The 72,089-nt window shown below is 31.3% G+C and overlaps 6 protein-coding genes across 9 annotated transcripts; 4 read left to right on the forward strand and 2 right to left on the reverse strand.

The window, feature by feature from the left end:
- The first annotated feature begins 6,245 nt into the window (after positions 1-6,245).
- Positions 6,246-12,462, forward strand: LOC114164322 (DEAD-box ATP-dependent RNA helicase 27-like). Its single transcript, XM_028048956.1, has 11 exons — positions 6,246-6,652; positions 6,735-7,106; positions 8,186-8,269; positions 9,004-9,045; positions 9,225-9,296; positions 9,380-9,679; positions 10,394-10,432; positions 10,533-10,637; positions 11,007-11,075; positions 11,172-11,297; positions 12,130-12,462. The coding sequence occupies exons 1-11, from the start codon at positions 6,344-6,346 to the stop codon at positions 12,238-12,240; spliced, it is 1,629 nt and encodes a 542-aa protein (XP_027904757.1). The 5' UTR covers positions 6,246-6,343; the 3' UTR covers positions 12,241-12,462.
- A 241-nt stretch (positions 12,463-12,703) lies between these two features.
- Positions 12,704-13,855, reverse strand: LOC114162867 (protein ASPARTIC PROTEASE IN GUARD CELL 1-like). The gene has a single exon (XM_028046851.1). The coding sequence runs from the start codon at positions 13,853-13,855 to the stop codon at positions 12,704-12,706; it is 1,152 nt and encodes a 383-aa protein (XP_027902652.1).
- Positions 13,856-27,226: 13,371 nt separating this feature from the next.
- LOC114164184 lies at positions 27,227-29,248 on the forward strand. 2 transcript variants are annotated; one of them, XM_028048750.1, is made up of 4 exons: positions 27,227-27,636; positions 27,741-27,862; positions 28,556-28,723; positions 28,862-29,248. In XM_028048750.1, the coding sequence occupies exons 1-4, from the start codon at positions 27,415-27,417 to the stop codon at positions 28,953-28,955; spliced, it is 606 nt and encodes a 201-aa protein (XP_027904551.1). In that variant the 5' UTR covers positions 27,227-27,414; the 3' UTR covers positions 28,956-29,248. The 2 variants fall into 2 exon arrangements, with proteins under 2 accessions (XP_027904551.1, XP_027904550.1); XM_028048749.1 differs by having other exon boundaries at positions 27,384-27,636; positions 27,728-27,862.
- Positions 29,249-34,513: 5,265 nt separating this feature from the next.
- On the forward strand, positions 34,514-36,804 carry LOC114162875 (protein CHUP1, chloroplastic-like). 3 transcript variants are annotated; one of them, XM_028046859.1, is made up of 4 exons: positions 34,514-34,889; positions 35,037-35,095; positions 35,182-35,802; positions 35,940-36,804. In XM_028046859.1, exons 1-4 carry the CDS (start codon positions 34,781-34,783, stop codon positions 36,702-36,704), a joined length of 1,554 nt encoding a protein of 517 aa, XP_027902660.1. In that variant the 5' UTR covers positions 34,514-34,780; the 3' UTR covers positions 36,705-36,804. The 3 variants fall into 3 exon arrangements, with proteins under 3 accessions (XP_027902660.1, XP_027902661.1, XP_027902662.1); XM_028046860.1 differs by having other exon boundaries at positions 34,515-34,871; XM_028046861.1 differs by lacking the exon at positions 35,037-35,095 and having other exon boundaries at positions 34,748-34,871.
- Positions 36,805-43,985: 7,181 nt separating this feature from the next.
- LOC114164160 lies at positions 43,986-44,721 on the reverse strand. The gene has a single exon (XM_028048708.1). It carries the CDS (start codon positions 44,659-44,661, stop codon positions 44,236-44,238), a length of 426 nt encoding a protein of 141 aa, XP_027904509.1. The 5' UTR covers positions 44,662-44,721; the 3' UTR covers positions 43,986-44,235.
- Positions 44,722-60,820: 16,099 nt separating this feature from the next.
- Positions 60,821-71,566, forward strand: LOC114164026 (general transcription factor IIE subunit 1-like). Its single transcript, XM_028048487.1, has 11 exons — positions 60,821-60,994; positions 61,115-61,237; positions 61,525-61,645; positions 64,681-64,809; positions 64,986-65,095; positions 65,185-65,368; positions 67,698-67,892; positions 69,176-69,415; positions 69,548-69,749; positions 70,979-71,108; positions 71,194-71,566. The coding sequence occupies exons 1-10, from the start codon at positions 60,975-60,977 to the stop codon at positions 71,080-71,082; spliced, it is 1,428 nt and encodes a 475-aa protein (XP_027904288.1). The 5' UTR covers positions 60,821-60,974; the 3' UTR covers positions 71,083-71,108; positions 71,194-71,566.
- Positions 71,567-72,089: the final 523 nt, after the last annotated feature.

A 72,089-nucleotide genomic window follows, 5' to 3' on the forward strand; every position in this document is an offset into this window, starting at 1 on the left:
AGAAAAATAATATACAAACTTTGACAATAAGACAAATAAACACCCTTATCGTTTCTTTCTTCAATAGATCTAAAGATAAGACAACAAAAAAACATCCTTAACATTTCTTTCTTCAACCGATCTAAAGATACATGTTTGTATATTTTTCCCCTATTTATCAATCATTTGTGAAAATTCCATAAACAATTTCATTATATTTAAGGGAATAAAGAATTAAAGAAATTTGAAATATAAAATCAAACACCACCCCACGAAAATCATAAAAGAACTTGGTTACCTAGTGTCATGTTTGAAGTTGCTCGAACAAGTACATGAACTTTGTTCGTCGATCACATTTGTAAATGCTCCAACAAGCTCTCAACTACTTTGTCATGTCTTTCATCGTTGACATTAATTTGTCCCAACCAACCTTTATCTGACAAAATGCATTTAAATGAAAACCAACCAACAAGAAAAATTTTAACGCAATTAAATAATCAGCAAAGATGGCCCAACAAATATTTAGTTTTTAATTAAAGACACCACCATTATTGGTTTATGCACCTCCATCTTATATGATGATTACAATAGCTAATTGGTTATCAATAAATTTGATCAATTGATACATAGTTAGTTAATACCTTTAATTATAACGAAGATAATAACTATTACATGTAATAACTATTACATGTAAACATGTCCATAAATATATATAATATTATAACTTGATTTCAAAGACATTTATTAATTTATTCTTTCTATAATAAGCAATATTATCATGTTATTATATCTCAATATGATATTAACAGATTTTTTTTTTATAATACGATACTTTATGTAAGGCCCAGTTATTTCCCGTTTGGTTTTATTTTATGGATTTTCCAATTCTTGGGCCTAAGGGGAGCTGGCCCAATTCGTTTTCTGACCTAAAGCGCCCAAAACCCTAATTTGAGCTCACTTTCGTAAAAACAGATTTCCCCTCTCTTAGAGCTATTGCCGCCCCTGCTAGAGTTCCAGAGCGCACCTTCCGTTCACGTTCCGCTTGACTCCATTCTTGACCCACGTAAGTGTTTCCAATCCATGCTCCTAAAATCTCTGGTCCTATTTTTCTTTCGTGTGTAGTGTTAGAGCTTTAGTAGTAAACACTCCCGGTTCGTTTTTCCAGCTATGTGATCTCCTCCTAGAGCTGTGGTACTCCGCTGTTCGGTGTCGGGACACTTTAAACTAGCTCGTTCCAGGTAGGGAAGCTAGAACCCACTCGTGTATTTCATTTTTACTGCTGTTTCACTGTTGTACTGAGGGTCTTTGACTGATTTGAGGCTCTGTGTGTTTAAAATGCGTTTGGTATGTTGTTTTGGTTTGGTGAGTACGATTGTTGCAGGAGAACGGTGGCGAGGCCTGTTACTCTCGCCCAAGCGAGCCAGTTTCACCTAGGCGAGATGAACAAGGACTCGCCTGGAACCTTTTTGCGCGAAAGGTCACCCAGGCGACCAGCTCGACTTTTGAGCGAGCGAGTACCTCGCCCAGGCGAGAGGGGTCTCGCCTAAGCGAGATCCCACGTGTGCTCCTGCCCCTTTATTGAGCCCTCGCCTAGGCGAAGAGGGACTCACCTGAGCGAGCACGTCTCGCCTGAGCGAGGGGCTGGGCGAGATAGTGTGTTTGGATGCTCGTTTGTTCTTGGATGATTAGTATTGGTTTGGAAATGAATGGTACGATGAGAAATATGTATGTAATGGAATATTATGTATGCTTGGCATGATTCATGAATTGTATATGACGAGTTTGGTATGGACTTGACATGTGAAATAAATGAGGTGGTTATTATTAAAGAGGCATGATAATGAGATGAGTTGGATTCTATGTACATGGATGAATTATGATGAGTTGGAATGGGTTGGATCTGGAAATGTGAAAGGTAACGACTTTAAAGGTCGACATGATGAGGGTATCTTTGCATGGTGAATATTGTTTGCTTTTATGTTCGTATTTGGTCTGTGTTAGTGCATAAACCCTTGGGGTCTCTAGGTGAGACTTTCAGGGTCGTGCTTCAGTGGTCGGGACGTAATTCCATGGCCCATGTTAGTGGGTGTTCATGGTGGTGCCCCATCTGTATAGCTAGGTAAGGATTCAAGGTAAGTTTGCATCCTAACACTCTGAGGAGTCAGTTAGTCTCACCTAGAGCGGACTGACTCCTGTGGTGAGAGTAGCAGGAGGCCCGAAATTCATTAAGGGCTAACCTTGTGGTGAGGGAAATTTGATTCATTGTAACACTTGTAACACAGCTCGGGTGTGAGCAGCTCGGGGGTGAGCAGAGGTATCCACCACAAATGCAAGCATCCGCTGAATCCGACCAGGTTATACGTATCTGAATGAGTCAAGTCGAGTCGTAGTGTATTGAATGAAGAGTCATGACATGCTTGGTTGTTGTATGGATATGGGATGGTGAAAATATAATTGACTGTATGATGAATATGTTATTAGCTCTAGCTTACCCTTGTTGTTGTTTGTTGTATGTTCTGTGGTGTGGCGTTTTCTTTTGCGATGATCATCAATTTGATTGATGGGAGCAGATGGGCGAGGTTCTCGTGCCCAACAAGGGAATGGTGATTCCGCTACTTAGCAATCTGGGTTGGAGTTATTTTCTTCATGTTTTCTTTAGGGCTATGGCCCATGTATCGCTTTATGCATTTCTACTCTACACTCTTTGTTAGACTTGTATTCAGTTTTCCTTTGGTATCGTGGTTTGTTCGGTTTCGTAGGGATTGTGTTAAGAACCCTAGGACTACGCTACATTGTTATCTCGTTATCTCTGTGTGACGTTTCCTTTAATTTTACGCATTAAATTAAATGGGGAGTTACACTTTATCATACTACTATTATTATATTAATATATTGTCATATTAATTTAAAACTTAAATCTTAAACGTTAAATACGTTAAATAAATTTAAACATACTATTATTATTACATTAATTATAAATAAACGTTTAAACGAATTACATATTCTCATTAAACATTATTATATGTATTACTATTAAACTTAAAAGTTAAACGTTAAATAAATTTAAATATATTGTTATTATTATATTATTATACTAATATATTGCCACACATTTTGCAAATCTAAACTTCTTCAGTATGACAATTTTAATAATTTAATATCCGTTACTTTTTTAGTAACCTTAAAAATTAATATAACTAATTTATAACATATAATAAGAGTTACTATAATCAAATTTTTATTATTTATACTAATGATACTAGAATAAATATTGATAAACAATTATACGTAACATTTTTAATAATTTAATATCAATAACTTTCATACTAATAATATCGTACAAAATATTTTAAATATTTGCACATATTTAAATATTTAACGTAACAAGGTTATGAAACTAATATATAGCATATAATTAATATATATATATATATATATATATATATATATATATATATATATATATATATTACACTTATTATCTATAACTTACTCTAATGTTTAATCATGATAATAGTATAATACAAAATCTTTACTATAATAATTTAATTATATTGAAGATCAAATATATCTTCAAATTCAACAATTTATTTTAAAATTTAAATTTAACATAAATTTAAATAAATGAGGTTTTCACTATTATTATGTAATTTATAACATAATTATTAATACAATAAAAATTACAAAGTTTTCCATACATACATATATATATATATATATATATATATATATAATTAAAATAATATATACAAACTAATCAAATAAAATGTTACTTATCTTTCTCCTACATTTTAATATATAACACTGTAACACCCCATTTGATTTAATATACGAAATTAAAGGAAGCTTCACAATAAAGATAACAAAATAGTGCAGTCATGGAGTTTAAAACTCAACTCCTTACAACCCAAGACACACAACGATGCCACAGGAAAACCAGTTATAAAGTTAAAAGGAATATAAAGAGATCACAAGTCAAACGGATACATGGGCCGTAGCCCTAAGAAAAGCCCAACAAAAATAAAACATCAGATCCAGCCCATATGGATTATGCAGCGGAGTCACCGTTCCCTTGTTGACCGCGAGAACCTCTCGCTTCTGCTCACATTAATAAATTGATGATCATCGCAAAAGAGCAGTACCACACACAAGACAATCAAACAAACAAAGGGTAAGCTAGAGCCAAAACCATTTCATTAATAAAATCATATACATATTCACAATCCATTATACATACATCACGCAAGCATGTTACGACCTTCTAAACAATACACTAAGACTCGACTCGACTCATCCGGATACATATAACCTGGTCGGATTCAGCGAATGCTTGCACTTGTGGTGGATACCTCTGCTCACCCTCGAGCAGCTCACCTTCGAGCTATATGTTACAAGTGTTATAATGAATCAATTTTCCCTCACCACTCACCACAAGGTTAACCCTTAATGAATTTCAGGCCTCCTGCTACTCTCACCACAAGAGTCAATCCGCTCTAGGTGAGACTAACTGACTCCTTAGAGTGTCAGGATGCAACCTTACCTTGAATCTTTACCTAGTTATACAGATAGGGCACCACCATGGATACCCACTAACAGGGGCCATGAGATTACATCCCGACCACTGAAGCACGACCCTGAGAATCTCACCTAAAGATCCCAAGGAATTACGCACTGACACGGACCAACAATCTTAATCAATCAAACAGATTCAGCATGCATACACACAGATATAAACATATACATCACATATAGTTTCTCATAATTCACCTCCTTCGTATTCCCGGCCAAACCATACCAACTCATTATTCTCGAACCTTGGATACGGAACTCCATCTCATATTATGACCACGCCACATTGGTACCAACTCTTTCATGTCTCATGTCGAACTCATACCAAACTCATCATTTCAATTCCATGATTCATCTCATACAATTATCATACTCACATCATGATAAAACTCACCAATCACAACTCATACACCATCTCATTCATAAAGGTTATTCAGTTCATAATCTCAAAGGTAATACCCATTCAAACATATTATCAACATTTGAGATCAAGGAAAACACCAAGGCCAACCACCCTCTCATCCAGCTTCTCACTCAGACTGAAGGGTCTCGCCCAGGCGAGGAGGACCCTCGCTCGGGTGAACTCCCCTCGCCTAGGCGAGAGCTCGACTTCCAATATAGCGGGTCGCCTGGGCGACCATTCGTGAAAAATAACTTAGGCGAGCTTCTGTTAATCTCGCCTAGGCGAGACCAGCTCGCTTGGGCGAGTTTATCAGTGCTCGCCACTATTTTCACCTGCAGCAGACACATAGGCATACCGCAAACAACAATCCCACCATATCGCACATCCATACCAGCAGGCAAACTCAAACAATCACAAACAACATAGAATAACAGACTCGTACCAAACAAAAAGGAGGGTTCTAGCTTCCCTTACCTGGAAAACAAGCTAGCAGCTGGGTCCTTGGGTACCAACAACTCCTAAAGTGGATTAGCGAGGTGAAATGGAGGTCTGGTTGGAGTTCACTTGGAGGGGTTGACGGCTAACCCTAGCAGAGCTCTGAAATGGAAAGGGAGGCAGTGTTTAAATTCAAATTGCAAAGTGAGGCGGAAAGGAAAACTCTAACAACTTTAGGGCCTTTGCACCCTATGAGCCAACCTTTAGGCCCAACAGATTAAGGACAACCCTTAAACATTAGGACAGAAAATTAAAACTGGACCTTACAAACACAAAATAAACTAATTTAATAATAATTATTACGAAAACTAACACATGTTACATTCTAATAAGCTATTATATAATCAGTTCAAATAACTTAAAAAATAAAAAGATTTACTCGTGCGTATGCACAGATATAAATACTGGTTAGTCCATAAAATTTGATATTTTTTAAAATTTTACTTCTTTTAATACATATGTTATAAACCTATTTTATTATTAGATTACTATTATTTTAAAAACATATTTTAATTGATTAATTAATGTATATAACAAAATAAATTAAAAAAAGTTCCTGTTGATATGTTAAATTATTTAAACTATAAGTGTTTATATTTTAAAACTTTATTTTTCAAATAACATAATGTACATATTGTAATTATTTAAATTATAGGTTTTTATTTTAATATTTTAAGTCTAATCCCTCCCCTCCATCTTTATCTGATGGGCTGGCGGGCTTGGTTAACGGGCTCGCGACCTTCAAATTGTGGGACCCATTTTGCCAGCAAGGGTTCTCGTACAATTACTAGGGTTTAACGAATGCCTAATGTTTTTTTTTTCAAAGAGATAGAGAAAGTAGTTTTCTTCGTTCGGCTGTCGCAAAACACTTAAGGAGGAAAAACCGCAGAAGCAGCCATGGCTGAAGCAGAAGACTACGATACCAGCTCGCCCGAGCGCGAGAACCAAACCAAAGTTAACAAGAAGAAGCTTCGCAAGAGAAAAAGACCAAACAAAAGCGAGAATACACAAGAGGAGAAGAACGATGCGAAGATTGATAGCATGGTGTCACAAGGTGAAGATGCAGAAGAAGAAGAAAAAGAAGAGATAAAGGTGAACACTAACGATTCATTTGGAATCATGAGTTCCGAGTCTTTCTCCTCTCTTAGCTTGTCCGAAGCTACTTCCAAAGCCATTGGGGACATGGGCTTCGACTGTATGACTCAGGTAACGCTGTTACTGCAGTCCTTTTTTTTTAATTAATTGATAATAAAAATCATAATAATAAAATTGCATTGATCGAATTTAGATTCAAGCGCGGGCGATTCCGCCGTTGCTGATCGGAAAGGACGTGCTGGGTGCGGCGAGAACGGGTGCTGGGAAAACCCTAGCGTTTTTGGTTCCGGCGGTGGAGTTGCTGTACAACGCTCAGTTCACACCGCTCAAGGGAACGGGTGCTGTTGTGATATGCCCGACGAGGGAGCTCGCGATTCAGACGCACGCCGTGGCGAAGGAACTGCTGAAGTACCACTCACAAACGCTCGGGTTGGTGATTGGGGGTGCGGGGCGTAAGGGAGAGGCTGAGCGCATTGTGAAAGGGGTAAACCTCTTGGTGGCGACGCCGGGTAGGCTTCTCGATCATCTTCAAAACACGAAGGGGTTCGTATATAAAAACTTGAAGGTATTGAGTTGTTGATCTTTCATAGAATTCTTTCCCTATGTTGCTTCATTGTAATTGTAAATTGTAAATATGCATACATTTGGTAGACAAAACTTAGGCAAAAGCTCTGCCTACTGTAATAAATTTAAGTTAACTTGGTACAATGTGAGTTTTGTCTATGGTAACTATATTCTGATTGGAGAACTGCACTATTTACTTACTTACGCTGACAAGCAGTATTAGCATTTGTGTTTAGGTTTTAGTGATATAGGACTTGTTTGGGTAAATAATAAGAAGCGAAAGAAGTTTCTTCCTAAACTAAAAATAGCCTATGTATAAGTTAATAGTCTAAATTTGTAGGAGTTACTGTGGGAGAACTTTTGTAGATTAGCTTATGCATAATTTAATTTAAGCTATGGAGAAGTTTACTTAATTATTTCTCTTAGAAGTGCTTATGTCGAACTTCATTCAAATGGCTCATATATTATTAATATTAATTCCTAGTGTGTGCTCATGTTTGATTAGTGCAAATTTTTGTTCAGCTCATATAAATTTGTCTATTTGATGTATATTTGTGTGTGTGTGTAGACACACACACACACACACGTATAAGTTTAGAAGATAACTGAAGCTTTCCGAAGGTGATATGCTTATGTGAGAAAAGCAGATAAAATGGAAGTTCTCTGACTAAAAGTCATAGGTGAATGTTGTGAATTTTTTGTGAAAATAATACCATTTTAAATGATCTTGCATTGAATTGTTTGATTCAAAATTTGTGTAGTGAAATTGTTCTTAACTTTCTTTTGCTGACATCATTCAGATTTTCTTAATATAGCTTCTTAGTCTTGTTACCTTAAGAGACAGTATTTATTAGGGAGGGAAGCTGGTTGGTATGCAAAGACTGCTCGGCATTCAATGCTGAAATATTATACATTCCGTTATTATAGGTTTTTTTTCCCATTTGGGGGTTTGAGTGGTTTATCTTGATTTTATGCGCTGCTTAAATATCTCATTTTTCGAAAATAGTAGATGCATGCATATGTAAGTCTATATTGTTATCCTTCTCATTCTGAGGTCTGAACATTTGCTTGATTTGGCAGTGCCTCATGATTGACGAAGCTGACAGGATATTGGAAGCAAACTTTGAGGAGGAGATGAAGCAGATTATTAACATACTTCCAAAGGTATCAGAACTCTTGTCATGTGTTGCTGATTTCACTTTCCCTTCCCCCCATTTGGTCTTGCAAAAAGAATACAGAATTTTAGTGCTGCATGAAATTGCATCGTGTTTAAGTCTAAGCACTCCAACCACGTAATTGGAGAACTCAACCAAAAATTAATTAGCAATAAGTATTACAATATCATTTTAGAGAAAGCTAACTGAATGGACAAATAATTAACAGTAATTTGCTTTCTGAGTTAAGATGTCTTATGACTTTTGACCAATTAATGAAATGAATGTTTATTATGCAATCTAAAAAAAAGACGTTTTCAAAGGTCTAGAAGAAAAAAATGAAGACCGTAGGGGGTGCCTTGATTAGGAAGGAAGGTTAAAATTCCATTTTGTTATCTGGGACGACAATATGTAAAGTTGTTGAAGGTTTCCCCCTTTCATTTTCTGCAAAATCAGTCTATGTATGATGCTATGACTTTTTAGTTGTTTTCTGCTTTGCAACACTACCTGAGATTAGCTACTTCCATCTAGCCGTAATACTATCATAGTGAAAACACTGGTCGTTTTCTTTTCTGACTAGCATGTTTTAGGGTTGATGTCAATCTTTTTGAAGGCTGAGATGTGGCTGCTGTATCTCCTGTTTAATTTTCTCGTGAAGTTAATGTATCTTAATGTCCATGTCTAGTCTTTGTTTCTACCTAATACTTTTGAGTACGGCTAATTACTTTGCTTTTCATTTAACAGAAAAGGCAAACAGCTTTGTTTTCAGCCACACAGACAAAGAAGGTTTGTTCTTCATTTTCACTCTTCATCATGCTCCTTCTTCTAAAGCAAATCTTAATTCTAATTGTTTACTTAGTCATTTTTCCTCTTTGATACACTTGGACTGTATGCTTGATAATGCAAGCATACTTCTTACTTGTTGCCCATGCTTTTATGATTTAAGTTTATGTGTTAAATTGCAGGTTGCAGATCTTGCCCGCTTATCTTTTCAGACAACTCCTATCTTTATTGATGTAGATGATGGGAGAAAAAAGGTGATGCCTTTATCTTCATCATAAGCTTTGAAATTTAAGGTGATGCCTTTATCTTTATTGATGTTCTATCCTTACCAATGTAGGTCACAAATGAAGGATTGCAACAGGGTTATGTTGTTGTTCCCTGTGCTAAGCGTTTTGTTGTTCTCTACTCATTCTTGAGGAGATATCAATCAAAAAAAGTGATGGTTTTTTTCTCTTCATGCAATTCTGTCAAATTCCATGCGGATCTTCTCAAGTGCGCTGGGGTGGACTGCTTAAATATTCATGGAAAACAAAAACAACATGCCCGTACTTCTACGTTCTTCAACTTCTGCAAAGCTGAAAAGGGGATCTTGCTCTGTACTGATGTTGCTGCTCGTGGACTTGACATACCTGATGTGGTATGCTATTTTTTCTTATTAGGTTACATGAATATTTCTGGCTTGTGAATGTGATTAGGCTGTATTATACTGTTAAGGGTTTCACCTTACTCTTCAGTTGTAATTCGCAACCAGTTGCTCAACTGCCTGTACATAAATGTTAGAAGAGAACAATGCCATCTTTGATTAGAAGAATTTACATAAAGAAGAGAAATAAAGAAGGGAAATTCTGTAGTACTCTAGAATCCAGGTAGCCCTGCCTGACTGGTAGTGTTCTTTGTTGTTTGGTGACCGGATGGATTTGGATATAGAATTTAATGGTGGGTGCAGAGACGCCAGATTATTTGGGTACCTAAGAAACCTCCAACTTATGAGAGACCACTTGGTACAAAATTATAGACTTGCTTAATGACAACCTCTTAAAAAGGCATTAACTGTGCAATAAATAATCTAAGAAAAGCACATTATTTAATGACATGGACAATAGCGAAGCCCCTAGTATAAACAAAATAAACTTCACTGATGAGTATTGAATCTTGCCTTTACTCCTCTCAATCTGAATTGATGTTTGTGAAAACTCCAGCCATATCCAACTCCCAACTTTCTCAAAAGCACTAGAGAAGCTAGCAACAGCTTGATTAGTCTTAAGAAACATTAGGAAGTAAACTTTTTGTGAGTTCGAAATCAATGAAGAGCAAGTAAACATTTAATCATGTATGTTCCTTTTCTTTGCAGGACTGGATTGTGCAGTATGATCCACCTGATGAACCAAAGGTGCTTCCTGTTCTTTATTGATGTTTACTATTTATTCCACTTGTATCTTTGTAGTCTTATGCATCAATACATAGTATAACGTCATTGTTTTTGTTTCTAGGAATATATCCATAGGGTTGGTAGAACAGCTCGTGGGGAAGGTGCAAAGGGAAATGCTTTACTTTTTCTGATTCCTGAAGAATTGAAATTTCTTCACTATTTGAAGGTCAGTCTCTCTCTCTCTCTCTCTTGGTCTACAGCCCATAATAATCTTTAAACCATAGAGGCTTCAGAAATACACATTTGGGCCTGGGGTGGTTTTTAGTTTACGGCCCAACAATATGTAATAATAATAATAATAAAACTGAGGCTTCTAGTGTATACCCTTTCTTTATCTTAGAAAGTCCAATATAGATCAGTTGAGGAAACCTTGGGTTTGCCATGGTTTATGCCTATTTAAGATAAGGGGAGGGGAGTTTGTCCCATGGGAAATTACCAAGGCAATGAAATGAAAGTATAATATATAATATAGGTTTGAAATTTCTTGGAGTATTATACTGAAGCATTTTATTTTAATTCTTATGCTTGATTTCAGGCAGCGAAGGTTCCTGTGAAAGAGTATGAATTTGATCATAAGAAGCTGGCAAATGTACAATCTCATCTGGTATATTCCTGCTTTCTGACTTACCAATTAAAATTTGATTTAATATGGTAACCAGCTGCTGTTCATGTTATGCTGAGCCATATGTGGATTGTGCAGGAGAAGTTGGTAGCTGGCATTTATCATTTGAACAATATGGCTAAAGACGCATATCGATCATATATATTAGCGTATAATGCACATTCTATGAAAGATATATTCAATGTTCACCACTTAGATTTACTGGTAAGGCTTTCTCATGACTTCATTCCTGATCTGAAACATAGCATGTATGAACTGATATAGGTCTTTAAGTTGTATGTGTGTATGCATAAACATCTACATATGTTACCTGACATTATTTCAATTGCCTCTGGTAGTTCAGCTATTTTCTTTTCATTTTAACCTCCAACCTCAGAATAGGGTTTATAGTAATGGTTGAATTAAAAAGAATCTCGACATAGGCAACAGAAGAAAAAATGAGATTTGGTGGGGTTTGTTATTTTTTAGAATTTGGCAGATGACCTCCATCAAAGTGTAGATTCTAGGATATAGAAATGAAGATCGGCATAGGGTGTTTACAAGCTGTTACTTATTCCTTCTTTGCTACCTACCCAGTCATTCATCCCCTCATTACCTAATAACATCTTGTGTTAATGGAAATTTTTAACCTCACGTTCTTTTCTTGACTAACTTATTTCTCTCATTTTATATCCTTGTTTGGTTCTAAATACTAAGCTTCTCTCTACTCTCTGTTTGACGTTGTGTTAACTGCAAGAGGAATAAAGCTCTGCTCAATGGCATTGCAGAAATTGTTCATATAATTTTAGTAGTAGACGGTATCGACTTTCTTAGTTTAGTTGGAGCAATTGCTAAATTCTTCCTATTCGGGGATTTTATGAAAAAGTTATTGTGCACTCAGTGGCAGTCTGATTTTTATGTAATAATTGTCCATGTTAACCATGTTACACCGTGCGGCGATTGAGGAATCGCTGGTAAACTTAGTTGCCAAATTTTTGGACATTATATATCATGTATAGTTACGACTTTATGTTTGTAATTCTTACGTATTTCGCAGGCTGTTGCTACTTCGTTTTGTTTTTCCAACCCACCGAAGGTGAATCTCGACATAGATAGCAGTGCTTCAAAGCATAGGAAGAAAGTACGCAAAGTGGAAGGAAAGAGATGATGTAAGGTTATTTGTGAAGCATTTGCAGCAGACATGTCTCGGCTGTGCAGTTTTTGATCCTCACATCCTCCCTCCCACACCATCCTATTAAATTTTGTTAGGAACCCCAATTTTATTTGAAGAGATGGATTTTGTAACTTCATCGAACGATGTTTAATTATTAGAGGCATCACAATATTTAAAGTAAAATGAATGTTATATATTCGCATTTTTGAGCTGTAATATTCTGCATGATTTCCAGTGCCCCAACCTATGTTCCAATTTGCAAGCTTATTGAAAATTATATAATCAATCTTCAAAAGCAATTGTAGAACTGAACTGAGCTATCCAATTCTTTCCTGTTATATGAAATTAAGTATATTAGAACGTAGTTTAAGAAAAGTTTTATTTGTGGTTGAATTCTAGCAAGCTTTCCCTTATAATGGTGCTGTAAATGCCTGAACAACGAAACTTTTTCTTTCTCCTAACAGTTATTATATGTGAAAATAATAATCTCATCAACCAAATTATACGTTAACAGAGTTCCTTGGAGATGGTTAGTGCCAATAACAGTAAGTGCAGAGTCTTTTGCTTCTGCAAACGATAGACAAACTATTCCCTCCTGTGGTGTGATGAGCAATTGCCGGTTGTTCAACTTGAATGACACGATATTTTCACCCGCAATGTTACCGTTTTCAAAGTAAAACTCAACTGTTGGATACACATTAGTAGGACTTTCTACGTAACAAAACTCTAACTCCCCATATCCTTTCTTCTCTGTAAAGTTACCATCTGTTCTAAGCATCTCCGACCTGAATGCACTATAAGCTTCACTAGGCAAATAGGTTAGCACTTTTCCGGTGTCTATAACAACCCCACCATCGTAGTTCAAGCCATAACCCCAAACCCTAGATGGAATATCCAACATGAACCCGTTAATGCCTATTCCCACAAGCTGCACAAAGTAATCGAAAGGGTATCTACTGTTCTCTCTTAAGGGTACCATAATGGATTTGTTAGTGTTACCATGTTGTTTGGGCAGTGTCTCATAAAACTCCAGAGACGAAGGTTTCTCCGATCCAACACTCACCACGCAGAAGGAAAAGGCCTTGGCATGAAGTTGACTTTGCATTGAAAGTGGACCTCGTCCGAGACCTAAAACTCCCGAAAACTGCGTCCTAAAGGGCCCCTCATAAGAATTCCCACACCCCATTACGAAGTCCTTGACTTCAACATTGGAGTGCTCAAAGTTAAGGGTGTCAGTAACCATGACACCGAAGGAACGAGACTGAGATTTCATGTCATATTCTACACTGTATCTACAACTCCTTCCAGTGCAGTTTCCGAAAATACCCCTCATCATTGGAATGAGACACGTGTCGGAGTAGCAGCCAAGTTGTCGGAAAGAGGTTGATGCACGTGAGTTGAAGAGAGGACGGTGCATGGGGTAGCAGTGGGTGCAGGGGCCACACTGGAACCACGTGATGGGGCTCCCAGTGTGAATGAGAAGGAACAGAATTTGCACTGGTGTTCCCACCCACAAGAACATGGCATACGCATCATCTGCAGGGAATATATCTGCTGTGGCTTCTGCATTAGCCTCCTCATGCTCCATCACTGTCTCATGTTTCACCATTGATCTTTGGTAAAGTGGGATACTCAGTATCGATGAAGAGTGAGATACACCAATAATTGTTAATAATGCAAACCAAAGTCTGAATATATTATCCATTTTTGGCTTTTTACTAAATGCAAACTATCTTATAGAATCTATGTATAATATAATGTTGGGGAATTCATTCAGTTGGTGACTCATTTCATTTGCCTGGTTAACATGCAACGTTGAAATGACTCTTATTGAACATTTGGACATCGTGGTACAGTGTCACTTCTTTCCCATTACAAACCTAACAACAAGTAGAAAATCTCCAGTAACTTTTTTGCATTGAGTATAAAATTTTGGAAATAACTTTTTAACAATTTTGGAAAATGTTATTTAGTAATGCAGAAAGATGCAGGTTCGCATTCACGAATCTACTGTGTTTTGCACATAAACTGAAAACACCAATCCTGTAGATTCCGCTTTAAAATGATTATTTTCTACAATTGACCTTCTGTTTCCGTTCTTGAACTGAACAATACTATTACAAAAAAAATCCACACTTTATCAAATATTCTTCAAAAAGGAAAACAAAAATGTCTCTTTTCCACAAACCTAAACCCTAAACCATTACGGATTTGTTGAAGTGGGTAAACCCAATACCTTTTTTGCTCAACCAATGGGGAAATGACGAATCTCGTCAGAAAATAATAATGAAAACGGAGGAACAACAAACTTGGGGAATGGAGGAAGAAGAAACTTAGGGGATGAATGAAGAAGACACTTCGGAGATAGAAGAAGAAAAAACTTAGGGGAAGAAGGAAGAACAAACATGGGAATGGAGAAAGAACAAACTCCTCTCCACTTCTCTCACGACTTCCACTTCTCTCTCCTTGTCCTTCACCCACTCCTGTCACGAACCAACCTCACTCCTGTCACTAGTCAACCTCCACAAAAAAAAATTAAAATTCAAAAACAATGTCATGTCAAGTAGTGTAGTGAGAAAAAGTTGTCAAATAACTGTTGTCAATATATCATTTTTCCTTTCGAAAACTATCTTTTAATAACTAAATTTTGACAACTTTCTTTTACAACTTGAACTGAAATTTTCTGAGTAATTTTCTATTTTTTTTTTCATTTTTTAAAATTACTTAAAAGATATTACATGAAGGGGTAAGAAAAAATTATTGTTAAAGTTTAGTCGTTAAAATATTATTGTATACTTGCAATGCAATTTCAAATTACTAATGTGCTTAAGTTTTTTTTTTCTTTTTGAATATAATAACAGGGTTCAAATCTAAAACCTCATTAACTATTCTAACCCCACTACTCGTGTAATTTTCTTATTTTTCTTCATTGGAAGAATAAGTGGACTTAGGTGGGGAAAAACAATATTCTGATAATACATAGATTGGGATTTGTCGTACTCTACAATAGAGTGAAATAATAAACTACCTTATCTTTTCTTATCAACATACGACAAAGATTAATTAGGCTATTATACATAACTATGCACTTAACACTTTTGCAAATTTGTATGGAGAACGAAAACTAGATTCCAAAATAACATATTAAAAGAATAACGAAATCCATGATGTCAAACAATTAAAATAATGTAAAATAGTTCATAATGAATACGAGGATCACTAGTGTAATTTGTGATTGATTTTAACCATAAATTAAAACTTTTATATCAATGCAATTTGACAAATTAGATGCATTTTTATATACTAAGTGTTACTCAACACTTTTTTTTAAACGAGTGAAATGTTTCTAACCATAAATTACTTTTAGTAAAACAAATTTTAACAAAAAGAAAGAAAGATTGCTTTATATAAAATTTAATGGGGTTAAATATCTTATTACTTTCAAAAGAATATATAAAAAATGGTAAATTTATAATGAATATAAAGAAAGAAAAAACCAAAAGGTATTTATAAAAACAAAACCTAAAGTATAAAGAAATATTTTTGGAAGAAGGTTAAAGAAAATGACAAATGACAGCTAACCGTAAAACGAATGCATCCAACATTATCAGAATTTTTTGCATTCACTAACAGACAATGTTAAAGTTTGCTAACTCCAACAAGCTTCTGATTGTAAATGGTTAATTAATTTTGTTTCTTTTTCCTTTTAAATAATTATCAGAAACATTATCATTGTTGTCATTTGTGATGTTTGATTCCTAGTTCCCATAATAATCACACAGTGGAGATGTTGTCTATAACATGTTACCGAAGATGTCAAGTTGAATTGTCAAACAAATTAGGGTTTAATAACGTTGAAATTTTTTAATGGGATAAACGGATGAGATCGAGCATCTTTGATATATGATATACTTATATAAAAAATTTGATACTACTAATATAAAACTAGATGGGACATCTTATAGATATGAGATAATTATATAAAAGTATGGAAAATATGAAATTTTCAAATTTAATGGTTATAAGTTTTATTTTTTTTATATACTTAACTTTTTTTTTTATTTCTTGTTAATGTGAATTTGTAACTTATGTTTAAATTTTTTTAATTGATTATTCACAAATTATTAAAAAATTTATACAAATTTAATAATTAGAGATAAATTTAATGAACTAACATATTTAGTTAATACAATATATAATACAGATATAACATTCAGTAAAAGTTGTTAGTCCAATTAACTATTTAATAATGTTTTACAAGAAACAAATGTAATCAATTAAATAATTGAATTTTATCTTGTTATTTAACACTATTACAATAAGGGTCTTTAACATTCTCTTCCACCTCGAATTGTTGAAAATTCAATTTAAGTTTAATTTTCACATTAAGTAAAAATAGAAGTTGAACACCATATAGGAAAAAGAACTCTTAACCCAAAATTTTAAGGTAATGAGTTGATGGATCTTCATTCTTATATGATATTCAACTTTTTCATTGTTATTCAATATAAAACTTAGACTCTCACTTAAACTCTAAATCCTAAATAAAATAATTACATTATAATAAGATGTAAGTGTTAATTTTATAATCTTCTGAATGATATATAAATTTGATGATGATAAACAAAATAATTTTGATTGGTTTAATATTAGTTATATGAAGAACCAAAACTTTTGGAATTCCATCATCTTGTACATTGTACTAGAGGAGTGATTTTGCGTATTATTAAAAAAAAGAAGTGTACTTTTTGTTTGTTATAAGGTTACTTTAACCTTTGAGCAACCTTTATTTTATAGCATTTTGCATTGTGGATGTTTATATATCCATATCAAACTTCAAACTTTTCTTATAACTGTGGGTTTCCTTTTCCACATCAAACTTAAACTTTTGTCGTAATTCATTTTTTATTAACTATTTTTCAATCTTATATAAAAATCACTTGTTTGATACATTCGATAATTTTATATCATTTAGAAGTTGACACTAAACATAATTTAAATACACTTATTTTTAACATCTTTTGATCACATTTTAGAAACAAAATCTCGACGAGTTTTAAGTTTTAAAATATACAATACTTTAAATGTAATGATTGATTATAATAATGTTATCTTAACATATTTAAACTTTGAAATATTTTGAAAGCTCTCTTAGTCACCCACTAATAACTTATTTCGACACATTATCGTTTAGAAATAAAAAATAATATCAATTTAAATATACATTTTTTATTAGGTTCCAAAGCACTCCAGAGAGGAGAGAAAAACTTCTTTAATATTTAACCCGAACACTTAATTTAGTCCACTTAATTATACTACTTTTTTTCTTTTAAATTCAAACGAGATTATAAAGATTTATTTTCACTATTTGACACAAAGGTAACGAGTGTTAAAATTATTTTAAGACAATTTTGATTAGGATTTCATGAGAAATGAACAAAATGTTGATCATATTCTAGAAATACATATGAAATAATCAAATAAGATCAATATTGTTTGCACAAAAAACCGTGAACACTTAACAAATTTAAACATATTACTCAACTCATAATGTAAATTTAATTAGAATTCAACTCTTTAAACCATAAATCTCAATACTAAAACAAAATTAACAATAAAAAAGTTTCAACCAAATTCAACTTTACCCTAAAAAGATAAACTTCTCATTAAGAAATGAACAAGTTTTATATACATCACCAATTTCAGAAAATAACAACATAAAAAGAAACTAACAAGAATACAACAAAAATATGATAAAGAAAAAATAGAAGAAAAAAAAGAATAAGATAAAAGATTAAAAAAGAAAGATGACTCAATGAATTTTATTCCCATGCGTAGATCAATATTAATTTTTATTTGTGATCCCTTGATAAAAAAATAATAATATATAACTTGCACTCTTCTGAACAAAGTCAAACTCACAAACTCATATTCTCACGTCTTGCAGGCATTTCTAGATGACCGAAACTTAAACATTTTAAAATTATAAAGACGAAAACTATTTGTTTAGAAAATAAAAATAAAAAATAACAGTACACGAAGAAAAACATACTCAACAATTTATTTATATGCAATGTGATATCATGAAAATAAGTGAAATTATTTTAATATAAAATAAGATATCTAATCTTATTAGTTTTTAATATATGAGGAAGAAGTGGAACCACGACGAGGCCATTTTGAATGACATGTGCGAAACAACCATATGTCACATTCATAATCCTTAACTTCTTATTATTGAATGCGTACGTGATCCCAAACACTGTTTTTAAGATTATTTTTAGAACACAACAAAACCCACACCTACTTTTTGTCCCATTCTGGTTAAATTTATGTAACAAAAGTTATGCAATACTAATTAAGTGATAACCATCTACTTCAAAGCTTTTTTCCTTTGATACAAGTCTACTTCAAATGTTAAAATCAAGTTAGAAACGTGAATTTAAATTTTGTTAGTTGAAACTTAAGTATTTTTACAATTGTTTATCATATTTTATTATAGTTTGGCTTCATATGATGGTCGTAAAAATAAGTATAAATTATATATGAAAATTTGTAGTATTCTTACCTATGTAAATTTGTCATTAGATTAACAGTTTTATTTTTGTTTTCATCTAACTTGTTGGAATTTTTAAGACATTTGAAGATATGAAAAATATAAAATATATGAGAGATATATGTGATATGTTATACGAAAGAATGTTTTTGTATTTTATTAACATTTCTTATATAAAAAGTAAAATGTAATAGAATATCAAATATAAAATATTTACAATATTTTACTCTTAATATAAAATAATAACTAATTTATAAAACTGAAATATATATTTAAAATAAAAATATTTTCTGGAAACTAAATTAAATAAAAAATATTAAATAATATTCTCAATACAACTTATATATACTCTATTTTTATTTTGAGTTTCATTTCAAGTTAATTTGCTTCGATTGTAAGGTAAGTAGAAGAGTCCAATTAATTATGTTAATGATGAAACTCGGATATAATAATTTATCTTTTTTCTTTTAATTTAATGTCTAATGTCATAAATTATGAGCACGTTTGAATAAAACTTTTCATAAACATCTTTAATGTAGAGAATAGAAACACTAATTATAAATATATTATTATTATATATTAAAAGTCATTCTTGTGCACATATTTTTAAAACGTAAATTGTAATAGTGTATTTTGAAATTACAAGTAATTTGTTATATGTTCCAAATTTTAGTCTCAAAATACCATTCATGTGTAAAATAAGAAAAATGTTAAAATATGTCATAATTATGCTTTTGGATGTCAAGGTGCAACTTTAGTAAGACTTTGTTGATAAAAAAAATGGATTGACGCTATTGTTTGTTTTAATTGTTACGTATAAAAGGTAAACTCAAATTTGATAATCTACATACTACATACGTACATAAGGATCAAAATTTTTCCTCTATACATTTTTAAACATTTGATGATATTAAGTATAAAATTTGTATAGCTTTATTAATTTTACCTTCCATGTAAGTGGATTAATTTTTTCATAATAAAAGTCCCATGTTTTTAATTTTATCATTTGCTTTAAAATTACACTAAATACAAACATAAAAATGTATTCTGTAAGGCCCATTTAAAATCTGTTAATTTTTCTGCCCTAAAGTTAGTGGGCCTAAGGCCAGCCCAACGTATAAGTCCCTAAGTCTGCCCTAATTCCACACTCACTCTCACTATTGCAGAAACTCCACAGCCGTCACCTTCTCCTTCCGCTCTAGAGCTCTGCTAGGGTTCCTCCCTAAGTCTCTCGAGCTAGCCCCGAATCAGCTTCTACTCCACGTAAATAACCCCTCTAGACCATCAGAGTCCTATTTTACTTTCTCCCTTGTATTTTCCGCAGTTAGGGTTGGGTACTAATCTGCCTTGGTTTCGTGTACCTTCTATTTTCAGCTCCTGTGCGTTCTAGAGCTGCTGTGCTCCTTGGTCCCGCGTTGAACGCCCTGTACGAACCCATTTTCCAGGTACGGGAAGTTAGGGTTTCAGTCTTTTAGGTGTTGTCTTGGCTGTTCTTGAGTGAGTACTGATTTCATGGATGAATCCTTCGTGTTGGTGTGATTAAATGCTTGTTATGCTTGGTTGATTTGATATTCATGGCTGTTACAGTGAAGAACAGTGGCGAGACCTGTAAATCTCGCCCAAGCGAGTCAATCTCGCCTAGGCGAGATGAAACAGGGAGCTCGCCCAGGGCTATTGCACGAAAGGTCGCCTAGGCGACCTGCTTGAACTCTTGAGCGAGGGAACACCTCGCCCAGGCGAGAGGGATCTCGCTTAAGCGAGATCCCGTGATGTTTCCTGAGTGCTCCATCGAACCCTCGCCCAGGCGAAGGGGGGGCTCGCCTGAGCGAGCACGTCTCGCCTGAGCGAGACCCCTCAACCTGAGCGAGGGATTGAGCGAGGCAGTGCGTTGTTTGGGGTGTTTGTTTATTCTTGGATGATTGATATTGGGTTGGGTGTGAATTGTATGATGAGAAACATGCATATAATGGAGTATTATGCGTGCTTGGCATGAATCGCGAATTGTGTATGTCGGGTTGGGTATGTTATTGGCATGTGAAATGTGTGAGAGGTTTGGAACTAAAGGAACACGTTAATGATACGAGATGAGGCCCTAGATTCATGGGGTGGTGATGATCAGATGCATAGATCCAAAATGCGAGGTGTATGAGGAACAAATCCCAGGGAAGGGTATGAAATTGTAAACATGATATTTGATGTTCTCCTACTGTTATTTATAAGTGTTGGTCCGTGTCAGCGTGTAATTCCTTGGGGTCTCTAGGTGAGACCTTCGGGGCTACGCTTCAGTGGTCGGGACGTAATCCCATGGCCCCTGTTAGTGGGTGTCCATAGTGGTGCCCCATCTGTATAACTAAGTAAGGATTCAAGGTAAGGACTGTATCCTGACACTCTAAGGGGCCAGTTAGTCTCACTTAGAGCGGACTGACTCCTGTGGTGAGAGTAGCAGGAGGCCTGAAATTCATTAAGGGCTAACCTTGTGGTGGGAGAGATTTTGATTCATCGTAACACTTGTATTACATAGCTCAGGGATCGAGCAGCTCAGGGTCGAGCAGAGGTATCCACCACAAGTGCAAGCATCCGCTGAATCCGACTAGGTTATACGTATCCGGATGAGTCGAGTCGAGTCGTAGTGTATTGAATGAAGAGTCATAATATGTTTGGTTGCTGTGAGGATGAGATGATGAAAATATATTTGATTGCATGATGTATATGTTGTTGGCTCTAGCTTACCCGTTTTGTTGCATGGTTGTGATGTATGTGGCTGTTCTTTCTTGTGATGATCATCAACTTGGTTGATGGGAGCAGATGGGCGAGGTTCTCGTGGTCAACAAGGGAATGGTGACTCCGCTACTTAGCCATCTGGGCTGGATCTCACGCTTCTTTCTTTATGTTTTCTTTAGGGCTATGGCCCATGTATTCGTGGTGGTTGGATTGTAAACTTTTAGTTAAACAACTATCCTACCTTTATCGGCCTCGTGGTGTGCCTAGTTTTATAGGGGTGATGTTAAGAACCCCAAGACTGCGTTATTATGCTATCTTATGTGTGGCGTTTCCTTTAATTGCGTTTATAAATTAAATGGGACGTTACATATTCATCTCATTTTCTTTTTCTCAAATTTGACTATCGTCAATTTAATCATATATCCCCAATTAGTTTATCCTTATATTTTACATTGTCTGTTAACAAACATTGAAGTTTTCAAACTTGTAAGAAATACAAGTTGAAGTAAAATAACTTGTGATAGAAATCAAAGTAATGATATCATGATAGGATAACAATAACCTACAAATTTTTTTGGCAAAGTCCTATATGTCCTCCTAGAAAATTTTTCATATGATGCAAAAATTTCCAAAAAAACATGTTGATATTTAAGAACACTTTTAAATATATAGTGAGTTGAGTTTTATATTGTAGGGACATAAGTACACAATCCATTTTATTCATCAATGTCTCCATTATGCTATCTAAACCTCTCACATATTTAATGTTATTTCTAATTTGATCCAAAGCATCATTAATCATCTTTAATTCTTTTTGAACAATTAAATCTAGATGTCCTTTGGCAAGAATCAATATGAAAGAATTTTCCATTGTATGCCAAACCATTTTGTAAGAGAAGTTGGTTTCTTAGACATAGTCCATAAAACCCATGAAAGAAGTTGAAAAACATAGTCCGTAAAACCCATGAAAGTCCTGTCCAAAGTGATAGAAAAACTTTTTTCTAATATCTTGTAAAAGATTGATAATTTTCTTAGACAACTCAAAACTTGTATGACATGGAGATGTATGACAAAAGTCGAAAAGCTTGCCATTTAACTTTTTAATAAAATTAGTTGTACTTATCAGTTATAACTTTTGGTCAAATGATAGACATTTAATTTAATGATTTGTATCAAATTAAATATTATGAGTTTAATTCCAAATAAGACAATAATTGAGGAAAATATTATTATAGGTTATATTAATATCATGTGTTAATTGAGCCAATTCACCAAGGTTTTAATCCAACACTTACTTTTTTTATCAAGAATATTTCACTCAAAATGCTTTTGAAATATTATGCTACCACGGATATAAGAACAAGTAGGTTATACTTCCTAGTAAACACTCCATCAACACCATTACATCTTAATTAGATGCAAATGTTAAAAAAGCTCGTGTTAAGCAAGAAATACTTGCTTGTTAGAAGGTCGATAATATTATAATTTTCTTGAAATATTTTTTAGCCTCATCTAATGAATAAATCCTTTTGACAACAAAATATATATTTCTAACCCAAATATACCAAAATCTTAAATCAAGAAAAAAAAAACATAAGAAGCAAACATGAAAACTAAACCCAAATATTAGAAATACGTTAGTTTTCTGTTCTAATACCATGTGTGAATGATAAAAAAGACAAGGTAAATAGAATATTAAATTATACTTGTGAACGGGTGATAGGGTGATTTTATCCATTGACATATACCAACAATTATACTTGTCTAATTGTCTTCTAAAAACAATTGGTGTAATAGACTTGATTCACCTTATGAGTAGAACACGTAATTTTTTTGAAATTAATTATCTCATATAATTAATTGAGTAGATTTCGTGATGTTCCGTTGATTTAAAAAGAAATTATGGAATTGTTGTTGTTAGGGTATACATCCTGATTTTTTTATCCCAATAGCATGATTTTGATTTTTAATTTATCAAGCAGCACACTGTTCCCATTATTTACCTCAATAACATGGTTTTGTTGATAGGTGAGAATTCAGTCCCCTAGAACACGAATTCTACCTTACAAAATGTATTTTTTTTTAATCCCAGTCAAAATTCGGGTCCCGTCTGATATGGTTTTTTTTTTTTAAATGAATAAGAATTAAGATTTTTTATTTTTTTAATAAAATATTTTTAAGAGTTAATTTTTCTTTTGTGAAAAATGTTATTAAAATTATTTTTAAAAAAATAGATTTAATAGTGTGTTTTTAGTTATTTTAGGTATTATTTGAAACAATGAAAAAATTAAAAAAAAAAATTGTCTTTTTGAATTTGTTGATTTTAAAATACATTTTGTATTGTGTAGTAAGTTATTTTATGTGAATTTAAAAATATAAAAGTCAATTTAATTTAATTTTTTTTACTTTGTTGATTAATTTTCTTTTTATAATAGTGATTTTGGAAAAAAAATTAATTAATATAATTAATATATAATGTTTAATAGAGGTAACTAAAGTAAAAATAATTAATATATAATGTTTAATGTGGTGTTGTATTATTTATTTTTTAATGTTTATTAAATATTTTAAATTAAAAAATTTGTTTGAAGTACGAATTATTTTTTATTTATATATTTATATTTTGATTTGTTTATAAGAATTTTATTGATAAAATATTTATTTTTACACAAAAATAAATAATATAAAATTTATTGGTAGAATTTATAGTAGGTATTAAGTTTAAGAAAAATTATATATTAACATATATTGATTGAGAACTTCATTCACAACTTGACGTGACATTGTCACTTTCTATTTTTTTTAATTTTTTTCAATTTTCATGTTGATTTTCTTTGGAAGGACGCGAAAAGAGAAAAAACAAAAGGTGCAAATGCAATTTGGAAGAGAAAAAGCAGAAAGTATGAAAGGATGTGTGAAACCATTGTGCAGTATTTTTGCTTACCCATGGCTACATAAGTGCTAACTTATGATATACATTTTGAACATGTGTGAAAGGATGTACAAAACTTATTTTAATTTTCACTCTCTTCATTACCAGTAGGGAGTATATGTTGGTGAGTCAAGAAATAAAATTTTTGTAATTTAATTAACAACATATGAATTCATTCCCTATGTGCCAACCCGTGACTTAATAAATGCTAACCCAGGTGCAATGTTTTGCACATGAATTTTTTCTTTCTTCAATAACTTCAATAGTGGCACTTTCATGCCTTGAGTTCATATGAGAAAGTTAAATCTTCATACTCATACTCCTTCAAGTGAGTTTAGTTTGCCCTTATTTGTTGTTTGGAAAAGGAAAATAAAGGTGTATATATTTCTTCTTCACTACTAGTGTGCAGTATTTTTGGTTACCCATGGCTACATAAGTGTTAACCCGTGGTTCCCCATTGCATTTGCTATAATAGAGGGTGAAACCGCCGAAGCTTGGTTTTTTTTCCTTAAAAACCTAAGGACACACGTTACGCCTCAACAAAATTTATTATCTTTTCTTATTATCTTTTAATATTTTCAAATTACACATAAAATAACTTACAACACAATACAAAATCTATTTTAAAATCAACAAATTTCAAAAAGACAAAAAATAAATTATTTATTTTTCATTTTTTCAAATAATACCTAAAATAACTAAAAACACACTATTAAGTATATATATTTTTTAAATAATTTTAACCTCTAATTCAACATTTTTCACAAAATAAATAAATTAACTCTTAAATATATTTTATTAAAAAAATAAAAAATCTTAATTTTATTTCTTTTAAAAAAACAAAAAAAAATAAAAAACCCAGTTCAGAATTCGGGTTCCTGGAGACCAAATTCTGATTGGGATTCAAAAAAAAAAATACATTTTGTAGGATAGAATTCGTGTCCTAGGAGACCGAATTCTCACCTACCAACAAAACCATGCTATTGGAATAAATAATGGGAACAATATGCTGTTTGGTAGATTAATAAACAAAACCGTGCTATTGGGATAAAAAATAAATCTGTACATCCTCAAGTTTCAATCTATTAGGTTAGGTTTAGTTAGAGACTTATATCCATATTTAAAATACTTTCAATAGAAGATACATTTTAATATATTTCAATGTTCCAACCATATTTTAGGATTTTACTTTAATAAAAATATTTTAAAATTAATAATTGGTTTAGTTCTTGTAATTAAAAAAAATTATATTTTAGTCCCTATATTTAAAAGCTTCATAGTTTAGTTCATATACATAATCCATAATATATATATATATATATATATATATATATATATATATATAATATAATATATAAAGAATTTAAAATAAATATGACGAATTATTAACAGGCAGATTTAGCACATGTACAATTAATGATATTTAATTCCACTAAATGTTGAAATTTAGAATAATTAATTTCATTAACTAAAATAATAATTATATAATAGATTTTTTAAAAATAAAAATACATTTCTTGTCTTCTTTAATTGTTTTTCTTTTAAAAAAAATTTATAGATGTTTAAACTTAATTACTTAATTAATAGTTCCAGTAAGGAACCATGTTTAAAGTATTAACGATCCTTAATTTTACTGTATTTGTGTTAAAATTTGGAATAATTAACTCTGGTAATTAAAATAATGAAAATTCATATAACAAATTTTTTAGGGACAAAAATATCTTTTTGTCTTCTTTAATTGTCTTTTTTACATGTTTAACAATTGATTACTTAATAATTGATATAATTGTTGTTTACTTTTATTAATTTTCCTTTGTTGTTTTCTCTATTAATTTAATTTTTTTTATATTTAATTATAGTTTATTTTTTAGCAACAATAAAATGAAAGACAAAAAATTAAAAAAAAGAAAAATAGTACAATAACGTCAAACAAATTATCAATTATAGTTATATAATATTTATGAACATTTTTTATTTTCTAAATAAAATAAAACAATAACATTAATAATGATCTAGGTCAAAATTTATTTACTATCATAATTAATTATAATATTTTATAAAATTTAATGTTTATTAATTATTTTTAAAAGGAGAACCCTATACATAGAATAAATAAAATAAACGATGAAGTTTTTGAAATTATATGTATCAATATAAAATAAACGGTAAAGTCATACTAATAAATACATAATTTTAAATGTAATAATTTATTACATAAATAAATATAAATTATAATTAATATATATATATATATATATATTTGAAAATAAAAAAATTATTCTTATTTATAACTATTAAAAGAAAATATTATTTTCTATTATCATTCTGTAACGGTCATTTTTAGTATATATAAATTCTTCTCATCGACTTTAATTTTATTCATATATCACCATTTTACTTATATTTTTACTTTTAAATCTCCTAATTGTTTTCCTTTAATGTAATTAACTACTTATAATAAAAAAGATTACAATAAAATTATAAAAAAAAATTATTTTCTCATTTTTTTTATAAATATAATTTTTTAATTTAATAATTGTGATAGAAATTCATCTTTAATTTTTTTATTATCATAAAAAATAGATATCCATAAACACGTGTATGTACTTGTTATGTTATAAAATGGGTTTATCTATAAATTTACAATAACACCAAAATATAATTATTTTACCTAATCTGTCTCTTTCAGTGGAAATTTCAGAGTGATTATTGAACCAAACCCATCTTAATAATCTTTTTATTTATATTTTGTTAATAACTGCGGACAGACATACAGCGCAGAAGCAGAGCAGGGAAGAGTTTCCATTCATATTTGCTTCTTTACTATTAAATTCAAGGTCAATCAAAATTGAAAAACTTTGAGAGAGAGAGAGAAACAAGACAACCTTAGCTGAGTTTGAGATTATTTATATAAACAAATTAACATGTTTGAGAGAGAGCATTAGGGTGCTTGCTGGAGATGGATGTGAAGAAAATTGTGGTTGTTGTAGAAGACGTGGATGCAGCAAGAACTGCTCTGCAATGGGCTCTCACAAACATAATTCGCTATGGTGACACAATCACTCTTCTCCATGTCTACCACTCCACAAGATCAAGAAGCAGAACCAAAGCTCGTGTTCTTCGCCTCAATGGCTTCAAATTGGCACTTTCCTTTCAAGACATGTGCAACAACTACCCCAATGTAAGGACCTGTTTTTCTTTTGTTCTGTTCTCTTTCGGTTTGTGATTTAATTTCATCTGTTCAAATTAACGGATATGTGTCATAATAATAGGATTGTGTTACAGACAAAGGTTGAAATTATTGTCACGGAAGGGGACCTGGAAGGAACCAAGATCGCTTCCACCGTGAGAGAGATTGGAGCTTCCATGCTCGTGGTTGGACTCCATGATTGTAGTTTTCTATACAAGTAAGTCCAAAAATTTTACGACATTCCCAAGTTTCTGAGTTCAATTTCATCTGTTAAATTCATATGGAAATTATCAATGTAGCTCAAAGCTGGATTTTTTAGTTCAATTTCATTAGTTAAATGCATATTGGAATCATCAATTTAGCTTAAAGATGGATGCTGATGATGAGTCTCCTAGTCTCCTATATGGGTCCTCCCTGTCCCTAAAACTTATGGCTATTTTTTATCAATGAAAATCTGAAATTTAAGGCTCTTTGGGAAATGCATTTGGTGAAACAGCAAATTTAGGTTGTGAATAGGGGTCAACTTCAACTAGATAGGTTCTGGGGTTTAACATTAACTATCCTTTTTCTGCATCCTTTTTCTGCAAGATCTTGGCCTTCATATGACACCATCAACATGGATTGGTGGGACCTGGTTTATTAATTCTCCAATTTGTGTTGTGTGTTGCTTCTTTCTGGTGCCTGAGAAAATTTATGGTGGTGAGCTTAAAAAATGGGTCACCAGAACTTCTTGGCAAATGCACCAACACCTAATCAGATATTCATTATATTCTCCTAAGCACATACCAGATGCACTCTTTCTGTTTGTTTGTTTGCTTCTTTAATCTGTTTGGTTTCTTTCTCCTTGTGAAACACTGTGTCTTATCAGATGAGGAGCACTGAAAACAGTGTTTTTATTCATTTGTATCAGATTGACAATGGCCCATTCCCACAATAGCATAGCCACCATTTTCAACTGCAGAGTACTTGCCATCAAGCAGCCTTGTGTGTCACCACTGAGGCCCATGATTTCTGCAGTATCAGTGCTTGACAGTTCAACCAACTTGGATGTTTCACTAATTCATCTTTCTAGATTACAGTAAGTTTTTGTGACAGAACATAGTACCATCAATAATTTCACAACATACTAAATTAATTTTTCATGGATGTAAAGTGAGACATTAATTAAGGTTGTTTAAGAAGCTTTTAGTGACATGGTTTGAGAATGGCATTGCAGAGTCCATGGTACCCCTCCACCAAAAATTCCATACAGAATCTGTCCTAACCCATCAGCAATTATTTGGAGATCAAGAAAGTCTAGAAGATGGTGAAGGAAGGACACAATTTCGTACACATAATCTATTCTTAAAGTAGTTCCCAAAAGCAATTTGGGTTTCTTTTTTCTTCTACTTTCTGATTTCCCATAACTTATGTTCACCTGCTACACATATACACACAAAATGCTGCAATTGACACAGTATAGTTTGGTTGTTTATGCCTATAATTTTATGACTGTATAAAAGAACTTTTTTTTTTCTTTTTTATATAAACATTACCTTTCTACAGATTCCAGAGTGGATTAGAGTTTTACGTATATGTTTATATTTGGAATCTTTGCACCTGCTATAGACTGTGCCTCACTCACAGTTTAGTTTTTATCACTTGTTCATGCTGCAACAAATTCAAATGTCCATATTCATTTCCTTGAAATATATATCTCTTTTCAATTTATTAAGTTTAGGAATGTATTACTAACACAAATTTTTCCTTTTTAATCTAAGTTTTTTGGGGTATATTAGATTAAAATTTTAAAAGACTATGTTAGCTTAAAAACATGTCTTTTTTAAATTTTAGAGAATTATGAATGCAATAACTTGTACAACTTTTCTTTAAAATAGATTATAAATTGTAAGTTTAAACTTACTGAATTTATAAAGAGAATTTTTAAGATTTGATTTGAAAGAACTTTATACTTAAAAGGATTCCATCAACTTTTAGCAAGTATTTAAAATTAGAATATTTAATTAATGAAGAAATGACAAAATATAATAAGATTTGTTTAAAGAAATTTGTTTTCCAAATTTTAATACCAAATTCTACTTCTCTTTTTTTCTTGCTATTTCCGTGAAACCCCGTTTGAATTACCGATCAAGCTATTTTACAATAATAGTTATCATAATGATCAAGAAAATAACATTATTCAAAATATTTATCGTACTAATTAAATAATACGTTTGTAAATGCTATTCTCTTAATATAGATTTGTTTTATTCCTTTAATTTCTTCTTAACAAGGAATTATAAAGACATGAAAAGTAGTGATATATATACCAATGCTTTTCGTTAAAAACAAAATACAATAATGCAATTATTTCTATAATTTGATCCATTCAAAATTCCCTCCTTTAAATAATAAGATATTAATATGTGTTTTTGATCAAACATAGAAAAAAAAAATCAAAAGTCTTTACACCTTTTTTGACAATTTTTTTATGTACAAAATATATCCACCTAAACAATTTCATTAAAGGTTCGAAAAAAGAAGGCACAAATGTCTTCTAGCTATTGTAAAAATGTACATAAGAATTGAAGAAAAATTGATCAAATATTATAATGATATTGAAATAACATGTAAACTCATTAAATAAAACTTTTAAAACTATTTTTGTAAACTGTTCAAAAACATTTTTAGACAAGAAGTAATAAAAACATACTTTCTTATTAATTCATTTAATTTGAGCTCTACTTAGTTGTTATTTAAGAAAAATCTTAAAAGTTGAAATATCTCTTTATTAATTCTAAAGAAGTAATATTAATTATTAAACTATTATGTTTGACTTCTTTATAACTTTAAAATTTGTGTTATTTCCTTAAGTGTGCAATTTACCACTTTATGGAAATTTGAATTTTATTTATATAAACATACTATTTTAAATATGAAAAGTTTACCAAACACTGAATGAAATATAATTATATCTAATAGTAAAAAACATAAAATTTCACTTCACAAAAGTAATTATTAATTAATATTAATATTAATATGTAAATGAAATAATTTGCAGAAATTTTATGAATAGCTAATTTAGAGGTTTTGGATCAATATTAATATGATGTGACAATTAAAAAATTGACATCACATTGGGCCAAGCCCAATGACCAAATTTATGCCAGCAACATCATATGCAAAAAACAAATTTGTTTTCCTTTGATTAGTATTCATTGATTAGATTATTTTAATGTATGGATAAACATTGATTCTTTATTTGTTAACCTCTTTTCTCTCTTGTTTACTACACTGCAAGGGAAATTAAGGGATTTTTTTTTTCATTTTTGTAAAATTCTTTGTCCTTTAGTGACTTTTTTTTCCCACATATCTCATGTCTGAAAGAAGAATAAGGAATAAATTCTCTTGTTCCACTTTTTTTCTTTTTTCTTAGAAATTTGTTGTTTCCCAAATTAGTTTGCTTTGATTCCTCTGTCCAAATTAGGTGTTCTATGATTTTTCTTCTTACACTCTCTTCGATTATTAATATGTTACATTCCTACTATCTAATTTATATTGTAATAACACAATGACTTGAGTCTTTCTTTTCTATAGTGCTAATTTTTTCATAGAGGTAAGAGAAATCAATCTCAATTTCTATACCTTTTTTCTTTCCTTCACACAAACTTCTATGTTTTTCCTTATTATATATGCATATGTGAATAATACACAAATTTTAGATCCAAAAGTGAATTCCTTGATTATAAAAACCTTAGGTTAGGTATAAAAATCACATCATTTAAAGTTTTGTAGAAAAAATTATAAACAAAAACAAATTTATTGTTTAAGTTGTAAAATGCATATTCAACTTATTTTTCCTAGTTGTTATTATGTTTAAAATTTTATGTATTTTATTATTTTTGGACAATAACTATAACTTCTATTTCAAAGAAGACAAGACAATTCATGAAGAATATAAATACGTATATGTAAGTGCAAAACTTTATAATAAATGATTTGGATTTTAATATTATAGTACAATGTTGATAAAATCTTATTATGAGTTGAATTAAATCTATAAATGTATGATCTCCGACACATTGTTAAAATAAAATTGTATGAATGATGTGGTGCGGCGAACGGAGAAGAAAGCAAATATGCGTGAGACACGATGATACACAATGAAGAAAAATGGAGAAGATGAATAGTGGAAGTGGATGCACAGTAAGGCGCGAGAAAAAAGAAAGGGTTTTACGAGTTTGTGCAGAAAATATTACATCGGTTATAATGCTAACCGATCTAATATTTAAAAGCGTCAATTTTTTTAATTTAGAAAAAGAACGTTAGATCGGTTCCTTGTTAAACCGATCTAATGTATACATGTTAGATCGGTTCCCACACAACCGATCTAATGTAAGTAAAGTTATTTTCAAAATTGTCACCGCGTGAATCGTTAGATCGGTTCCTGCACAATCAATCTAATATGTTTGATCTAATATTTCATTTTTGCACTAGTGACACTATGTTTTGGGTTGTTTTTAGTTTTTAAATTTATGGAAAGTCTGAAATACATTTGTTATGTTGCAAAATTTTTATTAGGAGCATTTTGAACTTATATGGATGAATTAAAGTTAAAAAAATTGTATGGTAAATGAATATGAGAGGTTGATTGTGAGATGATATATGATAGTGAAATTTAAATTAAATCACAGTGAAGATAATTAGTGTACAAAACTGAGAAAGTGGTATTATATGAATTTTGTAGTATGTATATATAACATATAGATAGTTACGTAAACCTAAAATAATAAATGACAGTGACATTGTTATTCTAGATCTAAGTATACATTTAGCTAGCTGTAAGGGTGTAAGGGTTGAACGTTTATTCCAACAATTTCTAAATCCTTAAAGTCTATTGTCCTATTGTTTGTTTGGAGTGTTTGATCCTCAATTGATCGGTGTGTGTACATGTTAAAGATGATTTAATGTTAAAGTGAGCACATGATCAATTGTTTAAAGCAATAAATGTTGTAATTAATACGAGACAAAGTTTTAACAAAGATACTCTAATTAGTGACCTATTTATTTTAATTAAGTCACTAACTAACTCTCAACTGTGTTGCTTAGTTGATTGTCCGACATGACACATAACTTCTATAAAGGAACAAAAACGAATCCTGTGAACAATCTAACTAACGACAACTGGGAGGGGTTCACATGACGCGCGATTCATCACTTAACCTGACATGTCACCTAATTTGTATAAAAATCAAGGTGGAATCCTACAGACAATCCAACTGACAACAATTAAGATGGAATACACTACACACAAATAGACACACTTATTTTAGAAAATGGTATAAAGAAGATTAACACTTAAATTAGTAGTATTACACAACTCTCATTTGATCGTCGACCTGTATGACCAACCAACCATAGAGTACACTAGATCAAATTAATTACATACTCCACACTTTATTCTCAAATTAATTACACTTTTTAGTAAAGGGGTTAAATTCTAAGACATTTTTACTTTTTCAATAGTCAAACCGACAATATTATATATATATATATATATATATATATATATATATATATATAACTCTGACTAATGAGATATAACAAATGAGGAATGTGAGTTCAAGAACGAAAAATATGAGAGTTAAAAGTTTGATATCGATAAATATTATAGATATTTCATCTCGATGGTGATGGTAAGTTTATGATGAAATTATATGTTCAATTAAATTAAATGATTTGATGATAAAGGCGAAATAATATCATTTATTACATAATTAATTTTATTCTTTTAGCATATATTAGTTTTTATTTCATAATTATTTTTTATTCTTTTAGAATATCAACTGATCTCATCTTTGAGTTCATTTTTACTTCATTTTCTTACTGTGTATCATAATGACTACCTTTCCTTTTGACTTTATTAAGACTTAACTTTGTCTTGAATATTTTTTAAACTTTACTTTTACTATTTTTAGTATTTCTGATTTTAAGTATAAGGTTTTACTATTTATACACATATCGAATAAAAAAACAATAAATATAGCAATAACTAGAGATTAAAACTATTTTTTTTAAAACAAGAACAAAATATATATTTCATCATCGTTAAAAATAATTTAAGAAAGTACCAATTTAAGATAAATTTGACGTGGTATATAATTTTAAAAAAATTGTACGTAAACTAATTTTAATTTTTTTTTTATCTTATTTTGCATTCGTACATGTCTATAGAAATTTATCCAAACCATTGGCGTTGCTAGAACCTGTTTATCCATTCAATCTATGGATAATACACATCGTCGGTTTCCTCTTTTTGCACCCCACAATTTTTAACTGCATCTCCATAATTTCCAAAATGATAATTTTTTTTTTAAATTAACTTTCAGATTACCTATTTTATAAATATTTCAAAGCAAGTTTTCTTGAATTTTCAGAGTATAATTTTTAAAAAAGAATTTTCAGAAAAAAAATTCAAAATAAATTTTGAACAAACTTTACAAAGCACATTAAATACGTTTTAAAAACAGGTTTTCTAGAACATAATTTTTATAAAAATATTTAAAATATATATATATATATATATATATATATATATATATATATATATATATATATATATATATATAGAATACATTTTAAAACGAGTATTGAAAAACTAGTTTCTAAAACAGAAGATAGTTTGTCTCTTTCTAATAATACGGGGGTGCACTTAGTAATAATAGGTACCGAGAAAAATCCTATCTTGTTATCAAAGAGATATTTTTAAACAAAAAATCAAGGTCTCGGCACTTTTTCCCAACACACGTGGCACCAAATCATGCAAAGGAATACACTGATAACTATGAATCACCTTCACTCTCTCACTGAGTGGCATAAAGTTTGTGCATTGTGCTTTGATGCACGTGCGTGCTCCAAAAATGTGTGTACAATAAATACAAAACTTAGTTTCATTTTCTTCCAATTGCATTCAATTCCATTGTGTTGAGGAAAGCCAGCCACTGCTTAGTGATGAGCTTCACTGATATAGATATTTTAACTTGGATTTGTTCAATGAAGTTGATAAGAATGTTCTGATTTTTAAAGGATTTCACTGGGTTCACTTCAGTGGCATGCACCAAAGGCCAAATTGTTCTTACTTTTTGTGGATAACCACATGATTATCAGAGTGAGCTTCATGATCGTAGCTTCAGTTGCTGCAATGACGATTTCGCGCTCAAAAACCAGTTTTTCTACAAGGAAAAAGGGTACGTTAAAATGTTCAGGTGCCAACATCTTTAATCCATTAATAAAAAGGCCATTTTTTTTTTCTTTTGAAAAACAAGTTTGGTAATTTATGGAAGTGGTGTTAGTTCATTTATTTCTGTGTCTTCGTTATGTTGATTTGTTCTACTCTTTTGCATGATGCTTAGAGCAAGAGTTTGAAGAGTGGGAAAATAGCACTGTTAAGGTTAATAATAAAGTGATACAGGTAGTGAAGTACCCTCCATGTGTTTGCTCAAAAAAATCATTAGGAATGTTGAAAGAAACTCACTATAGAGTTTGCTTTTTCTGCAGAATGAAGAGAAGGAGATTAACTTTGAAATGCAAAAAAATCTGCTAACAGGAGAATTTAAGGACTTGGAGCTGCTAATAGGTGGTGAGAAAATGCACAATCTTACAGTGAAGGAGATAGTGCAGAATTTGGTACCAAATTACAAGCGGAGAGAAGCAAAGCTTGAAAGGAAGCTTCTTGAACTGAATGGTCTAAGGGAAGAGCAATCTGCCATTGCTCAAATGCAAAAACAGTTAGAGGAAAAGACAGAAAAAGTGTACTTTCTAGAAAAAACCATTGCTTCCTTTCAGTTAGATACTGAAATTATGCGAGAAAAAATAAGAGATGATCGAATGTCAAAAAAGCAGCTAGTTATTGCAAAGAAAATGATAAATGAGATGCAAAGGAAAAAGGGTGATGCAGGTCCTGTGAAGGAACAGATATTGGTGCTCCAACAGCAAGTGACAGAACTTCAGAAGTTTCAAAGTTCAGGGGGGAATTCTTCAACAAAGAAGAAACTCAAAGATGTTCAAGACATTGAGGTGGAAGTTTTGGAACTTAAGAGGAGAAACAAAGAGCTTGAATTGGAAAAAAGGGAGTCAAAAGTTAAGTTGGTTACTGCGCAAGCAAGAATCAGAACAGAGGTGAGAGTAACACTCAACCATAGAAAACCAAAACCTTTTGAAACCTTTCTCACATTCTCTACCTAGAAATATATTTTTTCCCCTTTTTCACTGGCTTTAAGCATTACGAATTTAGCACTGTGTTATTACATGTGCAGGAGGAAACAAGGTCAAGAATAGAAGAGGAAATTGCTGGTTTACAAGATGTGCATGAAGAACTTTCAGAGCTTGTTGAAACATTGCAGAGAAACAGATTTGACATGGTCGAGGAAGTTGTGTACCAAAGGTGGCTTAACACATTGTTGAGGTATGAAATTCAGGATAATCAAAGAAAAAGTAGAAAGGCCTCGAGAAGAGATTGCAGCAAGAATTCAAGCAAAGAACTGTGTGAGAAAAAGCATTCATCAACATCTGATATAAGCGACCTTGAGCTTGAAAGCGTCTCCTCCAATGCCACATTAGATGAGAGTGATGAAATTGAAACTACCACCTTTGCAAGCTCTTCTAGCAGCAGCCAAAGTAGTAACAGTAGCATGAAGATGAAGGGATGGAGAAAAACCATACTGCATTCTAATACTGCATCCAAATTATTGGAGAACCCAATACAAGCAAAGAAGAAAAGAGTCTCTTTCAGTGATTCAGTTAAACTATGTACTCATTCAGACATTGCAGAGGTTGTTGAGAGTGCAGAAGATGAGAAAGAAAAGATCGTGGAGCTCGCTTCTAATGTGGTGAACTCCACCAACATTGATTCCATTGAAGAGAATGAAGGTGCCAGGAATATAGTTGTTCATTCTGATGAACTGTATTCAAGAAATGAACCCATTTCTAGCATTGATTTCAGGGGCAAAATCATAGTGGTGTATCTGGTGACATTTTTATTCTTTACTCTGATTTTGCTAGCGTGTGTCTGGATCAGATAATGGTATCCTTAATTGTATGAAACAGAATTGAATTTGTGGATGGAACCCCATGGTAAAACGTATTTTCTCAGTATTGTTACTCATAATTTGGAAGTTTTTTCATCATATTAGTGTAATTTTTTCGCAACATTTTACTGAAATATATAAATTTTACAAATTTTATGTATATTGACCGGTCGTGTTAGTATCATACTCTTTCATTGTAAAGAAATAATTGTGTATGCATGAGACGATTTTAAAGGGAAGTCGTATTGATCTTATACAATTATTGTGTGAGAAATATCATATAGTTCAAACTATACTTTGGTTACACTTAATCTAGTTCTATTGTTTCTTCTTTAATTTGAATTGAAGTTATGCAGACACAATTTAAGGATAATGTGATTTGAACTAAAGTTATGCAAAGATGACACAATTTTAACATGTGGGTTGAAGTGTTATCATTTCTACCACTTTAATAACAATTAAGAAAACAATAACATAACAAGTTTAAGTGTAATTAAAGTCCGGTTTAACTCATTTGACTTCTTCTCTTACAAAAAAAAGTTTTATAGGATCAACACCACTTTATTTTGACAAGTTTGAAGTCATGCGTATTTAATATAACTTTTTCACAGTAAAGTTGCATCATGCAATCTACTTATATATTTAAAATTTTTAAAACTTATTTTGATAATTTTATGAAAAAATGACACCAGTGAAAAAATATAATATGGAAACTTAATACAATTTTTGGATTGATGGTCTATGATACTCCGACACGCCTCATAAATAGCGTGTACCGTATTTGATATGTATCGAATACCGACACTTATACGATACTTGTAAAACACACTATATCTAATTTGAAATATATTTTTTTATCTTTGACATGATTTTGACAATTAAAATAAGGAACAAATCTTATATTATTACTACTTTTTCGCATATTAGATATTAGATAGATAAATTAGATTCATTTTTGTGTTAGTTGACAATTTCAAATTTAACATGTATATACACATGTCTCGTGTCCTATATTTTTTTTAATTTAACCATATTTTCATGTCCGTGTTCGTGTCATATCCATACCCGTTTTCGTATCTGGGTAACATAGTTGATGGTAGATAAAATAGTAAAGGCTATATTTCATTATTTCTTCCTCCTTAGCTTCGTCATAACAAAATATAAAATTTGAAAGATTCTCCAAAATACTAAACCCGGATTTTGAAAATTAAATTAGCAAAAATATATAGTAGTAAAAGTTTATCTTGAAATTTGTGGGTTTAAAAAAAAATCTGGAAATTTATGAGTTGATGGTTGAAATCTTTGCAATGGTTTTAAATTGTAATTAAGTTAGGATCACTATGATGTTTAGAAAATATGATATAAATACAATTTATGTGACTGCAATTATGATGATGCTTACTGTGACCGACCTTGAATGGCACTAGGGTAGTTTTTTCTAATTTAGCATGTCACCAACTATTATATAGGAACACAATTTTCGTTTTACTTCCTAACTCTCCATATTAGTGGACAACATTGATGATGGTGGAATTCTTAATATTCCCACATGAAATTGGAATCAACGTAATTTCTCACTTCAAATTTGTCACAAATTTAGAGACCTAAAAACCAACTTTTGCTGAATAAAAAAAAATAATTTGTCAAATCAATACCAAAACTAAAAGAATAACAAATCATGAAATCTTCAACCAAATTTTATGCGTGTTTTGATTAGTCTTTCGAAACACTTCTAAAAAAATTATAATTTTAAGTTATATAAAATTTAAGTTTTTTAAACTTACGTAAGATATTTTAAAAGATTTTCTCTAATTATAATCCGTATTATTTAGTTAGGCTAATTTGTTTACCTAATCCTTTATATAGAATTTCTTTTAAAGCTACGTTTGGTTACAATCGCCCTAACGGAGAAGCTGGGTCTGTGACGAACAATGCCCCGCAAAATCTTCTACTCGAAAAGAAAAAGAAAATAAACGTTTAAATGGATAAAAATGTAATATAATAAATAAATAATTATCAAAATTGTATGAAAAAAAATATGTATAAACTAAGGAAGTTGGTGAGCAACACGGTTACACTCTTTTTTATTACTTATTTTTGTTTTTGCGTAATGAAAATATCAATTACTTCGTCATTCGTCACGATATTCAACTCATAATGAAATTATGCATTTCTAATTAATTATAATTCATTTTTGACATTTATTTCCTAAAACTTTACCTATATAACCTATATTTCGTGCTTATTGTCCACTTGTTACTTCTTTGAAAAGACATATTTTTCAAAAGAGTTCATCTTCTCACCTTTGTCATCATTAGCTTCAATTCTGCAACTCCCCCTTTCAATTTTCCAAACTTCAGTCCCACTTTTTTTTTTTTTTTTTTATCTTAATCATCGCATATTTTTAGGTTTAAATGATTGGAATAACTTCCATTAATTGAGTTTGTATGCATTATATTATCACATAGACGCCTAGACGAAAGTCTACATAATTTTCAACAAATTATTCTAAGTTTTTTATGATAATAAATAATACTAAATTTATACCAAGTTTTGTTCAATGTGAATTCATTTAAATTATTTTAAAGCTAAATAAACATAATTTGTTGTTCTTTGACATCTGGTAAAGAATAATAAAATGATTAGAAGACAATATGATATATACAAGAAACATAAGAAATCTCGTGAAATATTATTAAATGATCGAAATTTGGACATGCTACAAAGAAGTATAAGATGACTTATTTAGAAGAAACATAAACATGAGATATTCAATGATTAAGATCTCAACTTACCACTACAATTATACATTTGATGCTCAAGAATATCATTAAAAAGTTTGAAATAACGCATTCACAAACTTCAAACAAAATCCTAATACACAAACCTAATATTTAAATAATTTATACTTATTTTAGTGCAATTATAGTTGCTCAATATAGGTGTTCAAAATAATGCATATTCTTTACTCAATCAAAAAAGTGCTTTATAATGTAGTGTCGGCCAAAAGTAAAAAAAAAATTAAATATATATTTAATCTTTAGATGTGAAATTAAAATTTGTCAATATTTTAAATTTTAATATATTTTAGTTTCCGAACTTTAAAATGAATAGATAGGGTTTTTTTGTTAAATGACATTAACTTTTTTTAAGCAATATTATTAGTTAACATTTGAGTTGTTTATATCACTTGACACGTTTTAGTTCAAATATTAACCTGAAAAATCATTTAACAAGTAAAATAGAAGTTAGTGGCATCAGGTTAAGAAAAAACTACATCCATTTATTTAGGACATGAACGAATTTCAATTTTTATGAGTGTCTCACTATAAAATTAAAATGAAATGAGAGAGGATGCGGGCTGACACATGATGTCCCTATTTTCTTTAACCAAACAGATTGCAGGCTGACCTGACGTTGACCTACGAGGTAGCTCGACGAGTTAACAAGTTCAGCAAGCTGGGATGAATTGGGTTCACAGGTTGAAATCTCTAACCTGACTCGACTTTTTTGGGCAGGTTGGTGGGTTGGCCTGTTGGGTCCAACCTATTTTGCCATCCATATCATTTTTAAGTCCAAATTTAGGAATTAAAAACATATTTAATCAAAAAATAAAAGTTAAAATGTTCAAAAATGAAGAAAAATACACAGATATTGAGAATGGTGGATATTAGCCCCAACAATGTTTAATACACAAATATTTTCTAGAAAAATGTCACGTGACAATTATATTGTGCATTGAAACTATGACTAAGGATTTTAAAATCTCATTGGCTTCGGTGAGTGCCAATAAGAAATGAGAAACGAAAGTTGATTTGCGAGAGGATATGAGATTAGTCTCTCACTGAGAAATAAAAATGAATTTAGAGAGGTTGCAAGCTGACACATGATATTCCTATTCTTTATTTTATCCAAACAGGTTGCAGGCTAACTCGGCTTGACCTATAAACTGGCCTGACGGGTTAATGGTTCAGCAGGCCGGGATGAATTGGGTTCAGAGATTGAAATCTCTATCCTAATTCGACTTTTTTTGGGTTGACTGGTGGGTTAGTCTGTCGAACCTAACCCATTTTTCTATCTATATTAATTTTGAGTCTAAATTTAGAGATTAAAAATATATTTAACTAAAAAAATTAAAATTAAAATTAAAATAATAAAAAAAAATACACAAACATTAAAAATAGTTGATATTAGCATCCAAAAGACATGTTTAATACAAAAGTATCTTGTAAAAAAGTGTCATGACAATTATATTGTGCATCGAAAATCTAACTAAAGATTTTAAAATATTGTTAACAATATTATCTGTATGTTATTATATATATATATATATATATATATATATATATGTTAATACATATATTCTTTACAAAAATAATGTATTTACAAATTATTTAAATAATGTACATTATAACATCTCATTTTTCATATATATATATATATGAAAAATATATAATCAAATATTTTGAATACTTACACAATTTAAAAATAATTGTAAATTTATATGATTATTTCTTTTAATTATTTGTTAATTCTTATATTATTAAAAATAAAATAGAAAAACAACTTATATATACTAAATAAAAATTCATATATATTGTTATACATTCTTATTTAATTTGATATAAAATTTGTGACAAAAGTTGTTTTACTCTTTGTTCTTATTAATCACCTTTTTATTTTAACGTATATTTTTGGTTATAAAACAAATATTGAATCTTTATACTGTGAAGAGAAGAGTGTCATTTGATATCTTATTCTACAAAATAATACAAATATTTGTATGTCATTTCCAAGGAGGTTTTAATTTGCGGTGCCTTATTTTACATTGTTTGTATACAATTCACTCATTTTTAGGTTTTCTAACGTAAGCACTTCAATAAAAATTCTCTTTCCAATGCACTACTATATTTTGGATTTTTAAATAGATCCCAAAAAAACAATCACAATTGACGTTTTTAATTAATATTTTATTTATTAAATTATAGTTATTTTACTTACAACACAAATAAAATTTAAAATTTAAAAAGTTTAAAAATTGTATTTATGCTATTATTTTGCGGAATAATTTTTAAATATACCTACATTTTTTTAACTGAAATAAAATTTATTTAAAATGATAAAAACAACTAAATTACGTAATTACAATAACAATTAAAATTATATAAATCAATATAAAATACATATTTAAAATAAAGATTAAAATTGGTTGATTTTATTTTATTGAATCAACACAAATCAAACAAATAATTTAGAATAAATATAAAATTGGTTTAAATTGGGATTTTTTGTGATTATGGATTAATACGGGTTGATAATTATCAGAACTAATAACCAAAGGAACCTTGAAGTAAACGGAATGAAAAAAAATAATTAGAAAAATTATGTGGATAAAGTTTGAAATAGATCGTATTTATATAAATATTGGCACAGAAAAGGATGTTAAAAAAATAGAATTTAATTATCTGTATAGCATTAAATTTTTATACATAACATTTATAAATTTTATTATATACTATTTTTCCTTTATAATTTTTATATATAACATTTATAATTTTTATACAACATTTATAAAATACTCAATCAATTGAATGAAAATCGAAAATAGCATTAGTATAACTCAATCAATTCAATGAAAATTGAATATAGTCTATATTGTCAAATAGTAATTTTTCCTTCTTTTTATCCTTGTTGATTGCATATTAGTGTATTGTATTTAAAAAAAAAGAAAATATTTATAAATTAATCTTTAAAAAAATTAATAGATCGTTCGGTAACCTAAAACCATTGTTTTATTGTTTGATATCAAACAATACATTTCAAAATAATAATAATAATAATAATAAAACGCAATTTAACCCTCCTTACCTGTATTTTTTTACTTGTATTTTGATTTATTTTTCACATAAAACACCAATTTTTAGTCAAGCAAATAACTATTCTTAAGTGCTTATAATAGATAATTAAGGAAAGTGTAATTGGTAGTAACTTGCATTTGTTAAATATCGGAAATGAGGTTAATTAAGATTATAGATTAAAAATGATTAAATAAGCTGTTAAAAGTAATCTTGCCTGATATTTCATATACTTTTATGTTTCTCCCAAAATTCAATATTTTTAATTAATTTTTATTAAATTTTCGTAATATACTAAATATGAAAAATCTTTATAATTTTTTTAATTGTCATTTTGTTTTGTTTCAGTCGGAGCGATATGTCTTTTTTTTTCATTTTAAAATTTGATTTAAAAAATAATTACAATAAAGAAAACAATAAAACATAAAGTCTTAAACTTTAATTATTTTTATAAAATAATGCTATTGTGTTTTTAATAAAACGTTAATACAAAAATCAAATTAATCATGTGGAAATAAACACATGTAATCGTGATGTAAACTAATCCATAGAAGGGTCTTTCTGACAAAATCAAAAGTTGAGAGTTTAATTACAAAATATAAAAGTTGTTAAAACTAACTAATGAAACAATGTTTTTTAAACAGGACTCAATTAAAACTATTTAAGTTTGCAATTAATTAAAACTTAATTAAACTTTTAATTTAATAGTTGACTAGAAGTGAGGATATGATATTATAATAAAAAAGGAGAGAGAAAAAAACGAGGTACACTGAAAGCGCGTTGAGTGGACGCAAAAGCATTAAGATTAGCACAACTACAATGAATTCAAAGTCGACTTCCAGTGGACACCACACACACCATGCATCACAAATTCACCCACCAATTCATACTTTCTGCAAATGCTATTTCAACCATAACCATTCCTTTTCCTTTCACATTATTATATTACATGTCATTCAATATAATACATTAATTAAACTTAAAATACTTACAAAAATAACATTAAATTTAATAAATAATAATTAATTTTTATTCAAACACTTCAAGCGTAATTAACATTTATCCTTTTTAACTATTACCATACTTTGCCAAAAGAGATAAACAAAAAGTATGTAATCTTACACATTTAAGTCAACTACAAAGAGAAAAACTAAAAAAAAAAAACCTCAAACTTTTTCAATCTTTCCAAAATAATAATAATTTTTTTATAAATTAAAAATCTAAATTTTTATATCAAAAAAGATTAAACAAGCAACACTGCAACTAGTTGATGGACTTGTTTTGTTTCCTCAACCAAGTAATACTTTAGAAATGAGATAACTTTAAAGGGAAAATATTTTCGGCATTCAAAATACTTATTAATGATATTAATTATTTTTTTTCATAATAAACAGTTGATATTAATTATTTTCATAAGAAGTAACAAAGACTAACCAAGATCATTATCATTAATAACAAAGAAAAGAGTTGTGAAAATTTCATTCACCCACCTTTTTCATGGCAAAGAGAAGAAACTTAAATCTAAAACATAGTTTAAAAGAGACTAGATTATTTATCTAAACAATAAACATCCAAATCTCTAACTTTCAGATGTTCTATACAATTTTTCGATCCCACATCAAAAAGCAAACGGCGGCGACCGAACATGCACACGGCGGCGGAGAGAGAGTTCAGGGGTGGTGGTCGCGGTGTTCCCGGTGGCGGATGAAGTAATACCCGGGCACGGGACTTGAGCGTGGCGACCTTAAAGGCATCTCGTTCACCTGTTTCCCGTTACTATCGTAATAGATTACGCCCGAGAAATCCAACGGCTCGCACTTGTCCCCCATCAGAATCGTCTTCTGCCACACCCCGCCGTTCCCCCAATCCTTCTCGCCGCGCTTCTTCTTGCTCTTCTTCGGCAGAAACGGCAGCGTTTTGCCGCCTATGTTGCTCAGAAGCTTCTTCGGTGATCGCAGTTCGATCCTCCACTCATCCTTCGGCGGCGCCGCCGCCTTCAGCTTCCGCGGCAGCCGGCTTGCTCGCTTCGCGAGCACCGCCAGCACCGCCGTCACCGTCACCAGAAACTTCTGCGCTTGTTGCTTCGTCGAGTCCATTGCCGAAAAGGAAGAGAATAACAAGAGTTTCAGTTTCGTGGAGAAATGTGAAAATGTTTTGGGGTATTTATAAGCTCCCGGAGTCTCCGCTTCCTTTGAATATAAATAAAGCCGGTCAAATATTTAATCTTATATGATAAAGTTTTTTAATTTAACAGTTTTTTTTATCATAATAATAATAATTGTTTATTTTAGTCTACAGATTATTTTTTTAAGCTATATAATTGTCTTTAAATTAAATTCAGATTAAATATGGGTTTAGTTCTGAAATTAATCTTCAAATGATTGTCTTGTTGGTCAAATATTTTTCTGAGACTTGTAATGTAGTTAAATTTTACTAAAACAATCACACATTATATTTATTATTTACTAAATAATTTTTATAACTAATCAATCTGCATAAGATCATAAAATTTAAATCTTATAATGTTTAGAAAAATTACGGTGAGTACACGTGGGTGTGTGATATCTTTGCATCTATTAATTACGTATTTGATAAGGTTAAAATTTGTCTTATGGAGATGCATTACCAGGTTAAGTAGGATACTGAAATTTAATGACTGGTATCATTTATAAAAAAATTATGAAGGTTATGTTTTCCAATGGAATTTTTAGGAAAGTTGTCTGAAAAATGTTTATCATTTGTGGAGAAGGATAATTGCACACGTTTAATTTCTTCCTCTGTGCCTCTTTGATTGTATATCATAAACTTTGTACTACTTTAAGATAGTTAAATAACAAGATTTTTGTTGTTATTTATTTGATTTTGATTTGCTTTATTTTCATTATCATTAATTTTATCTAATTAAGTTGTCGGATTTCATTCTTTGTATGAAATGCTTAGACGTGAAAAAGGGGAAATAATATCAACTAAATAATTATTTATCCACATTAATGAAAAGTAGTTATAACATTTTTCAGAATTTGTTTTACATATTAAGGAGTTATTAGATTATTATTTTGTTTTAGTTTCCTTTGACTTTAGCTTTTTTCCTTTAATTTTAACTTTAATTCTTGTTTTTTTTTTTCTTTTTGTATTCATGTTTCCAACTTTTTTTTATTAAATATTTAGTTTTGTTTTTTTAAATTTTCTTTTTATGTCTTAATTTTTAATTAGTTATATTTACAAATTATTTATCGTATTATATAAAAGTTTATAAAAAAAGGTGCAATGTATTGTATAGAAGTCTCTATATTCAAATAGCATACATATAGAAAATTTACATTCACTCATGATAAGTTGAAATTTTTGTGAAGTATCATACCATCTAAAATTTTATATAATCTTGAAAATTAACCTGCTCAATCAGAAGAAACAATTTAAGAATGGAATTATGAAATTGTAGTATATGTTCAGAGTTATTAGGGCAATAACTTAATCTAGAATTCTTTTACAAGACTATTTAGTATTACTTTTAAGATAACGAATTTCTCATGTATTATTTTGTGAATTTAATTAATGCTATTTTTACTAAAAGAAAATAAATTATTAAATTTGGTGGGGCTGGAATCATGATAATTTAGATAAATGAATGTTTGAACAAATATCATGAAATATGCTTAGCAATATGTACCTACTATATTTTTGTCTCTATTATATGTAAGTATTTGGATAATATTTAATTATTTTGTTTACTATACATAAAGCTTTTAAATTATAGACATTAAATGTAGTAGAGATAATATATTTCACATAGATGACAAAACGGATTAGCTTTCACGAACCAATTTGTTAGTTTATGTTAAAAGAAATGGGTTGGAATATAGACTTCAACCCGTAAATTTGTTCTTATTTGAACTATTCAATCCGATAATTTGACGAACTAAAATACGATCAGTTCGTTTCGGTCAGTCAACCCATATTTTTTTAAATTAAAAATAGAAATAAAAAATAATTTTTTTATATTGTATTTTTTAAAATTGTGTAAATATATAATAGTATTATAGTTTAAATCATTAGCACTTATAAATTAAGTTCCAATTATTAGTTATAATAGGATAATATATCATGTAAATAATCATTATTTTAATTTATCTAATTAAAAACATTACTAATCAATTAAAATTTTAAATTTTTTTATATGATTAAATATGCTTTTAATATTAATTTACATGTATATATAAACAAATTTAAAAAAATATATAAAGTTTGAAAACAAATTAAAAAAAATGATGGCCCAGTCCGGTCTGGGGCCTGTTAGCCTATCTTGTCCAGGACGAATTATTATTATTGATCCGTTTTTGTTTGATGAGTCAACCCGACCCAACACATTTTTGACGGGTTAAGGACAAATCAGACCAAAATGGGTCGGACTACCCTGTTTTACCATCCCTAATTATGTAGTGAAAATTAATGTTTTATATATATATATATATATATATATATATATATATATATAATATAATATAAATGTACTTCATTATATAAAATAAACACAACTTGTATTTAGAAACACCACAGAAATGTTATGTTTTCACCTCGAATTAATAATATTTCAAATCGATTCTAATATATACATTTTCATCTCTCAATAAAAATTTTCTACCAATAACAATATTACAACAACTATCATTGAAAACGATTTCAAAAATTGTATAATGATAAGATCCTTTACAACTTTAGTTGAGCTGATATTTTTTTAAAAGAAAACATTTTGATAACCTAAGAACCTATTCAATAAATATTTGATTAAAAATACACTTAATCGTATATGAATAAGACGATAAACGTATTATACAGAGATTAAGAAAGATCTATTTTGATTATACTTCAAATGGATGCGTATTTGTGAAATATTGGAATTTGGAAATTGAGTTTTAAACTGCATTGAGGTGTACAATTGAAAATTTAAAGGGAATAATTTAAAATTTAAAATTAGGTCACCAAAGTTATGTTTAGGAGTGGGGAAGAACATAAATTCTTCCTAAAAAAAACTGGAATGTGGTGATGATTAAGAAAAAAAAATATATAATGTGATCAAGAACGTGTCGAATTTGGTCACCAAAGTAAAAGATCGTATCATTATGTTTTACACGTGTCGTGATCCCAACCACTGCAAGTGTAATGGGAAAACAAGTGGTTGAGTCAACGTTGGTGGTGTCTGTGTCTAGCCGCATTGCGCTCCATGTTGGATATTTAACTTATATTTAGAGAAATTACAATGAGTTATAGTTTTAATTAAAAACCCATTTTTTAAACCCTACTTATCTTTTTATATTTTAATAAAGTGATGTTTTTCTATTTAAAAAATTATTAATGATATTTTATATAAAAAGTATGAAGAAGAATTTATTTTCAAAGAACAACTTTTATATCTTAAAACTTCATTTTGTAATTTTCACTATTTTCAATGAGTTTTAATTGATAAATTATTGTTAAAATAAAGTATAGAGACAAGTGTTACTCTATTAAAAAGTTAAGAAAAGGAACGTCATTTTATTACAAATATAATAAAAATAAATGTTTTTTAAAAATTAGAAAAGTTGTATTGTCGTTTTATCAAGATCTTCATAAGAGAAATGAGTGTACATTTTAAAATTAAAGAAGATGTGAAATTATTGTAAAATCGTGAAGAAAATTGTATATTTATTCTAGTTTCATTATTATATTTACTGCTAATAATGTTAACTATTTATTCTAGAATAAATTATAATTATTAATGATAGTGTAAAAACTTAATTCATATTATAATTTTGTAATGGGAATTGGGCACTTGGGGGTGAAGTGGGTGATTCTGATGCATAGCATTGAAGGCAGAATCAAGTTGTACAATGTTTGTGCGTTTCTCATTTGGAGTGGCCCCACTAACTCGTGTGACACATTTACAACCATCAACATCCCACCTTATAATTTAGTCTTTAAGTTCTAAATGGCGTGGAACCATGCATGGTGATGTTTTCAATGAGGCCACTTCGGAGTGGCTTTTGATGGAAATGTTTATTCATCTAAATGATTAAAGTTATAATTATATATTTAGGATTTAATTATTCATTTTCTCTTTATTTTGGTTGAAAATTTCTAATTAGGTTTTTATTTTTTTTCAATAAAGTATTATTTTTTTAAATAATTGACTCAACTAGGTATTCTCTATTAATATCTTACAAACGGGTTAAAAATATATTATGTGGCAATTCTTAGTTTTTTAGTTTTTTTTTTCAAAGTTTTTTGTTATTCACGTGTCAAATCTTGTGATGTGGTATGTGACACTGTCAAATCTACATAGAAGAGTAGTGTCATGTGCCATTGTTAAACAGAATAATGTCACATATCATATTGTATTCAATTTAGTCTATACATATGTGTCTCTTTGATTCAATTCAATTCCAATTTTTTTTAAATGTAACAACTATCTAAATTAAAACCAAATTCATTAGATTGTAGAAATTTTCTTCATCTTCTTCTCCTCTTTTTATTCTTCTGCTTCAATGGAATTGAGAATTGGAAAGGAAAAAAAGGGGAAAGAAAGTGTGTTTGTTTGTGTGAGTGATGAAGAAATGCAAGGAGGATCCTCCAGGGGTGAAGTGTATGGTGAATGGAGATGACAATCAATTACGAATTTAAGACCCTAAGTCAGTGGATCAATATGCTAAGAGAGGACAAATATATAAGATTAAGGGGGTAAAATAAATTTTATTCATATACTTACTAATAATTTTAACAAAATCAGGGGTTGTGCTTGCTCACTCTCGTGTACACGTAGGTTCACCACTGATGGCAGATGTGAGGTTTTGGAGATGGAGATGGGGGTTTTATGAAGATGTTGAGGGTGGGGAAGTATTGTGCGAGTGATGTGTAGGTGGAAAAGATGAAGGTGATAATGGGGTTAAGTGTGGCGTGGTGATGATGAAGCTAATGGAAATGGTAGCCATGGGTGTGGAGATTGGAGAGGATGAGGAAGATGATGGAGGTTCGTGTGGTTAGAGAGATAGAGGAGTGAGTGTGTGCCCCTGAGTTAAAAATCATGGTGCGGAGCAAAAGTGTAATATGGGAAGTGAAAATTTGGAAGAAGATGGAAATGTGGATTTTTTTTGAGAGGATGAAGAAGAATGAAGATGGTGAGTATGGGTTTGAGTAGCGTGGGTTCTTGTATATGTTGGGGTTTGAAGAATTTGTTAGGAAAGAGAGAAGAGGTGAAACAAGTGACAACGTGAGGGTGGAGAAGATTTTAAGTGGTATAGACAAATGTGTGAATAAAAATATAGGGGTGTGAATGTAAAAAACTGGATTTTGGACTAGCAACCCATTAAATAGGGAGTTTGAACAAAGAACAAGGTATGCAATGAGTGATTTGGTCTTGGGTTAATGGCTCATGTAATGGGTGTGTGAGGAGTGAACTTTGGAATGCAAAGAGTGAATTGGTTTTGGATTGATGACCCACTATGATGCACGAATACGATACATTTATCGTATACGACACGTATCCGATACGTCAATACGTTTATTTTGAAAATAATAGGATATGATATGAGATATATGAATATTGAAAAATGGGTACAATAATTCTTAAAAACATAATAAATATATTATTGTTATTGTGTTAATCCAAATTAAAATTATATGTACTAAAGTTATCAACATAAAAAATATAAATTATTGCCATCATAAAAGTACCATTGTAGAAAAACTCTTAAATAATGACCAATTTTAGTAACCAAAAATATGTTAGAGACCAATTTATAGACTAATTATTTTGGTAGTCAAAACCTTGGTAGCTAATGTTAGTGACCAATTTAGAAATCAATTATTTTGGTAGTCAAAATCTTGGTAACTAATGTTAAGGACCAATTTAGAAATCAATTCATAATAAAAATGATTTTAATTATCAATTTAGAGACTAATTATAATTTTTTGGAATTATTTTAGTTGCCAATAATTTTTAGTTTTTAAATTGATACTTAAATTAATCACTATATAGTGACTAATTATTTTTGTTACTAAAATTAATCATTATTCAAAGATTTTCTTGTATTGTACTACGACTTTGTAAATTAGATACTTCACTCATAAGTATCGATAAAGTATCCTAAAGTATCGGATACAAATACGTGTCAGATACGGATACGTGATCCAAGTTGAAGTATCGGTGCATCATAGATGACCCATATTGAGGGGCTTGCGAGGTAGTAATAAGGGAGGTTGGGTCAAACTCAATCTGATAGTGACAGGGGGTGCAAACAAAAAATTGGGAGGTGCTAAGAGTAATGTTTAATTTTTAATAATTTTTAGTTTTTAAGTTATTTATTTTTCATTTTCTTTTTAAATTTTGGTTTTCTCAAATAAATTAAAAACCTTTTTTTATTAATAAATCTTATTTACTTGAACGAAATTGGATGTTGATAGAGACCACCAAAATTTATATCTTGGTTGAAATCTTATCTAACCACATTTCATTTTGTCATAGAAGGATATTATACTCTTGTCTCTTCTTCATCTTTATTATCTTAAACTTATAAAAAACCAAAGAGGGAAATAAAATATTTAACTAAGTAGGGTTGAATTTTAAAAACGATGTCTATTGTCTTAGAATGTTCTTCCTTGAAAACCAACCTTGGTATAGAAAATGAAAGTTGAACACTAAGTTTAATAGCTTAAAAGATAAATGTAAAACTAGAATTTAAAGTTGATCCACGTGGAAAATGAAAAAAGAAGAAGAGAGAGAATAGTTTAAAACTCATTGGGTGACTTCACATAATGAATAATACAAATACTTTAGCTCTTTCCACAAAAACTTATAACATTGACCATGTTGTGTGGTTCCACTTTTATTCTTGTGTTAGACACTTAGGTTCAATTGTGTTGAAATCAATATTGATAAAGATCACACAATGTATTTACAAACAATAAGATAAATGTGTAAAGACTAAGAAGGAAGAAGAAAGATTATAGGAGAATTTAATATCGATTTAGAGCAAACTGATCCTACATATAGTATTAGTTGTTCAACCTTTTGAATAACCAATTTTCAATATCTTTACAAGTTGTTACAAGCACGCTCACATGTGAATCAAATACAAGATAGGAAGATAACAAATCAACTCTTGAATACAATCAATAGAATATAGTTTAACCCTTTGATCACACAAAGAGGATGTAACACATATCTCTTGAAACCACGTCAAGAGAATCAATTTATCCCTTGAAAACTAAGAGAAAACAAAATGGGATTAACCCACAAATTCAAAAAGAAAAAGAATGAAAAGATATTACCCGAGTTTTATAGTAGAAGCATTCTCTAGTGTTTTCACAACTTTAACACATAACCCTTTTTAAATCTTTGAAAAAAAATAATAGCGGTGAATGAATTCTTAACGCACTCTTGAAACAAGTTCAAAATTGCTTAGATGAATAAATAACTCAAATTTTGTATTTAAAACTTGTTCAAAAGTTTTTAGCATGTTAGTGAGAGGTTGAATTTATAGATTTTTCAAAACTTGGTTTAAAGCTAATTATGTTACAAATAATCAATTATGATAAGTTGGTAGTAAATTATTTGAAGAGAAAAAAAGTTTTAGTGAAAAATCACTACAATTTTAATTTGTTATGATACAAGTTAATTGGTTAAATTGATCTTCTTCTTTTTTGAAAAACTTTTAAGAACGTCTTAGTTGTCTATTGTCCAGAAAAAACACATATTTAATTGTGTAGCATTTGAAAAAATAGTCGAGCTAAAACACATTCTTGATGAAATAAAATGTTAATATTAAAAAGGAGAGATTTGAATATAGCTAAAACATTGCACTAAAGATTTTTTCAGATTGTACTATTAAAGTCTTGAAGGGTCATTTAAAGTTTTCATGAAAAACATTCACAATTGTTTTATAAAATATTTTTACAATTGATTAAGAGAAGCACTATATGAGTAATACAAAGAGACAATGAACACTTTGAATTTTATACTTGTTGATCCCTAACCTGTGTTACATCCAGTTTTGTAATCCAAATTGCAAAGGGTTCCACTAAATAGTCAAATGTTTACAAATATTTTTCATTACCACTTTTGACTCAGATGTGTACACAAAGTCTTTCAGGTTATTAATCGAACTTCCTCTAAGTTAACAAGTACATAATGTCTAACCAATTTATACAACAATAAAGTTGTTTTTATAAGACTTCACACTCAATCAAATAGATATGAAATATAATAACTGTTTGTTTATAATATAACTTCATACAAACATGAAGGATATACAATGAAAGTGTTTTTCAATGTTGTATTCGAAATCAAACAAACTAAGTTTCTTTAAATTTTACAATATAGAGCATAACTTAGGTCTATTCTCAGATGACACGTATCAATTACTTTCAATTTTCAGTATTCTTTTTGTACAAATTAAATTGGGGATTTAAGAATTGAAATTATGAAACACAAATTACAAAAAAAATAAAAATAAAATAAAAGAAGAATAAATGAAAAGAAAATCAATAGATTCAATATCCAAAGAATCCTCTTACACATTGTTCCAAATATTTAGATCCAAGTTTGAACAATTAATCGATTCAATTAATAAACTAAACTAATTATACAAATTGGATCAAAGTATCATTTAGTCCAATTCATATTTAGTCATTAAATTAAGATAATTTATTCCAAATTTGAATTCTAAAATTGGAAATGTAATTTGATATCACAAATAGAAAAATCAAAATTTCAGAAGAAAAGAATAAACCCGAAGTGAAGAAGGATTTGTGCAAAATTAAATTTGACTTGTTTAATCTTAATTATACGAGTTGACCCTTAAAGATTTAGTTCTTCGTTGTTGAAGAAAATAAAAGCAAAACAAAGGACGAGTGGAAAAGATAAACAAAAATGAAAGAAAAGGAGAAAAACTAAAACTCTGAAATTTAGTAAATTATATTTATCTTTTTGTTTAAAGCACATTTTGACGATATCTAAGCTTTGGAAATTGAAGTAAATGTGGGCTTTAAGTATGTCCATAATCCCAATTACAAAAGTTTAAGCTAATACATGAAAAGTCTATTGTGCATGAGTGCCTTTACAAAATTTTAGCAAATCTTTTAAAATTCTAAAAATTGTAAGAAATAAAAGATAACTCCAAATCCAACAAAACATATGTTCATGTTGAAACCTTAGAAATTTATGATCCAATGTAACAAAAACAAGTCAAAAATAATTTTTATATAGAATATTATGACAAAAACAATGAACAATATTGAGATAAGATGAAAATAAAAAATTAAGCAAATGTGTACAATGAATCCAATTTATTACCATTGAAAAAAAAATGATGTAAAAAATGAAAATAAATCATATGAAAAGTGCAAGTAGAGAATTTTTTTTTCCTAGTATAACAAATGATATTTCTAATTCACTAAAAGTTAGGGATGTCAAAACAGGTCAATTTGGCCCATTTAAGCTTGACCTGTTTCTGAGTCGTCAAAATTGGGTCGGCTTGAGCCAAACCGTCAATGGATGAGTTGGTTGGTTGGTCGACCTCTTCCTTTTTATTTTTAGTTTTATTTTACACATGCATTTTGTGAACTTGCAAGAAGGATATGCTACAAAAACATAATCAATGAAATCATTCATTAGAGATGAGATAGGTTGCAACCAAAAATCAAAAACCCAATTTGCAATCATCCCTAATGAATTAGAAACCCCAATTCTCAAAAAATCAATAACCTCAATTCACAAAAATTATTTGCAAAATCAGAAAACCCAATTCGCAGAATCACAAACCTCAATTCGCAATTCGCATAATCATGTGCAAAATAAAAAACCCCAATTCACAATTTGCAAAACCAAAAACCCCAACTCTCTCCCAACATTCCAACAACCATCACCCATTATTGTCTTCTCCTTCATCTCAAACACCCACAACCAGAAAAAAACCCATTTAAAGTGGGGAAGGAAGATTGAACAATAATGGAGAAGGATTGGTGGCAACACTGGTGAAGCTCCTGGCCAACAATGCGCCTTGGAAAAGTTGAGTAACACTGGCGATCATATTCGACTCTAACATTAACAACGAGGTGAAGATGGTACAACCGTTGGTGAAGGTGGTGTTGTTGGGGCGTCACGCATAGAAGAAGATGGAGATGGGTGCGGTAGTTTTCGTTCTCTTTGTGTCACATGTGGTTGTTTATGTTGTGGCTGAACTACGAACGAATGAGGAAAGGTGAATTATGAGAGTTGAAACAGGTTGCTGGTTTTTGTGGGTTGGTCTGTCTTGTGGCCCGCAGGCTAGCAGGTCGGGCTTCTTTAGGCTAGCGAGTCCAAACACGTAATCCAACCCATGTTTTTTTTGGACAGGCTAGCAAGCGGGCTTGTCAAGCCTGACCCATTTTGACACCCCTACTAGAAGCTTTAAAGAGTGAAAGAATAAGAGCTTATGCATATAAATGGTTTTTTGGTGAATGTTTCTTTATGTGCATGGAGAGCTTATATTTATAGGTGTAAAAAAAATCATTTCGACCTTGTGAGTTATCTTTGGTGTTACCTTTTTAAAATATATGTTTGACTTTGGCTGACACTTCATTATTATACTCGTTTTATTGAATACAAGGACACATTTTATCTAACTAATGTTGACCATTTTGACTGCATTGAAATGAATACACATCACTCAGGGAGTAGGTTGTGCATGTGTTAGGATCTTCTTTGATGTTTGTGAGTTTAGTCCTATAACTTACAGACCATCCTCGTGAGCATATATTGTGATATTGGAGTCATCTACTTAGATCTTGATCGTCTAGTGCTTCAATTGTTTAGCCATGAGTCTTGTAATGATACCTCATGAGACTTATTGTGCCTTTATTTACTTGTCGTTAAATCTTTGGACGTCTATTAGTTTTTCATAAGACATTTAACGAAAGACACACCATGTCTGTTTGAATTAGAAGTAATATTAGGTTGACTGTGTAAGACCCGAGAAAATTAAATAATTATTTAATAAATGTGGGTAAGAGGAGTCTTTAAGACATTTAATGCGGAGTACTATGACATGGAATAGTACTAGCTTAAATGGTTAAGAGAACTTAATTCTGTGAAAGGACTTGGGTTCGAGTCCTATGTGTGCCAATTGTATGTTATTTAACTGTGCATTATTTTATTGATATATTTCAATGTGAGTCATGATAATGTCATCCTAAAATTACAAGAATTATCACGAAACATGATTGGTTGAATTGGTTGAGCACTTGCTTTGTGATTGATGGATTGTGGGTTTAAACCTTGCTAAGAAAAAAACTAAACTTTGTTTTTGCCTACTTTTATTTTTGGCATGGAATTGAAGAGACAAAATAACCCTAGCTGTCAAGGGATGATACAAAGTAATGGTTAATGAATAACCATTAAGCCACATTTTTAAGTAAAATTCGTTCTAGTAAATTAAATGGGTAATTAAGAGAGCATTAAGATTGAGAGAGGGAGAAATTGGAGAGAGTGAGGTCTGGAACTGCGTGTGAACCATTGGGCAGAGGAGTTCTAGTGAATTGGTACGGGTTGCAAAGAGGATTGGAAGTGAAGCCATTGTTGGAGGAGAAACAAAGCTAGGGAGAGTCATTGGGTTAGATACACACCTCAATCTCGAATTTGAAGCAAGGAATCTAGGTAAGGGGAGTTGTTTATTTATGTTTTAAATTCGCTCAGTTTGTATTGGACCTTGCTTGAGATAATTGCATGAAATTCCTGTGTATTCACGCTGTTTTTTGAGGTTTCTGCCCAGAAACCGCCCGACGGTAAGGCCCGAGCCGCCAGGCAGCATAACAGATTTTGACTGTGTTCTTGGTTTTGGCATGAACCGCCTGGCGGCAATGAATATCTACCAGGCGGCGCAACACTGTTCGCGTTTTCTTGTTTGTTTTGGGATTTCTCGTGCGGGAGTCAGTGTGACTTCTGGAATTGTGTTGCGTGCATTGTTTGGGTGAATTACTACTATGTACTTTGTGATAATTATGTATGTGGTGATACATAGTCAATAATCTTGTATGATAAATCCTTATTATAGGTTTGGGTTCTTGGAAGGGAAGGAGTGATACATTGATGTTAATTATTCTAATAATTATAATACGCGAAAGGGATGATATTGCACTGTGTGACCTTGGAAAATTTTAAGTGAATTGGTGTGGCTTGGTGTAATTTCCTTGTGGGTCAAAACATGGGAGTAAAGATTTCTGGGCAAGTGTGGAAATCTGGCTTGTGCCAGTTATTGATGCACCGCCTGACGGCACCTTGCTAGCCGTCAGGCGACGCTTGGAACAAGGGCAATTGTGTGTTTTGACTGGATGGTTGCGAAAGAGGCTGGTTGGAGTGAATTGGGACAAAAAAAAAATTGGTCAATGAGATAGGAAGAATTGGTGCCAGGAAGTTATGGTGATTAAGGCTAGGGAAGGAGTTGGAGGGTATGTTATGCTAAGAGTGGGTTGGTAATGAGTGTGGAAATATGTCATGATGGTTTAATTAGTTAAGTGATAAGAAGGAAAGAGATAGAGCACAAAATAGTAAGGGGTTGAGAATTCATATATCGATATGTGGGGATTGGGGACTTTTTCGCCTATAAATAAAAGAGTGAATGGGAAAGTTAGATAAGAAGGAAACAAGAAATAACTGATTTTAGTGCTGAATCATAAACTATGATTTCGGATTAGTATAGAGGTCATGGAGTGTGGTCAATGGTGATTCAATGTGGATAGTTGGGCAGCTGGAATTAGTGGTATAAACATGGGAAACAAGTATATACTATTGAAGGATTATAAAGGTGTTTATGAGTAGAGAGTGTGATATTAGGCATAGTAATGGAATGTGGAAAAGATGCATAACTAATTGGTTAAGTCTAGGATTGTAATGAGTTGAACATGGTACAGGGACTGAGCAAGACTTGTTCGGTTCTAAGTTGTTTAGTAATGGTGTATCTAAAGTGTTGTGGGTGAAACACCTAGTTTGAGATGGTTGAACGATGAATTTGAATTATAAGGAATTAGATCCCGTTGTGATGGATAGGAAATTAGAACTAGGTTCTGATACGAGAGTATGCCATTTCGATTTTGGAAGCAACTAGATTAAAGGACAATCTGGTGAGTGCCAAAAAACCAGCAGGTTTCGCCACTGTATGGCGCCTGGCGGCTTGAGTAGGTGCACCAGGAGATAGGACCCTAGGGAAGTCCCTGTCCCGCGTGACGCTTGGTGGCAAGGTGTGGTCCGCCAGGCGGAAGACCTTCAAACAGAGACTCTAAACTGACCTGGCGCCTGGCGGTAGAGATGTTCCACCAGGCGATTTAGGCAGATTTTGCCTGGCGACGCTTAGGCTGCGCTAGGCGATAACGCTGTTGTCAATGACTTGTTTGTGTGTTGTTTTACACAATGATGTTATACTTGGATCAGGAGATGTTGTGCCATGAGTGAGTAAGTTCATGGATGGTGGTGAACATGTGATGATATGAGCAGGGAGGTTCATATCCAGTTAGTCTTGTGTGGGGATACGAGCGAGGTAGGTTCGTATCTTTCGTGCTCACACTTGAGAGATGCCGCGTGCGGGGAGGTACGTAGCTGGTGGATCACATGTGTTGGACTACGGGCGGGTAGGCCTGTAGAGCAAGATTACGAGCGGGGAGGTTTGTAGAGTAGGACTACGAGCGGGGAGGTTCGTAGAGGTAGGACCACGAGCGGGTAGGTTCGTGTGAGCATCATGAATCCTGAATCTGAGGCTAACTATATGTGTGATGTTAAGGTTGAAAAGCCTATGGGGTTAAGGTCTTGGCCAAGAACTAAGTATAATGAATAAAATGAGTGTCCTATTTATATATTTTGTTAATGTATATGTTATTTCTAATTTTATCAGCCTACCCTTTCTGTTTGTGATTGGCGATGTGTTACACGAGAGCAGATGATGATACATGTGATGTTGTGGATGCGCAGACGACGGAGTGAGGGCTAGCTTGGGATTAGAGCTAGGGATTTTTTTATTATGCTTTCATTTATGGTTAATGAATTTTGGAAATTGTAATGTTTTATTACTACTATTTTATAAATTTTTGGCGCGTTGTTAAAACATTTTATATTTTCCCACGTTGGGAATAATAATATTGTGACGTTTGAACTTCTTCTTTTTTTATTTAATTATTTAATCAAGTAATATTCTTTAGGGATGTTTCAGACTCACACTTGACAAACTCATTAGATTTATCAAAACTTGGTATTATTTCTTACCATCAAAACTTAGGCTTACTTATTGAAAATTGTGTAGACTTGGATCTTATTATCTATGTTTTAATATTTGATCCATTCCATGCAATTGAATGAAGTGATATACATTTAAAGTCCAATCTCACTTTCAAATTAGAGTCTATCCAAATTTTCAATCACAATTTTAAAACACTCCATTAACGAATCTACATGGAATGAAGAAGAGGATCTACATGGAATGAAGAAGAGGATAAGAAAGCTCAATATTCGTGTATGTTTGATTGATATTGGTATGAGATCCAAATTTTGAGGACAACTTTTTTTTTTGGGGGGAAACATTTCAGCATACAAAAACCATTTAAGTTCTTATGAGAACACAATAAATTTATTTCACTCAACAAATCTATAATAGAGAGTAAAACTTTTTTTTGTCATATTTACTCATTGGAATATATTTCATTTAGCGAATATGATACAAATTTGATAAATTTTTATTAGAGAAATTATGCATAAAGGAAAATAAGAAAAAACATCTAAAGTTTTTGATAATTTACTCATTAAATTCAATTTTATTAGATGAGAGTATATGTAGTTAATGAGTTTAGATCTACTCAACAAATGTGAACCCTAAAAATCAAAGTTGCTCTCAAGTTGAATTTTCCTTAATAATTTTCTATTCCTTAAAAAAATTTAGAACAATACTATTTTTGTTTATAAAAACCAATTTATCAAATTAGGATTCACTCGATGAGTTAAGGTAATATTTTAAATTATAAATAGTGATCGATAAATATTTATATAATTTTCCATGTGGAGCCGTAAAAAAAAAAAGGAAAGTCAAAAAATTCTCATGCAACTTAGAGTCTAAAGTTCAATTTTTATTTATCATCTCCTCATTTTCTTTCCATCATAATTGATATTTTTCTAATTAATTATTTTCTCTTTTTGTTTAATAAATTTAATAAAATAAATAGGATTCTTAAGTTGATTCATCTAACTCCTTATATGATTATAAGACCCATGTGAAATATAATTAAGAAAATAACAAACTTTAGTGTTAAAAGAATGCAAAATCTCTCATAATTAAGAATAGAATATGTTTATATATAACTCCAAGACAAATGTGTCAATTTACATAAAAAAGTATAAGTTCAAAATAATTGTACTTTCTTATTCTAATATTTGAGAAGAATAAAAAAATAATCACTTATACTCTTTTTAATATTCTTTACAATGATTAAATATTATTAAATTATTATTTTATGTAATTACTCTCAAATTGAGAAACTTATAAATATTTTATATCTTACAAATTTGCAATTAATTTTCACTCCCTCAACCTCCATGATGATACACTAGTGCACATATCTGTAGTACAAACACAGTATTTTATTCTTCAATTATATTTAAAATAAATTTATTATACTTATAACATCGGATCGAAAAATGTTATCTATCTCATTCATATGAAGGAAAATATTAACAATTAATTTCATTTATTACAAGTTAAAACTATTAAAAATCACAAAAGTAATAAAAATCTCAATTTATATATGTAGTATTTTATAAGTCTCATTTCATGATTTTATAGTTTACTTACACTTCTTCTGGTTAAAATTTACAATTTTCTATGAAATTTGTCTTTTTTTTTTGAAAATTTGAATTTAAATAAAAAAGTCGTGAAATTATATTAATTGCACAAATTTAATGAAAAATCATCACAAAATTAATCTTAATTATAATTCTTCTTTACTAGAAAACATTTTTCGATATTTGGCAGAAAAATTATGAAAAAAAAATTGAAGATAACATTTGTTAAATTATATATATTTTAATTGTTACCATAAAATAAATAAATAATCTGTACCAGTATCTGCTGAAAACATATTATATAAAGTTTGAAAGATAAAGAAAGATAATCTGATTTTGATATTTAAAAAGAAATATCAAGGAGAGTAATTGAATATTTTACTCTTCTTTGGGAAAGCCCTACCATATATATAACGGCCTATTGTATTTGGAATTGCCTTTTATTTAGAATGATGGGAGAGAGTTGTGAGCTGCGATGAACATCATTGGATAATAGCGCACACACACATCACTTATCATTCCTTTCCGATTTGAACGCTCGAACTATCGGAGCAACTTAAAATTTATTCTCAGATCGCTTCGATGGTTGATCACTACAACAAGTACGCGGGTTTTTCTTCTAATTCAATCGAAGATTCTAGAACAACTGTGTTCTTTGTCAATTAAAAAACAAACACGGAAGAATTGATCTATTTAATTAGTTACTTTTGATTTTGGTGTAGGTTGGTTAAACTAGCTGCAAGGGCTTTTTATGATGATCTAACAAGTAAAGGAGAGAATCAAGTCAAATCGGGAAGGAGCGATAACAGAGGTATCGCTGTGGTGATTCTCGATGCCCTCACAAGGTTTGATCTCACTGAAAATATTCATGATATTCAGCTTTTGATTGTGGAATAAGTTATGACAGAATACCGAATGAAAATGAATATGGGATTGAAGTGAAATTTGAAGGAATACTTATTTGAAAATGTGGGGCGTGAAAGTATTGTTGCAAGTATATTGCTTCTTAATATGATAGTGTAGATCAACGGGGCTGTTTGTGTACTATATTGAAGTGTGATTTTGAAAGAATTTTGGATGCATTTCCTTGATTCTGTGGTTTCATTATTGATCTTTTGCTAATTCTGTTCAGGCGACAATGGGTCAGAGAAGAAGATTTGGCAAAAGATCTCAAATTACACACAAAACAACTTCGCCGAACTCTTCGGTTCTTCGAAGAAGAGAAGATCATTACTAGAGAATATAGAAGAGAGGTAACTATTGGGTTCTGTCTGTGCAGTTCATTGGTGTTACTTCCCTGAATGACACTCTCTTGTAAGCATATGCAGATGTTGACTCTCATCCTTGTTAATTATGATGACCAATGTGTAATCAAAATTTCTTCATTATAGGGAATGAACCTAGTTATTTGACTTTGTTTGCTTTTATATATGCCAGCTTCAAGGAAACAAAGTCAAACACTGTTTACTTGTACAAAAGATAAGGAAACAGAGGATATTTTAGTACTCCCCCCAAGCTAGTTCATATTTGTTGTATGTACCCGAAGGCCTCTTGAGTGACTTGGTGAAAACATCTGTTCATTAGAGTTCCCAAAAGGATGTAATGATCTCGCTTGATTAAATCTTCCCGTGAGGCAACATCATTTTGCCTCCGTTCTCAATCTGACAACAAGAGATGAGATTCCATCTAATGGAAACACAGTAGCCAAATGTTAATTGTTTTTCATGTATACATGCATACACACACATATTAAACTGACACTTGTATGATAGGAAACTTGAAAATATATATAGCACTACACATTGACAATAAAATTGATAAACTGCTCTTGAAATGAAAAGTTATTCATATACATATATATATATATATACATATATATATATATATGTATATATATATATGTATATATGTATATATGTATATATGTACACACACACACACACATATATTTATATAACTACTGTTTACATAATCTTTTCAAAATGTATACATAATGAAAAGTTATCCAAAACTTAATCTGATTAATTCTAGTAATTTATTGGTTCAAAGTGATTAAAATTTCATAATCATTGAGTTGATAGAACAAAAATGGAGACAGTGGCATTACATGCACCAGCAGAGCTGCCTTCCCTATTTATCATATTTATTTAAACAAACACAGGCATAGTTCTTCACAGGTGCTCCACTAAGCTCTTGCTCTTGCTTCAGACATGGTTGGCCTTGTTGCAATTGATGCCTGAGTGCATAACAATGCAATTTCTAAGATTTTGTTTACTTCTTCTGCATCATACTCATTAATGACCTTGTCCACAAGCTCCAATTGTATGCTTCTCTCACACAGTTTCCATTCAACTCGAATGATCTTGCTCTTGTTGTTACATTTAATTTCAGCGAAGAATGAGTGTTGAATTCCTCTATTGAAGACTTCATGTGACTTGCACAATTAGTACCAACCAGTTTTACAAGACTTGAATATGGTTTTTGACAAACGGGGACCAGAGCCTTCCTGTCAAACCTAATACTGTTTCTGATTCCCATTTCTCAGCAATAATATAAGCACAAGCGGTCATCAAAACTCTCTTGTTTTCCCCCCCACAACCTGGTGCATAGCATAGTAGTAGCTGTTGAAAATTCAGGTGTTGTTGAATTTTGCTAGTGAACCAATTGTAGAAGATGAAGCAACTGTCAATTAAAAAACGTGTGGTGAGGTTTCAGCCTCATTACAACAAAAGCAACAAATAGAGACGTTTGTGCACCCTCTTAATCTAGGATTCTCATTCTTAGGAATTTTTTTGTAGTACAATCTCCAGAATAGAAAAGCTTTGGAAGGAGGGGAGGAGGAAGAAATAGAAACACTTCCTTAATACTCAAGTTACCAGTGCTAGTGAAACTCCATCTTTTAGCATCCTCTACAATAGAAGTGGAAGGATGTTTAAAAGAAAGCTCAACAGCTAAAGAAGGACACTTTTGTATAAGACTAAGAGGAATAACCCAATCTCCATTATGTCTGAAGTCCTTGATTAATGCTTCCAGCATACAATTAAAAAAATCGGGGAATATATCACTTGAATCAGGGGCTTCGCAAGCCAAGTGTCTGTCCAAAAGTTAATCTTATCTCCTGTGTCAATATACCTAGCATAGTTCTCCTGGACTATTGCCATAATGTTCTTCAAACCAACCCATATAGAGGATCTAATATGGTTCTCAATGATTTGCCCCGTTTTGAAGACCCTGGCTCTGATTAAGTCCATTGATTGTCCAGAGACTAACTCCCAAACCCAACTTCAACATGGAAGCATCATTCAATTGTCTTGTAGATCTAATTTCTAATCCACCATCCACATATGGCTTACGAACTTGAGACCAGGCAACCGGAACCAATTTCTTAGAATTCGAGTTGCCAAACCATATGAAATTCTTCATGCATCTATTTTTGGCTTTGATGAGGGATAAGGGCCAGCTATTGACGCTATAGCTACAAGTGAACATGCTGCGTATCACAAACTTGACCAAAGCTACCGTGTCTGCAATAAATAGCTAATATGCCTTCTACCTGGAACCTTAGCCTTAATCCTATCTGCTATGGGTTTCATGAGGAAGATAGGGATACTCAGATAGAGAAAAGGAAGAGAAGTACATTGAAAGCCAGGGGAACCAGCAAGGGAGAACCACTTCTCATTAGTGACCCCTCTTACATGCATGGGTAGGCTTCACATCAAGTCATCAATATACATTTGTATATGCTCATATCAGGATGGCCTTGTTCTCATAGACTATCTCAACATTCAAACCACAACATTGCAGTAACTATTACAAAGATAGGTTGGGAATTGACTCAACACTTAGAGCTAATGAAATATTTGGTTGACTAATAGTGAGATAGTTTAACATCCCAGCCAGTCTTTGATAGGCTTGAAAATAAGGAACATTTGTCACCTTATGATTCTTCGGTTACTAATTTAAACTCTTTACTTGGATCACTTGCCAGTGTTTTTGATAGGACTTCAAACGCAATGCAAGGATGGAACTTCACTCCCACATTTTAAGTATAGGATTCTAGTTTTCTATTTTGATAGGGGGGCTTGGGTACTAGGGAGGGAGTGCGTAAGTCTCACATTGATTAGTATTATATCTTGGATCACTTGGCAGTGTTTTTATTTTGTTCGTGCTTGTCTGAGTTTTATTAGTTTTCGTTATTATGTTTGGAGTGTTAGGATGTTACCTGTTAATGATGCAAATAGTGGTGCCCGTATTTTCTTCTTATGATATATATTATCTCGTTTTCCAGACAGCAAAAGGAGCCAAATTGTATAGTGCTGCTACAGCTGCTACAGTTGATGCTCAACTAACTGGAAAAGAGGGAGAAGAGAAAGTCAAGTTACACACACACTCTTACTGTTGTCTAGATTATGCCCAGGTTTGTCTCTTCCCAGTTTATCCCATCCATATATATTTCTACAAATGTTGCTCTTCCATGATTCATGTGGTTTTTGTTTTATTTTGTGTGCTTTCTTGTCACTATTTTTGAGTCAGTTATCAATTAAATTATGGCTCCCGCATGTGTAGAAATTTTTATGTTGAATTTTGTTGCAGATATATGATGTGGTTAGGTACAGAATCCATCGCATGAAGAAGCTGCTGAAAGATGAATTGGACAACAAGAACACAATTGAAGAATATATCTGTACAAAGTGTGGAAAAAGGTTTAAGTAATCCATTATAACTCCATATTTATTTCAATATCAATAATTGTTTCATGTTTCCATAATACTTGGGGATTTGAATTGTTTAGATACAATGCTTTGGATGCATTGCGGTTAGTATCTTTTGAAGATGACGACTTCCATTGTGAAAGTTGTAATGGAAAACTTGAGGTAGAAAGTGACAAGTTTGTTGTTCAAGAAGGGGCTGATGGAGATGATAACGCAAGAAGACGGCGACATGAAAAGTTAAAAGACATGCTTCAAAAGATGGAGGTTCTTTTATGATTTTACAATGTCATTTCTTCTATTTTGGGCTTCCTATTATGAATCCTTTTGTTTTAAGATTGATTATTATGGTTTTCACAACCATTTACTAGAACTGATTAATTTTGTATCATTAGGCCTCACAGTGTAAAGGCATTGATTTATGATTAAAAATTGCTGTGAGGTTAATATATTCTTGTTTTATCTGTTCAATTATCTGTTGGCTTGTTCCCAACACAATCCTGGCAACAACTCCATTTCACCTTTTAAATTCCTTAGGACCTCTATGCTATACCTACAGTCACATTAGCAACAATGCACTTTCTAGTCTCCCTTGCCCTAAAATGCTGTGTTTATGGCTCAGTTAACCACACAAGAGTACCATCCTTATTGATGATGGTAAAACCCACAATTTTTGTGCAAACCTATGCTGTAAAGTTCCTTGGCTTCCTACCTCATCTAATCAATGCCGTTTGCGTCATTGTTGGCAATGGCTGTATTCTCATGTTTGTCCACAAGTCTTACTCACCATCCAAGGCCAAGTTTTTTCCATTGAGTTCTTTTGTCCACAAATCTTACTCACCATCCAGGGAACGGACATTATTTTGGGCACGCAATGGCTCATGAGTCTTGGACCCATACATAACAGTGAACTATGATACCCTATCAATGCAATTCCAATGTATAAGCCAACATGTGGTGTTCTAAACATGTCATTAATGGACCTAAAAAGTCATTGACCTATCAATTTGGAGGTTCCATTTAAAAAGCATGTACTACTTAAACATTATTCCACTTAGCCTTATTGCATGACCCACACTCGAACCTACTTACTACTAATACTATATGATGTTCGCTAATCATCCTATTGTGGAACCTATGGCTATACTTGACTCCAAATGAGACAATGTTCTCACTCCAAATGGCTATAATTGCTAATTATCCAAATGGGATAATGTTCCTAGTGTAATGAGTAGGGCTTGTGCCCTTGAAGACACTAGTCAATGTAGGCTAGGCAGGCACAAGACCTTTTGGCCACTAGGTGTAGCCCACCCCATATAATTGCAAGCCTGCGAGCAAACCCTCAAATTGTAGAAGTCTTAGAAAGTGGATTTTAAGTCTAATTTAACATTATAAAACTAGTTTGGTAAGGTGAAGTTTACATCCAATAATATATTATAATTTGGTGCTATGTCTAGCTCCAACCGTGGGAATAGAAGGGTGTCTGATAGCATTGTCTCTAGGCAATGTGGAATCTCTAACAAAAGGAATGGAATAGAAGGGTGTCTCATAGCTTCATCTCTTTGTTTCTTTTGATATTAAAGTAAGATGTGCATGGTTCTTGAGTTAGTAATAGTTGGAATAGAAGGGTGTCTGATAGCTTCATCTCTTTGTTTCTTTTGATATTAAAGTAAGATATGCATGGTTCTTGGGTTAGTAATAGTTGAAATAAACCACAGTATAATAGAATGTGTAATGGCATGGTAATGATAATAAGTCCAACACCTGAATCCTTATTTTCAGGTTCTTAAACTGTCATTTTTTCTTTTTGTTGGAAAAGTTGATGACCAATAGTCCTATGAATCCATTTAAAAATTGAGAAGTATTATGACTTGATCTGCTCTCTTTCGTACAGGACTTGAAAAATACCTTATATTTTATGGATTTCATCTAGATATCCTAGACATATACAAGACTTGTAAAATACCTTTTATTTCATGAATTTCATCTAGATATATTTCGGGTGTCTCAAATCTCATTTGAATGGATTTAATTTTTGCTAGACAATGCACTGTGCTAGCCTTTATTTATTGGTGTTTCTGGTCTGCAATTTTTTTTTTGTTTTAACGTTTGATCATTGTTAAAATTTTAGGGTTTTTGATGGAAAACAATGTTAGTATTTTAGAGAAAAGTGCAAAAGTGAATTTCTGAGAGAAAAGTATGATTTCATTAACTGTTTTGATTTTGAATTTGTTATATCAGAAAACTTATAGCTATTCTGAGTGCCGAGCAAGCAACTGAAACTGTTAATGACATGTGTCTATTGACAGCTACCATAACTTCTGACTACCGACAAGATAGAACAGCTGGGGCAAGCTCAGTACAATTTATACTAATAAGTAAAAACTAGTTCAGTACTAGCTGGTACTAGCTCCAGCCCAGTCGGACTACTGCTAACAATGACTATAATGACTAAGAAACTTGTGTAGTGCATGTCAAACTCCATTCTTTCTTCTCCTTAGTTATATTGGTTCAAAATACATGTAATTGATAATCAATGGATTATACTCTGTTATTTTGTCAAAAAAAGCTAAAATAAAATTGAAATTGGTTGCAGATACAACTCAAGCCTTTAATGGACCAACTCAGCAGGGTGAAAGATTTGCCAGTTCCAGAATTTGGTAGTCTCATAGCATGGGAAGCTCGAGCTAGTGCTATGGGGCGTGCAGCCAACGGAGATATGGCTGGTGATTCTAAAATGTCTCAGCTGGGATATAATGGAGCACCAATGCCTTACAGTGGGGATACTAAGGTAAGAGTTTCCTGTTTTAAGGATCATCATTTCTTCAATGCAAAGAACTAGGCAGTTAACCTTGCTAATTATTCCGATTCTTGTTTTTATTTAATTATTTTTGTCTTGCTTTTCTTATCTTATCCTCCACATAATTATGATTTTCCTCCCTTTTCTATATTTTGGCTTTCATCTATATTTGAAAGATCGAAATTTCTGAAAAAATTCTGTTTAGTTGAGGTATGTGGATACTACATTTATACTAACTTGCTAAGAAATCAAATAGGAAATATATCTTTCCTACAAGTGAGTGTCCTAGTAATAAAAGTAATATACAAAAGTTACATAATTATTTATTTTGTGTTTTATATCACATCCCTCCAAGATGTTGCATGGATGTCTATAATTCCCAACTTGTTACTAATGTCTTGACATTTCTCTGTTGGCAACCTTTGAACATGTTTTCCATCTAAAGACCTTTTATGATGTAGTCATCAGTTCTCCTTGATGAAGTGACAAACGATTTCATTGTGTTTCATTCCCTCGTCTTGAACCAGATTGGCAATAATGCTAACTGTAATTTAGTATATACTACTGCACCATAGTCATTTCATACTTTGTTGTACGACAGGCTAATATAATTTTCGCCAAAGCAATTCCCAAAACCCTTGTTCCATAACCCAAAATTCAGCCTCTGCACTTGGATTCTTTTTTCTCCATGTTACTAAATTTCCACCAAAAGTATAGAATAACTTGAAATTGATCTCCATCCAGTAATTAATCTTGCAATAGCCACATTAAATTGACCTCCATGCAATGTTATTAGACTCAGATCATAGATCAACTCAGTTGTGGTACTCGGTTAATGGTCACTGGTTCAACCTGTGATTTCTTTGTTAAATTGATTAAACCAGATATATATAAAAAATTGATACTAACATTATCATCTCATTGATCCATGTCACTGAAATTTAATGAAGTTTTACATATCTCTCAATTGCTTAACATCCCTCTTAAGTTTTATCTGGGCTTTGGGACCGATTAAGTAAAGATTAGTAACAAACCCCAGTATAGGCAGGTTTTTATTGCATAAAGATGTGTAGAAAAAATGGGATCTGACATTCATAGGTTAATCTAATGTCGTACAAACAGATCCATCCATTAGATTTTGTGGGTGTACATTTGTATATGTAGCATTACTCTTGTGAAGTATATAATTATCAGCAGTTTAATTAACACTTCTTTTCCCTTGTCTCAATATAAGTGATACATGAATAAATGTAAGGTGTGCTGGATTTATACAGGTTGTGGTCGACTTCAATGGGACTGAAGGCAATAGACATGATGTTAAGTCCGAAACTGAAAGTTCATCTCTAAAGGTTTTGCCACCATGGATGATAAAATCAGGGATGGTTCTTACAAAGGAACAACGAGGAGAGGTGAAGGAGGAAATAAAAATGGATGGGACTTCAACTTCCACATCAGCACAGTACTCGGATGACAAGAAATCAACGGTTGATCATGATGATAAAAAAAATATACAGGCATGTACTATTTGAGAAGCTATTGTTTTATTTTTCTTTTATCTTGTTATTTCACTTCAGTTCCTTGCTCCTTCCATTTGAAGGTTCTGAAACTTTTATTCACTTATGTGCTGGTTTTTCTTCTCTTTGTAGGATGAGTATATCAAGGCTTATTATGCTGCTCTGCTTAAACAGCAACATGAAATGGAAGCTTCTAAAAAACAAGACTCGTCAGATACATTTACTGAAAATGATCCTTCTAGCCGTGCTTCTGTTCGCCAAGTTGGAATCAAATCAAAACATGAGGAAGATGATGATGATGATGGTACAGACTGGGAGCAAGCTCCAGTTGCAGGTAATTTGTCTTTTCAAGGTCATTTTAGCACATCTCGAACAGTGTTTATATGTGCCTTTACTAATCTAGATGTTCAGTAAAAGGAAAAGATTTTTTTTTCATTGTGTTTTCCGTACGCTTTTTCATTTAGATTTTTATGGTAATACTGATTGAAAATTTGATTCAATTGATTGAAACTTTCTTTTTAATCTTAATATGGATTGTTATCACCTTATATTCATCTTTAGATTTTACGCCCTTGTCCTTTTTGTCAATTTAAGATTTTTAGGTTACTCCATCAATGTTACAATCTATGTTCTCAGCGTCAACCAATAATTAATAGCAAGTTAATTAGTTTGCTTAGAATCAGGTGGTTAGCAGACTTTTCCTGCTTTGAACTTTGAACCACATTCATCTGGTTGGTGTTGGATGAACCTGAATAATAGGAGCTAGGAAATGCATTTCTGTAATTTGCTGTGGCTTTGTTTTACTGGGGTATCCAAATTGTTAAAATACTTTTAAGGATGGGAATCAGAAAATTTAGAAGAATTTGCTTTTTTACTTTTTGACATGAGACTTTGCTAATCCAAATGAGGATAAATTTTATGGCTTACACTCGTGAATAATTAAATGGAAAATTGGATTTTATTTTTAAATATGATGATTATACTGAAATTTGAACATATGACCTCGTGCACACTATCCAAACCCCTCCACTGCTGATTCTAGTGGTTTGGAAAACTGAATATGTTAAAAGAGTCAATTTTTTGAATACACGAATATGAAATTAAATGTTTCTATGCCAGTTGCAACATTGGCATAGTGTGTTGGCAATGATGGCTATGGTCAAAACAGTTGGATTATGTAATGCAATCCTTGTTGGTAGTTCCTAAAGGTGGAAGAACAGTTGTAGCGGTGTCTTTAGTAGTTTGGATTAATACGTTGAACCTTTAAAATTGATATTTTTATAATTTTCAAAACCAAATTTGGCTTTTCATCATCTTTGAAATACTTACCTCAAGCAAAGTAATATAATGGATTGAATTATACATATAATGTGCTCTTCCCTTTCCTCTTCATCTCCAAGCCAGGAAGTCATATATTCTACAGGCAAGTCTTAAAATGTTGATGATGGCTGTTGTACCTTGTGTATTATTTCTTTGATCACACATATTGCAGATTGACTGCCTCCTTTTTATGTTTCTTTTTTATTTGTTTCACTCCTGTTTATTTGGGTGGCTTTCAAACAGGTACTGGAAATGAAAATTACAAGGTTAATGATTTGAATGTTCAAGCTGATGTTGCTCCAGCAGATGTCGATGAAGATGAAGATGTGGACTGGGAGGAAGGTTGATGAGAAGTTTCTCTTTGAACAGTAAGGTTAGGACTCGTACTGCAATCATGCTTTTCTGCAAAATAATGTATCCTAAAGCCTAGAATTTTATTCATCAATCTTCTATTTCAGGTGCACAAAATATAATTTTTGTTGGCGTGTAATGTATTCAACAACTGGCAGCAGTTATATACACTGATATCATAGCAATAATGCTATTATTCAGTTTCATTTCCAGTGGCCTTAACAGTGGAAAACTCCGTTACATTTTTTTTTTTACTAGAAATTGAATTTGGTGTTTCTGGGAAAGTAAAATCTAATGCTTTATTGTACTTATGAATTTGTGCTACAATCTCTTTGTGAGGGACAAGTGGTCCAATTCAAATACTTCACCAATGCAGTAATCGATGCAATACACATATACACTGCATTTTTTTTTTAACTTTTGGATAAATGTTATATTTCACTATAATGTGGTGGCTGACCAAAACTAATTTGTTTCCCATTAGTTCCTTGATGATTTTTCATATGATTATGTTCGTTGAGGTAAATATTCCTTTTTTAGACAAGTTAAGTAAAAAAGCCTTTTGTTGTCTGTAGGTGAGAAATTTCTTCTTAGAATTGTCCCAAGTGTTGATGTTTCCCCTTTTCTTTTGTGTTGTGCCAAAAAAAAAAATGTTTAAAATCAAGAAAGATTATACTTTGAAAAGAATTGTTGGAACAATTGGCTCTATAAGGGTGAATAGAGTTCTGAACTTTTTGCGCAAGCAACCTGACTAAAGTATTTAGTAGGCAAACAAAATCAACAACACACAACAAACTCATACTAGTTTAGCCAAACTCGCTTAAGAGAAGTCTACAAAGCAAGCAATACTCACCAAAAAAACACAAAAGCTCAAATTGATTCTCATTCAAAGATTGATTTCTACAAGCTCATATGGGTTTCAATTTATAAGGTTTTTGTTGTGAGCATACAAGTCTTATTTACAAAATGTGGGAATTGAATAACAGGCTATTATAAGAATTAC

The sequence above is a fragment of the Vigna unguiculata genome, chromosome 9 (genome assembly GCF_004118075.2).
Source record: "Vigna unguiculata cultivar IT97K-499-35 chromosome 9, ASM411807v1, whole genome shotgun sequence".
NCBI classification, from domain to species: domain Eukaryota; kingdom Viridiplantae; phylum Streptophyta; class Magnoliopsida; order Fabales; family Fabaceae; genus Vigna; species Vigna unguiculata.

What these genes read in the sequence shown, in the direction of transcription:
- LOC114164322 (XM_028048956.1), top strand. Translation starts at nt 6,344, where the DNA reads ATGGCTGAAGCAGAAGACTACGATACCAGCTCGCCCGAGCGCGAGAAC. An exon ending in CAGCCACACAGACAAAGAAG is followed by an intron (nt 9,046 to 9,224) that starts GTTTGTTCTTCA and finishes GTTAAATTGCAG; the next exon opens with GTTGCAGATCTTGCCCGCTT. An exon ending in GACTTGACATACCTGATGTG is followed by an intron (nt 9,680 to 10,393) that starts GTATGCTATTTT and finishes TTTTCTTTGCAG; the next exon opens with GACTGGATTGTGCAGTATGA.
- LOC114162867 (XM_028046851.1), bottom strand. Translation starts at nt 13,855, where the DNA reads ATGGTGAAACATGAGACAGTGATGGAGCATGAGGAGGCTAATGCAGAA.
- LOC114164160 (XM_028048708.1), bottom strand. Translation starts at nt 44,661, where the DNA reads ATGGACTCGACGAAGCAACAAGCGCAGAAGTTTCTGGTGACGGTGACG.
- LOC114164184 (XM_028048750.1), top strand. Translation starts at nt 27,415, where the DNA reads ATGGATGTGAAGAAAATTGTGGTTGTTGTAGAAGACGTGGATGCAGCA. An exon ending in TGTGCAACAACTACCCCAAT is followed by an intron (nt 27,637 to 27,740) that starts GTAAGGACCTGT and finishes ATTGTGTTACAG; the next exon opens with ACAAAGGTTGAAATTATTGT. An exon ending in GATTGTAGTTTTCTATACAA is followed by an intron (nt 27,863 to 28,555) that starts GTAAGTCCAAAA and finishes CATTTGTATCAG; the next exon opens with ATTGACAATGGCCCATTCCC.
- LOC114162875 (XM_028046859.1), top strand. Translation starts at nt 34,781, where the DNA reads ATGATTATCAGAGTGAGCTTCATGATCGTAGCTTCAGTTGCTGCAATG. An exon ending in TTAATAATAAAGTGATACAG is followed by an intron (nt 35,096 to 35,181) that starts GTAGTGAAGTAC and finishes CTTTTTCTGCAG; the next exon opens with AATGAAGAGAAGGAGATTAA. An exon ending in AAGCAAGAATCAGAACAGAG is followed by an intron (nt 35,803 to 35,939) that starts GTGAGAGTAACA and finishes TTACATGTGCAG; the next exon opens with GAGGAAACAAGGTCAAGAAT.
- LOC114164026 (XM_028048487.1), top strand. Translation starts at nt 60,975, where the DNA reads ATGGTTGATCACTACAACAA. An exon ending in GTTGTCTAGATTATGCCCAG is followed by an intron (nt 64,810 to 64,985) that starts GTTTGTCTCTTC and finishes ATTTTGTTGCAG; the next exon opens with ATATATGATGTGGTTAGGTA. An exon ending in ATGATAAAAAAAATATACAG is followed by an intron (nt 69,416 to 69,547) that starts GCATGTACTATT and finishes TTCTCTTTGTAG; the next exon opens with GATGAGTATATCAAGGCTTA.